Consider the following 72,089-nt stretch of genomic DNA (forward strand, 5'->3'; position numbering starts at 1 on the left):
AACAGTTAACTTCCGTGCCTCAATTGTATCGCTTGGCAACCAACCGGTCTGAATGTGAGCCTTGATGGGATCAATCCATGACGTCCCCAAGCCTACGGGAGCCACAAGCTTAACATCTATGCTTCGTGTCTTCAAAACACGGAAGTACACACTTCCTGAACTTTCTTCAATCTCAGATGAAGCAAACTTTGATAGCGCATCTGCTTTAGCATTTTCTTCCCTTGGAATGTGTTCAACATGGCATTCATTAAATTGGGTCATCACAGCCCTTACTAGGCGAACATACTTTGCCATCGTATCATCCCTTGCTTCAAATTCTCCCTTTACCTGGGATATGATCAACTTCGAGTCTCCACGGACCTTTAAGTTTTTGACTCTAAGTGTCCCAGCTAGACCAAGGCCAGCAATCAGGGCTTCATACTCTGCCTCATTGTTTGTGGTTGGGAAGTCTAGCTTCATGGCATACTCAATTAAGAATCCATCAGGGCTTTGCAAAACCAACCCTGCTCCACTGGAATTTGTTTTTGATGCTCCATCAAAATAGAGAACCCAATATTCTTTCTCCTTGTACCCATTGTCGACTCCCTTGTCTTGAGGTGTGGTATCTTCCTGCCCCCCGACTTCTTGGTTGGGTATGGTACATTCCACCACGAAGTCAGCTAGTGCCTGGGCTTTTATGGCCATACGCGGCTTATACTTGAGATCGAACTCTCCCAACTCTATTGCCCACTTAATTAGTCTCCCACTTGCCTTGGGACTGTGAATGATATTTCTCAGTGGCTGATTTGTTAGTACTTCAATTTGGTGAGCTTGAAAATAAGGACGCAGCTTTCTTGAAGCCATTACCAAGGCTAAAGTGAATTTCTCAATGGCTGAATAATTCAACTCAGCACCATGCAAAATTTTGCTGACATAGTATACGGGTTTCTGGACTTTCAGTTCCTCCTTAACCAATACCGCGCTCAAGGCGCTTTCTGAAACAGCCAAGTACAAGAATAAAACTTCACCCAGAACTGGCTTGGCCAACAACGGGGCCTGGCCCATATACTTCTTTAACTCTTCAAATGCCTTCTGATTTTCCTCACTCCATACAAAGTCTTTAATGTTCTTTAATGACTTGAAGAATGACAAGCACTTGTCTCCTGACTTGGAGATGAATCGTCCTAGCGCAGCAACCCTTCCTGTGAGTTTCTGAACATCCTTGACAGTTTTTGGGGGTTCCATGTCCAGGATTGCCTTTATTTTATCGGGGTTAGCCTCAATTCCCCTCTTTGAGACCATCAATCCCAAGAATTTTCCAGATCCTACTCCGAAAGCACACTTCGTGGGATTCAACATCATCTTGTGGTACCTCAGGACCTCAAAAGCTTCCCTCAAATGGGTTATATGATCAGTCTTTACTAGACTCTTGACTAGCATGTCATCAACATAGACTTCCATAGTCTTCCCAATAAGATCCTTAAAAATTTTATTCACCAACCTTTGATAGGTGGCTCCTGCATTCTTGAGACCAAACGCCATAACAAGATAACAATAAACACCAAAGTCAGTGATAAATGATACCTTTGGAATGTCATCCTTATGCATTTTGATCTGGTTGTATCCGCTAAACCCATCCATGAAACTCAGCATCTCATGTCCAGCGGTGGCATCAATCAAAGTATCAATTCTAGGCAGCGGAAAACAGTCTTTGGGGCATGCATCATTCAGATCGGTGAAGTCTATACACATCCTCCACTTTCCATTAGCCTTCTTCACCATTACAGGGTTTGCTAACCACTCCGGAAATTGAATCTCCTCAATGAAACCAGCCTCTAAGAGCTTTTCCACTTCCTGCTTTATAGCCTCTTGTCTTTCCGGGGCAAAATTTCTTTTCTTTTGTTTCACTGTCTTCCGGCTTGGATCCACGTTTAACTTGTGGGTAATTAACTCCGGGTCTATGCCTGGCATATCAGCTGCTGACCATGCAAACACATCACTATTTTCTTGCAAAAATTTCACTAACTTCCCTCTAAGGGGCTCCTCTAATGTAGCTCCAATGAAAGTCATCCTCTCAGGATTCTTGGGATCTAAAGGAACCGAAACCAATTCTTCTGCTGGCCTTCCTCTATTCTCATCATTTTCTCGAACATCCATATCTTCAATAGGAAGAACCTGCCCCCCGACTCCATCTGCCCTCAAAGAGGCCACATAACAGCTTCTAGCCATTTTTTGATCTCCCCTCTCTTCTCCAATCCCGTTTCGGGTGGGAAACTTCATGACTGAATGGTAGGAAGAGGGGACTGCCTTGAAGGCATGTATCCCTGTTCTCCCCATGATAGCATTATAAGTTGAACTAGCCTTTACCACCACAAAATCCAGCATCTGCGTTGCTTGCCTTGGCTCCGTACCTATGGTGGTTGGCAATTTAATTATCCCTTCCACAGGACATTCTACTCCAGCAAATCCATATATCGGCATGTCGGTTGGTGTCAACTGGGAGTCGTTATACCCCATCCTTAGAAAGGTGTCGTGGAGCAAGATATCCACAGAAGCACCATTATCCACAAGGACCCTCTTAACCGGGCTATTTCCTATTATCGGCGTTATGACCAGCGGGTCGTCATGGGGAAACTTCACACCCTCTAGGTCGGAATCATCAAAAGCCAATGTTACTTCTGTCCTGGCCCTCTTCGGGGCTTCTCCAACAATATGCATAACCTCTCTAGTATATGCCTTTCTGGAATTTTTGGACAATCCAGCAGCAGTTGGACCTCCAAAGATCGTGTTTATCACAGGCCCTCGAGGTCTCGGCCCTCCATAAATGGTGTTTATAACTGGTCCTCTAGGTTGGGGATTCCGCCCCTGATCATCTTGGTCCCTCCTACGATCTTCAAAGTTCTTCCTTCCATTATTGTTTCTTTCTCCTCCATCTCCAGTATACTTGTTCAGCCTTCCTTTTCGAATCAAAAACTCAATTTCATCTTTCAACTGCCTACACTCATCGGTGTCATGGCCAACATCTTTGTGAAACCTGCAATACTTGCCCTTATCTAGCTTGGCGGGATCAGCCTTCAAGGGCTTAGGCCAGCGAATATCTCTGTCTTTCTCAATCTCCATCAAAATCTGACTTCTGGGAGCATTCAGCTTAGCGTATTCAGTGAACTTTTGCCCAGGTCCTCCCTTTTTGGGGGTTGAATCAGGGTTTTGTTCAGTTCTAGGATATTTATCCTTAGCGATATACTCCAAATCAGTTTTTCGTTTCTTGCCTCCAGTGGGCTCATTACTTACTACGGTCTTCCTCATACTTTCTTCAACCTTGATATACTTCCCTGCCCTCTCTTGGAGCTGCAACATGCTCTCAGGGGGTCGTTTGGCCAAAGACATCTTGAAAAACTCATCCCTAGTTCCTTGTTGCAGTGCTATCATGGCTACCTTATCATCAAGGTCTGGGACTTTTAAAGCCTCCTTTGTAAAACGATTTAGGTAATCTCTTAAGGATTCTTTAGCTCCCTGCACAAGACTCATAAGAGATGCTGAACTTTTCTCATGGACTCTTCCACTGATGAATTGCTTAATAAAAGCCTGACTTAATTCTCTGAATGATCCAATAGAATTTGGGGGTAGGCGACTGTACCATCTTTGAGCCATACCCGACAGGGTTTGAGGGAAGGCCCGACATTTTATAGCATCATTCACGGGTTGCAGCAGCAGTGCATTAGAGAATGTCCTAACATGATTAGCGGGGTCTCCCGTGCCATCATAGGCTTTGATAGTGGGCATCTTAAATTTTCTTGAGATATGGGCATTCATTATCTCTTCTGTGAAGGGTGGAGTTGGATCATCAGGATCTCCAAGGGGAAGGAGATTGCTTGGATCAGTTCTTGGGATAGCAGCCCTTCTTCTTACCGGACCATCCAGGTCTATGATAGGAGGAGGATTTCTCCCCCTAGGAGGTATGTGGGGTCTGGTGGCTTGGTGAGCCTCCAAATCACGCCTCAGCCTTTGGATTTCAGCCTCATGAGCCCTGATCTTTTCCTGCACTTCTTGGGGATTCGCCCCTGGGGTGCTTTGGGGGCGTTGCCTTCCATCGGCCATTGGCTCTTTTCCAGGACGCCTCCTTCTCGGGGCCACTTCATTATCCGAAGATTCGGAGTCTCTCTCAGTGTATGGACCAGAAAATTCTCGATCCTCAGGGATAGGATCCAAACCTCGTATATAGGGGGCGACCGCCCTCGTGCTTCGCTTCGCCCAGCATATCCACTTCCTCCAACCTCAAGGTGAAGGGGCATCCCATAAGGGGGGTTAGTAGTAACAATAGTTGAATATTCATACCCGACGGGTCGAGAATTCACAGGTATATGTATTTGTTGAACTTGAGGATTCGTACCTTGAACAGTCGGGGGAGTTGTCCCTTGTGGCTGAGGATGAGTTGCCCCTATCTGGGCTTCCCCCTGAGTAGATGCATAAGTTGAATGGGGAGGAACCTCCACGGTTGATGAAATCACCTGGGTTGTCCCTCATGGTGTTCCCTCCTCCAGAGTGCTGGTTGTTCTCCGTGTTCTCGCCATGGTTGTTGTTGCGTTTTTCCCACAGACGGCGCCAAATGTTATGGATTAAAACTACTATATATAATTGCTGTATTTAATACTAAAGAACGTGAGCTCCAAGGCTCGATTTGACTGCTCTTGTATTTCATGACTCAATCTGCCTTAACAAGATGCCTACGTACCTTGCTGATTGCCAAGGATCAAGTCAAAAAACGTAGTTCTGATTGGTGGGGGTGAGACCCCTTATATAGATGTGGGAGTCCTTGAATTGGACTTGGTATAGGAGACTTGGTGGATAAGCCTCTGAATTAGGATAGACTTAGGAGTCCTAGGAAGTAGGAAGCTGATTCCTTATCCTTTTAGGTCCCCTTGAGGCTAATCTCTAAGGACTTATATCCTCATCGGGACTCTTTTCAACATCTGATTTCTCCCTTATTAATTAATTACGAAATTAATTAATAATCAGGGCTTTTTGGGCCTTTTTTATTCCACCAGGCCTGATCTGGTCCGTCAGGCTTAACCTTTCTGGTCTGAATATTATACATCTTATTATTGGGCCTAGCAGCCCACAGCTTGTACAATTAATGCAGTATTTAATTATACAATCATAATTTATTTATCCCTATCACCTAGTCATATGACTCATTATCAGCATTTACTGATTTCAACTATACACTGATATATCAATGATCAATTTCATCAGTATTTAACAGTTTTGAAATAACTAATGAATCTTGATAAGTGATTATTGCTACAAATAAAAATGTTATAGCTTATTTTTAAAACACATAGTTTGGTAAGGACTTTGCAATTTTAAAGTCATTTTGTGTAGTCTACTCATAGCCATTGATGAACAATTATATCGATGGCTAAAAACTAGCAGTTGATATATATATAACATGTTTATCAATTTTTAGATAACATATGTATATTCTAAGTGTTCATTTTGATTGTCAATGGCTAATGTTAACCATTGATGATGTTAGAGCAGACTTAATCAAACTTATAACTTTCCTATATGGCATTGAATATTTGATATGAATCTTATTTGAACACTTGGCTAATGATCAACATGCAAAGTGATTTCATCCATTGATATACATATAAATCATCAGAAATTGTGACATTTTAAAGCTTTTACAGCAAACATCTATATTATGTGCTATGACTACAAACCAAATAAGCATAAGCTAGTCTTGAAAATCCACAAACATCAAACTAATTGAAGAATAGATTTTTATTAAAATTTATAACATACTATCTAGCTACTTAAAGCATATATCTAACAAAAATTAAATAAATTTTTGGCATACCTAGCTTGCTTACCAACTTTGTGAAGGGGGATTCTGCTTGCTAGAGATATATACTTGTGTTGATGTCTTGATTCTTTACTTTTGAACTAAAAATTCAGTTATGCAAAAGCTTTGGTGTTGTCACATTAGTATGAAGCTTATTCTAACTGCTAGCCATAGTCCATAAATTGAATTTTTGTCTATGAGTTATGTGAACATTATCATCCAGCTTCAGTGTCTACATACTCAGCAATAGAGACTGACATATATTTCAGCTTCTTTGCAAATTCAAGAATTTAGTCTGACTTTTAGATGGTGACAACTCATTGTAGATTCTTTCATGTCATCTGAACAGTTTGCATCTAGACAACCAGTTAGATCAAACTTAGAGTCTCTAGGTTATCAATTTCTGAGAATTGATGTTCCTTTAAGATATCTGAATAATTACTTTAAAGTTCCTGAGTAAGACTATACTAGAGACAAACTAAGAAGTAAGTACAAGGCTTCTAGTAAATATAACCTTTGATCTACTGTAAGTTTAAATATAAAAAGAACCAATTTATTTATTATATCTTAAAATATTTACAAAAGTATTCATTTCATATAGATCAAGAATTGGCATTAGTGATTTTGTATATATTATCAGTTGGAAATTTTTCCTATAAATATAATGCTATAAGCCCTATTAGCCTCATCCTTATTTTGGTGAAGAGGGAGGCAACCCTAATTCTCTCTACAAGCTTCTTCCTCCATGTGCTTCACATATTGAGAATCAACTGCTAGGAGCCTCTATACACCATCTTTGGATTGCTTTAAAGGTTACTTTTTGATTTTATAACTATATTAACGAATCATATGCGATTAATAGGGTTTATGCGTAAAAAATTATTATCTATGCTTCCGTGTATGTTATAAATTTCTTTCGGATTCCCAATGGCCAACTTTTCATCATATCTAAAGTATAAACCCTTAGCTCTGTTATTCCTAGTGAACTAACAATGAGATTTACAGAAGGGGGTTGAATGTAAATCTCAAAACTTTTTGAAGTTTTGAGCAGTTTCTAGGCTTATGTGTTTTGATGAACAAGTGTGTGAATTGCTTCCAGCTAATGCAGACAGATATATATTCAAACACAAATGTAAAGAACACAACAGACTTAAAAAATTTTCTGGTGGATTTGTTGGTCCACCAGAGATGTGTTATTTCAGAAAATCTGTGATTCAAAGAATTAAATTACAGCTGCGTCCTAGTACAAACTAGATGATTTTCTCTCTGGATTTTTCTAAACAGCTCTGGAAAATTCACACTCTAATTACTAGCTGCTACTTGGTTTATATATCACCAAGTTTACAAGTGAAGACAAAACTGTAAAATACAATTAAAAGATTCTTCACATGTTTCTTCTTCATTTCTCTATCCAATGCAATTTAGGTTTAGCTATGAATCTTTGAATACTTCCTTGTTTGCACCAGAATAGAAATGCTGCATTTTCTTGATTCCTCCTAGAGGCTGCCACATTCCAGTTTGTCTCTGTCAACCCATGTGCCTCTATCAGCTTATGAATTGTCATTATCAACTGCTATTTGAACTAAGCATCCGTTGAAGCTTTCATCCGTTGATGCTTTATCCGTTGAAGCTTTATTCGTTGATGCATTAGTAGTTGAAGCTTTATCCGTTGAAGCACTCATCCATTGATGGATGTTATCCGTTGAAGCTTTAGAGACAACCGTTGAAGCTTTGTTTCTCATCCGTTAAAGGCCTTTAATATCAGTTGATACTACTTCACTTATACAAAATTACAAGGCATGAAATATTTACAATTAGCCCTCCTATTTGCATATCCACTAGTAGTCAACATGACTGATAATTTCCCACAACATCTAAGAATTACAACTTAAGTACAGAGAATGAAATGTGCTACAATACTAAACTTATTTCTAAGAAAAGCTACTCCTTCAACGGATAGCCAAAATGGTCTTATCCGTTGAGGCTACAAATACTAGATTTCTACTTAAGTGTTTTGTTTAACTTATCATCAAACTAATACACATATTCCTAACAATCTCCCCCTATTTATGTCTACTAGAACTGTAGGCATAAATTTGAGTTTAACTTGATGATAACAAAACACTTAATAAATATATGAACTGAAATAAAGTAGAAATTCAAAAATGCTGCAAAGGTGTGTATACTGAGATAGAATTGAAGAATTACATTATTTCCAAGGGTGCTCCTTTAGCCTGAGTAGATTAATTTCTTCTCCTTTGATCTCTTGTTTTCTTCCCTAGCCTCCTGTCATTCTCCTCTATTTGGAGTTGGAGTTGTCTGTAAAACTCAGCTTCATCTTCTTCATTGATGTCCAACTTAGATTGCATATCCTTGAGAGTTTCATTACTGGCAATCTTGAGCTGATCTTCAAGTCTGAAAAATCTTCTGACTCCTTTATTGTCTCTGAACTCCATTAACTAATAAGGTGATTTATGAACTGTAATTCCTCTCTCTGGTATGAGTAATGTTCTAGGCAAGGTATTGGGCTCCCACCAAGTTTTCCTTATGCTGGCAATCTTGTTGAGAATCTCAGTTTTGGAAGTCCTGGTAAAACCAGAATCCCTTTTTATGGCTGAGTAGACTCTAACCAAGGTAGAATAGCCTTCATTCAGAATTCTGTGAAGAGGCCAAGTCCTTTCCCCACTTCCTTTATATTTGAACACTAGTCTTTCTGGAAGCTGTCTGTAGGCATCTATTCCTCTTACTTCCTCCAGCTCATCCAGATAGAGTTCAATGTCTGAAAATTCCTTTATGTCACAAATGTGAACATAATCATCCTTTGAGGCTTGTGGCTTAGGCTTAGGCTTCTGAGTGAATTTGATTGAGGTTAGAGGAGGTGTTGATTTGATTTTCCTTTTCTGTTTCTTTGATGGTGGAGAGGTGGTTAAGAAGGTGGGCAATTTAATGGTGTCCCAATCAATTGGTTCCACCTTAGGAGTGATTGTTTCACCATGGATGTTTATGAAGGGGTCAGGCACAATGGGTTTAGAAATAGAAGGTAGTGGTTTGGATTTTGATTGGGTTTCTTCAGTTTCATCTACCATCTTCCTTTTTACATTGGCCTTCTTTCTATTCCCTTTCTGTCATTCCTTCCTTTCCTTACTTCTTTCTTCCACATCATCACTAATCATGTCCCCCATACCTACATCTTCACTCTTGTCTTCAATTTCTTTCTTTTCTTCAGCTTGACTTGACTTTAGCTGTTTTTCAAGCTTTGCTTATGCTCTTTTGTCAGCCTTTAGCTTTTTAGCTTCTTCCTTTAACCTTCTGGCTTCTTCCCTCTTGGCTATTGAGAATTTGGGATGTCCTTGTATCACACAGATACTCTTTCCCACTCTAAATATAATAGCCATGTTCATCCTTTCACCCACATCCTTGGTCTCCTTGTGCTTCATGATATTACCACCCAAAACCTTGTCTTCATCAGGCTTTGGAAGAGGAAAGTCCACTTCTTTCAACTGAGCAAGGCTTAAATGGTTCTTTGTAGATTCCTTATTGGATCAGTTGTTGGGCTTGAGAACCATAGGTTTCAGATACTTGGAAGAAGTCTCTCCAACCTTATTCCTCCTTACTGGCTTGAGCTCCATAATGATTGGCTCCACCTTTGTGCTATGCTTCACAGATTGTGATTTAGAAGTTGTAGAACCAAAGATTTGTTGCATCCTTTCATCAATTTTCTTCCTTTGCTCTTTGACTTTCATCTCAGCTGCTGCTATCTGGATTAGATCAATTCCATCAAGCTTTCCTTTGATTTGAAGAGTTGGAGAAGTGGTGATGGCAGGAACTAGCACTTTAGATATTTGAACTGTTGTTGATGGCTCTCCTTCCCCTTCCCTTTTATTCTCCCCCTTTTTGTTATCATTAAGAATAGGGGTCAAGCCTTGTGCTTTTTCCAGCTGCAATAGTAGATTTGTCTGAGATTGTTGATTTTGAAAAATGGTGACCACAGAGTCTTCAATGACTTGAACTCTTGTTTCCAACTTGGCCAGCCTCTTGTCAGCATCAGATTCTCTCCTCAATCTCAGCAACAAATCTTGCATTGTACCATAAGGCATAACTGAATCCAACTTCTCAGAATTGTAGGATTTCAGATCAGCAATATCCTTTTTGAGTTCATCCACACTTAAATTTTGTCTGATATGCTGCAACTGCAAGAGATGCAGAGAGTCTAGATGAGCTTAAAGAATAGCCTTTGTACTAGCATCTATAGTCCCCTGAAGAGCCTTTTGAATAGCCATTACTTGCTTGACCAAAGCTACACCAAATTGTCCTGGTGTAGATTTCTTTGTCCATGCCCATTCAGGTAATTATGGAACATAACTTGGGCCTGCATCTCCCCCTAAGTTCATGCTCTCATCCAAAGAATTAAAGTCATCATCATTAGAATTTACTTCAAATTCTTCAGATGGCTCACCAGCTTGAGAAGGCATCCTATTAACAGCAGCTTTATCTCTTTGAAGAGATTCTGAAGTGTGCACTATGTTCAAAGTCTGCTCTTCCTCCACATTGCCCTGAGCAGCCAACATTTGATAGGCTGAAACAGGATGAGTAAAAGTGTCAGCATCCAAGGAAATGTTATCAATTTCAGCTTTGTAATGTTGCTGAAATTGTCTTTTCTTTTCAGCATCATCCACAATCATTGACTCACTAGCAATGGCTGGATCCACCCTTATAGCTTCTGTACCTGCTTTTCTCTCATTTTCTCTATATTCTTGCATCAGGGGCTCCCCCTGGCTCACACACACCCTCACACCCTCACCCTCACCTACTAAAGTGGCACTCCCCTCACTTACTTTTGCCATGCTGGAAGAAATAGCATGCATATTTTGACTCTCAACCTCTCCTTTTGCCTGGGAGCAACCCAGCCTCTCACTCAAATTATCACTCCCTTCCCTCAATCCTAGAAGTGATTGTACAGTAACCATGTCTTCTACACTTGGAATTGATTCAGTTATATGTGTAGAGACTATCAACGGATAGGGAGTATCTGTTGAAGTGGAAACTGATGATATCAACGGATAACTGCTGTTAAGCTTATCCGTCGAAGAACAACCACTTGTCAACGGATGAGAGATATCCGTTGAAGAAGGAAAAGATGTAGATATTGAAAGTGACATAATTGTTGAATCTGTGTGAATTGATTTTAAGTGAGGTGACACAGATTCTTCAACTAAGTCTGAAAGAATTGGCTGATGATCCAACAAATCATCTAACAGATGATGATCACCAGGATTTGAGTGGGGCTCCTCCCTGAGTTTTAAAGAGGGAGAATCAGGAATTGATGTGAATATCATATCCATATCCAGAGATGGTGATGGAGAATTTGGTGATTGTTGTGTGTCTATTATGAGATAATGGGGCTGTGACTCCACATTTGCTGGAGCCACATCGAAGTGAATTTGAGAAGGCAAAGATACAGGTGGATGTATATGTGCAGTGTGTGCCCCCTGTGTGGAAACTAGGGTTTTAGCCTTCTTTCTTCTTAAAAAAGCTTTGACAGGTGAATGTGTGGCTTCAGTGTCCCTCCCTCTTTTGTTCTGTGTCCCTGGTTGGGGACTATTTTCAATAGCTGCATCCTTTTGGGAGGATGCAACTAGGGATATGTTTGACTCCTTTTGAACCACCACAATCTTTTGAGAAACTGTGGTTTGGCTGGCTAGGGTACCACTCACCTCTCCCACCTTATCCTGGGGGGTTTCTTGATGTTCACCCCCCCCCCCTCACCACTCACACCCAGTTCACTCCCTTCAGGGTTTATGGTAGTTGTTACAACTGTTGTCTTTTGAGAGACAACAGAGGTGGTTTTCTTTGACTTATGTTTTGGAATTTTAGTTTTGGTGGCTTTGGTAGGAATCTGTTGGGACAAAGACACAGATTCCATTGCCACACTAGAAGGCAAAGAAACAATGGGGGTGGAAGATGTATGAGTTGCAGAAGTATTTACCTCACTTACCTGAGGTGCATTCATTATTGGTAAATATACCAATGGCAACTGGCTGTTGAGGTTAATTCTCAAAAGGTCTACAAGGACCCTTTTCTCTTGTGCTCAACATTTGAGTTTATTGCTCTCATTAGTTATGACCAAACCTTCAGCAACATGGTTAGCCAATAACATAAAGAATCTAGCATAGTAGATGTTATGAGATCTATTGGCTTTGTTACCTAACCTGGAACCTAATTCTAGCATGACATAGTTGCTGAAATTAAAGTACCTATCAGAAACTAGCATGTAGAGCATATTAACAAGAGATGAAGTTATGGCATCAAAATTGCTAATCTTCCCAGAGAAAACCTTGATAAAGGCATCTCCAAGAAAACTCCATTCTTTCCTAAGGCCCTTTCTTCTGATGCTCCCTAAACTGGCAGAATCAAAAGAATAGCCTATGGAATCTAACATAGCAGATACATCATTATCAGTGTGTGGTGTCATGGCATTATTCTTAGGTAACTTAAAGCATGACTGTATATTATCACAGTTAATACAGTAATCCTTACCTTTGAGAGAGAAAGCAATGGTCATATCTGTGGAGTTGAACTCTGCAGTTGTCCAAATCTCCTCAATTACCTCACAATAGATAGTTGGGGCTTCCAGCATTGCATAGCTTAGTTTACAGTTCTTGATGAAGTCCATCATCTTGTGATAATCTGAATGGGCTTCATTCTTTTCCACCAAGGCTACGAAATTTTTCTTTTCATAAACAAAGCCAGACTGAGACATAATCTTGACTACTGGTGCCATTGTTGTGAGTAGAGGTTGCAGAGAAAAGATTGAGAGTTTTGGGACAGAAAGAGAGTAAAAATTGCAAGAAAGCGTAAAGTGAAAATAAGAATTCAATGGGCTTTTATACTTTCTTGAATTAAAACATAAATAAAATGATTAAATGATTCTTTTAAATAAATTACAACCGTTTGAGAATAAAGAAAACTGTAGAAATTCTGAAACTGCCTTTAATACAAATGCAGACAACAGTGTATATATGTATCAACGGTTAAGTAAACAAATCAACGGCTGTGACTCACTTAAAGTAACTGATGTGACACTTCGACGGATGAGGTAAATAGTTATCCGTTGAAGATTAACACAGTTTTTTTTATCCGTTGAAGGATAAAATTACCAGAAATGTATTTGTCTTTCAACGAATAATAAACATCCGTTGATAGAACAATTTTGGCTTTCAACGGATAGGGAATATCCATTAATAGAATAATCTTCACTTAAAGCCAACTTTGTTCTCGACACAAATTCATTTCAGGCTTCAAAGAAGATTATAATGAGGACATGAATTTATGAATAATTAAGCATACCTAGCTCACTTACTAATCTTGTGAATGTTGATTCATCAAGTGGCTTGGTAATTATGTCTGGAATCTGCTTTTCGCTTGGAACAAAATGAAGTTCCACTGTACCTTTCATCACATGTTCCCTTATGAAGTGGTACTTGATGCCAATGTGCTTGGTTCTTGAGTGATGCACTGGATTTTCAGTAATTGCAATGGCACTTGTGTTGTCACAGAATATAGGAGTTTTGTCAACAGTTAGTCCATAGTCAAATAGTTGATTTCTCATCCACAGTATCTGTGCACAGCAACTACCAGCAGCAATGTACTCAGCTTCAGCTGTTGATGTTGAAACAGAATTTTGCTTCTTGCTGAACCATGACACAAGCTTATTCCCTAGAAATTGACAGGTGCCAGTTGTGCTTTTCATGTCTATTTTGCAACCTCTATAATCTGTATCTGAGTAGCCAATTAGATCAAAACTAGACTTTCTAGGGTACCAAATTCCTAGATTTGGAGTCCCTTTGAGATATCTGAAAATCCTTTTAATAACCACTAAGTGAGATTCTTTAGGGTCAGCTTGAAATCTAGCACAGATACATGTAGAAAACATTATATCAGGTCTACTAGCAGTTAAATATAAAAGTGAACCAACCATGCCTCTATAACTTGAGATGTCTATAGACTTTTCAGCCTTGTTTAATTCAAGCTTGGTGGCAGTGGCCATAGGAGTTTTTACAGATGAACAATTCATTAAGTCAAACTTCTTTAAAAGATCATAAATATATTTAGTTTAACTAATGAAAATTCCACCACTAACTTGTTTAACTTGTAAACCAAGAAAATAAGTTAGCTCTCCCATCATGCTCATTTCATATTTATTTTGCATTAACTTAGCAAACTTTTTACAAAGCTTATCATCTGTAGAACCAAATATAATATCATCTATATAAATTTGAACAAGTATTGTAGAGCCATTAATATTTTTAAAGAAAAGAGTTTTGTCAAAAGTACCTCTTGTGAAGTGATTATCTAGAAGAAATTTTGACAAAGTCTCATACCAGGCTCTAGGTGCTTGCTTTAGTCCATAGAGTGCTTTCAACAGATAATACACATAGTCTGGAAAATTTGGATCTTCAAATCCTGGAGGTTGGCTTACATAAACTTCTTCCTCCAATTCCCTATTCAGAAATGCACTCTTGACATCCATTTCATAGACCTTGAAATTGGCATGGGCTGCATAGGCTAGAAAGATTCTGATGGCTTCAAGTCTGGCAACTGGAGCAAATGTCTCATCAAAATCTATTCCCTCTTGTTGAGAATAGCCTTTAGCAACCAATCTGGCTTTATTCCTTATGACAATGCCATTTTCATCCATCTTGTTTCTGAATACCCATTTTTTGTCAATAGAACTCTTGTTCTTTGGCTTGGGTACCAGCTTCCATACTTTGTTCCTTTCAAATTGGTTTAGCTCCTCTTGCATTGCTAAAATCCAATCTGGATCCAATAGAGCTTCTTCCACTCTCTTAGATTCCTCCTGTGATAGAAAGCTACTATACAGACATTCATCTTGAGTAGCCCTTCTAGTTTGCACTTTAGATGTAGCATCACCAATGATTAGTTCAAAAGGGTGATTCTTGGTCCATTTCCTTTGAGGTGGTAGATTAGCTCTTGATGAGGTTGCCTCAGTATTGTCATGATGTGAGATAGAATGTTGATTGGTTGAAACTCCCCCTGAGTTGCTGATCCTTTGAAAGGAATCGGGAGTTCTATCAACTGATGAAGTGAAATGGTTATCCGTTGACAGACTGTGATCAACGGATGCTTCATTATGAACTTCAACAGATAATGTACTTTGTCTTTCAACGGATGCTGCATTGCTTCTATCAACGGAAGTTGAATTATGACTTTCAACGGATGCAGCATTTTGTGCATTATTCAAAGGCAGATTTTGAATTCTTTTCGTGGTGCCTTCTCAATCATTCTCATCTTCACTATCATCACAATATATCTCAATGTTGTCAAATATGAGTCCTTCATGATGTCCCTCATCTGTTAGTCCATCAATCTTTTTATCATCAAACACAACATGCACAGATTACATGACAATGTTGTTTCTTAGATTGTAGACTCTATATGATTTACCAGCAGAATAACCAATAAATATTCCTTCATCAGCCTTTGCATCAAACTTCCCTTTGTAATCAGGTTGATTCCTTAGTATGTAACATTTGCAACCAAAGACATGCAGAAAGTTTAAAGTTGGTTTTCTTCTCTTGAACAATTGATAGGGAGTCATGCCTTTTGCCTGATTAATTAGAGAAATATTCTGAGTGTAACATGTACAGTTAACAGCCTCAGCCCAAAAGTATGTTGGGAGTTTTGACTCTTCAAGCATTGTTCTTGTAGCTTCAATTAGTGATCTGTTATTCCTTTCCACCACACCATTTTATTATGGAGTCCTTGGAGTTGAGACCTCATACATGATCCCATTTTCTTCACAGAACAACTTCATGGTTGTATTCTTGAACTCAGTTCCATTGTCACTCCTGATATTCCTTACTTTGAAATCTGGATGATTGTTGACTTGCTTGATATGATTGATAATGATTTCACTAGCTTCATCCTTTGATCCAAGGAAATAAACCCATGAAAACTTTGAGAAATCATCTACAATCACTAAGCAATATCTTTTCCTTGAAATTGACAATACATTGACTGGTCCAAAAAGATCCATGAGTAGCAGTTGTAATGGTTCATCAATTGCAGATTCAAGCTTCTTACTGAATGATGCTTTCCTTTTCTTTCCTTTCTGACAAGCATCACACAGTCCATCCCTTGTGAATTCCACTAGAGGAATTCCTCTAACCAAGTCCTTTTTGACTAGATCATTCATTGTCTTGAAATTCAAATGGGATAGCTTCTTGTGCCATAGCCAACTTTCATCTGGACTTGCTTTGCTGAGAAGATAAGTAATTGATTCTGAATCTGTAGAGTTGAAGTCAGCTAAGTACACATTCCCTTTTCTAACTCCAGTTAGAACCACTTTGTTGTCCTTCTTACTTGTGACAACACAGGCTTCAGATTTGATGGAAACAGTATTCCCTCTGTCACATAGTTGACTGATGCTCAATAGATTGTGTTTGAGACCATCAACTAATGCAACTTCATCAATGATGACATTTTCTTTTGAAATCAAGCCATATCCCATAGTGAACCCTTTGCTGTCATCTCCAAAGGTTATGCCAGGGCCAGATCTCTCCTTGAACTCTGTGAGCAGGGTGAAATCTCCTGCCATGTGTCTTGAACAGCCACTGTCCAAGTACCATAGATTCCTTCTTTTTCCCTGCACACAACAAAATCAATCAAGTTGATTTTGGTACCCAATTTTCCTTGGGTCCAGCCTTATTAGTCTTTTTCCTAGACTTCATTCCTCCTGCATCTTTTGACTTAGGTAATTTTGGGTCAACCTTGGTCTCAGATGTAGTTGGTTGAAGTGTAGGGTTAGTCACAGAATCATTTAGCACATTTGGTTGAATTTGATAAGGCATGGATTGTGCAAACATATTATTCCACATAGACATGTTGTATGGCATCTGAGGTATACTGAATGCAGTAAAATAAGGATTATTAACATATGGCATGTTTGCAAAATGTGCATGAGGATTCTGATGAGACATAACAGGCATAGCATGCAGAGGTGACATAGACATGTTAGGCATGGAGGGAGTTAAAGGCATGGGAGCATTCTTAACAGATTTGCAGTTATCAGATAGATGATTAACACTTTTACAATGCACACAGCTTTTTCTAGGAGCATACTTATCAGGTGTGTAGTTGTTGTGTTTGTTAATCCCTACATTCACATTTCTATTAGATTTTCTTTTAGTTTCCTTTTTATCCCCAACCAATTTAAGCCTATTTTTCAGCTGATCCAAAGTCATGTGTCCTATATTCACCTTACTGGCATCTTTAGATGTGCTAGCTCCTTCTTTGACAAAGTTCTTGAAAGTTGATCCAACCTTCTTATTGAGATTATTCTTTTTAGAATCACTTGCCTGTTTTAATTGATGTGCTTTCAACGGATGCTCTTTTTCTTCCTTCAACGGATAACTTTCATCATCCGTTGATTCCACATTCATTGACAATCCATCAATTAATTCTAACTCCTTTTTGTTTTTCTTCCAGGCATTCTCACAGAATGATTCAATTCCCTGAACCTTGACAATCTGAGCACTAACATCCCTAGATGTTTTTCAGGCCTTGATTACCTCTTGCTCACTTTCTAACTGTTTAAAAAGAATTTATACTTTCTTAACAGCTTCTTCTAGTTCACTTTCAACAGTCAAGCATTTAATTTTAATTTTTTCAAGCTCAATTACCTGATTCTCTAACACAGCATTCCTATCACTTAAAAACAAATTATTCTCTTTGATTCTTGTGTTTTCTTTAGCCAGTGATTTAAGGGAAACACGCAAATGATATAATTTATTGGACATATCATTTATGGCTTCATTGCATTCAATCTTAGAAAGCTGAGAGAGATCGGTAGTAATTACCTGGTTGCTTGATGAACTAGTTTCATTTTCATCAGAATTAGCCATCAGGGCTAGGTTGACATATTCCATATCATCATCTTCATTGACTCCATCTGCTGCCCAATCATCTTGAGTCAAAAAATCTCTTTCCTTTTGTTTGAGCAAATCAAAATACTTCTTTTTGTAATCAACTTGCTCAAATTTCTTCTTATCAGAGGTTGGCTTCCTGCACTCATTGGCAAAGTGTCCACTAATGCCACGGTTATAACATTTGAACTTAGATTTGTCCACCATATTTTTGTTTGACTTAGTAAATTTTGTATTTGTCCTTAATTTCATCTTTGCAAACCTCCTGGACAGAAAAGCCAGATGTTCATCAACATCATCAGAGTCATCTTGACTGGAATTGTCTTCATCCTCAGCTACTTGCTCCTTTCCCTTGCTTGATTCTGATTTGCTTGTGCCAATTTTGAGACTTGGCATTGTCTTTTCCTCATTCCTGGCTTCAATCTTCTCATTGTCAGCTACAAGTGCAACTGATCCTCCTTTTCTCTTTCCCTTTTCCAACAGCTCATCTTGCTCCATCTTAAGTTCATATGTCTTTAAAATTCCATATAATCTTTCAAGTGTGAAGTCCTTATAATTTTGAGAATTTCTTAGAGAAACAGTCATAGGCTTCCATTCCTTTGGTAGAGACCTCAGAAATTTTAAATTGGAGTCCTTGACTTGGTACTCTCTGCCATACAGCTTCAATCCATTCAACAGTTTCTGAAATCTGTTGAAGGTATCATTCAATGATTCTCCTTCTTCAAAATGAAAATATTCATACTGTTGAATGAGAAGGTGTATTTTGTTTTCTCTAACTTGCTCAGTACCTTCACAGATAAGTTGCACAGTATCCCAAATTTCCTTAGCAGTTTGGCTGTTAATGACATTGTCAAACATATCTTGATCTAGGCCATTAAACAGAATGTGCATGGCTTTCTTGTCCTTGTGAACCTCTTCAATATCTTCAACAGTCCATTCTACTTTTGGCTTGGGAATAGACTGTCCAACAGCAATTGTTGCAGTAGCAGCTGTGGCCACCTTGTGAGGGATGTGAGGACCATTTTCAATGCAGTTGATGTAGCTTTCATCTTGAGAGAGAAGATGTAAATGCATCTTCACTTTCCAGTGATGATAGTTATCTCTTTCCAGGATTGGAATCTTTACACCAATATCCTTCTTACTCATGATGTTAGCAGAATAGATCTTTAAACTCTTTGTATGTTAAGAGCTTGCTCTGATACCAATTATTATTCCCAGTGAACTAACAATGAGATTTACAAAAGGGGGGTTGAATGTAAATCTCAAAACTTTTTCAAGTTTTGAGCAGTTTCTAGGCTTATGTGTTTTGATGAACAAGTGTGTGAATTGCTTCCAGCTAATGCAGACAGATATATATTCAAACACAAATGTAAAGAACACAACAGACTTAAAAAAATTTCTGGTGGATTTATTGGTCCACCAGAGATGTGTTATTTCAGAAAATCTGTGATTTAAAGAATTAAATCACAGCTGCGTCCTAGTACAAACTAGATGATTTTCTCTCTGGATTTTTCTAAACAGCTCTGGAAAATTCACACTCTAATTACTAGCTGCTACTTGGTTTATATATCACCAAGTTTACAAGTGAAGACAAAACTGTAAAATACAATTAAAGATTCTTCACATATTTCTTCTTCATTTCTCTATACAATGCAATTTAGGTTTAGCTATGAATCTTTGAATACTTCCTTGTTTTCACCAGAATAGAAATGCTGCATTTTCTTGATTCCTCCTAGAGGCTGCCACATTCCAGTTTGTCTCTGTCAACCCATATGCCTCTGTCAGCTTATGAATTGTCACTATCAACTGCTATTTGAACTAAGCATTCGTTGAAGCTTTCATCCGTTGATGCTTTATCCGTTGAAGCTTTATCCGTTGATGCATTAGCAGTTGAAGCTTTATCCGTTGAAGCACTCATGTTGAAGCTTTAGAGACATCCATTGAAGCTTTGTTTCTCATCCGTTGAAGGCCTTTAATATCAGTTGATACTACTTCACTTATACAAAATTACAAGGCATGAAATATTTACAATTAGCCCTCCTATTTGCATATCTACTAGTAGTCAAAATGACTGATAATTTCCCAACTAGTAGTCAAAATGACTGATAATTTCCCACAACATCTAAGAATTACAACTTAAGTACAGAGAATGAAATGTGCTACAATACTAAACTTATTTCTAAGAAAAGCTACTCCTTCAACGGATAGCCAAAATGGTCTTATCCGTTGAGGCTACAAACACTAGATTTATACTTAAGTGTTTTGTTTAACTTATCATCAAACTAATACACATATTCCTAACAAGCTCTTTTCTCTTGTATTTCTTATCAGTCAGTCTTCGCATCTCACCCTTTTTCTTGCTTGAACCCAATAGTGATGTTATCTTTGTAGAGCTTACAGTACTTTGTACATCTCCTGCTTGTGTCACCCATTTACATACAGTTGTAGGGCTATCCTGAGGACTGTAAACTATTGAACCTCCAACACTTGGTCTCTTAAAAGACACTGAAGAATTCCAACTCCCCTTGAAGCTCCCAAATCATGTTTTCTTCATTGCACTTGCTTTATTCCTCTCCTCTACTCGCAAGGCTAATTTCATTAAATGGTCTAGAATAATTGGGTTTAAGAGCCGAACCTCGGCTCCATATCCTCCCATAAACCATTTAGGAATTTACCCAATATAATATTTTTCGGTTATCGGTCCAACGGGGCAGCAATTTCGATAAATTTATGACGGTATTCAGTAACTGTGGTCATTTGTACTGTTGCTAAACATTGCTCACACAATTATCCCCCATAAGATGTCCGGAATTGTCTCAGCATTTACTCCTTTAATTCCTCCCACCGTCAAATCGGCCTTCTTTTATTTTCTTATTGGAACCACCAAAGTGCATCATGTTATTCACTAACAACCAACTTAGGTTAATTTGTAGAAGGGGGTAGAATACAAATTAAAAATTATAAATTAATTCTTACTTGGGAGATGAACATGAACACAGATGTTTTAAAATTTTTAGGTTTTTTGTTTTTCAACTTTCCACCTGACGTTAATTTGGAGAAATAATCTGTTACAATTATAAATGTAATCTCACAGCTGCGGTTTACAGTATTCTACTCAAAGGAAGATATATCTCTCTAAAGCTCTCCGAGAATGTAAAACCTATTCCTTAAGTGAAAAATCTTCTTCTACTTGGTTTATATATTACCAAGTTAGAGTGCTTGCTAGACAATGCATAACACTATCTACGAGGTCCAATAAGGTTGTTTCTTCATTCTCTTTTTTGTGACGCTTAACAAATGAGGTTGAATTGTATACTGATATGTTGCTTTGAATATCCATCCAATCTGTCTTGCATGAAAATGGAATGTTTCTTCTTCTTCTTCATCAAATATCACATGCAAATCTTGTCTTGGCTTCTTATTTTCTTTTCTGAGATTCTCATCAACCCATGTGTTATGATAGTCCTAGGTTTTGACCAGTATTACGTCACTATCAGTAGCTGTGTATATTCTTAGCCATTGATAGTCACTAGCTAAAGAATTCCTTAGCCATTAGAAGTCTCTTGCTATGACTTCCCTAGCCATTGATAATTACATGCCTAGCATTTGATGGGCAGATCTCGATAGAATTTGATGTTATTCCCTTATTTAGCAGTCGAAGGCTCACTTCACTTAATCCGAATTACATGGCATCAAATATGTACACTTAGTCACCCTATTCTAGATTATCCATTGAGTCAACATGACTTCTGAATGAATAACTGCATTGCTATCTATTTACATGAGTCTCGTAGAAAATGTTACATAAACCTTATCACTCGATGGGCTACTCCTTCAATGACTATCCCTTGGAATGGTTGGTCATAGAAAGAAGGTTACAGATTTCCTTAACATAATTATGTAATGTGATTCGTTTATCATCAAGATTTAGGCTTGATTCCTAACAATCTCTGCCAATTTATGACTGATAGAATAACAACCATAAATTAAAGCCTTGATTATAATAAATTAATTCTTACACATAGACGTGAGAAGTGCATAATTGTGTTATATTAAGCTACAGATAAATATGGTATACAAGGAAATAATTTTGAGGAAAAGATGTTACTCTGAAAGTAGTTCCTTCATCATGAGCATGTGAGAAAAAAATTTCTTCCAGGTTCTTTTTCTATTTGATATTTCAATTTATCCTTTTAGAAAATAACCCTTCATCCTTCACCTAGAAAGTCTCTTTAGAGAAATATTGAATCTTCAATAATTCTTTAAAGTGTTAGAATTCTAACAGTTTCCAGCTTTTGTTGAGCCTCAGCATGTCTTCATGTCTAGGATATTATCCTTCTTTCAAGAATTAAAGAAGAGGTTACAAGTTACTTCCTTTTATCAAGGTCAAACACTGACTTTGTAGACAGTTTTGAGATGGAATGCAACTTTCTAACTTCCTGGATCTTGTTTGGATGAAGTTTATTTAGGAGAATACTCATCTATTTTGGCTGGATGTATAATTGAGTCATTTTCCTCAACCCCCTTCTCTGAATAAGAAGATTTAATTTCTTGAGGGATGATTTGTCTGGATCTTTCTTATTTTTGATGGCCTTCAACTCCCTTTATGAAAATAAGATTATTGTAAACTTTTCATAGGACTGGCAGACACTTCATTGGACAGAATTGAATCCTCATTAAATTCAGTAGTAGTTATAATCGTAAAAATTGAATTTATTTTCTTTCTTACAGCTGTGTTTGTTCTCTTTCCCTTGGACTTCTTGAATACTTCTCAGCTTTTAGTTGTAACTCTAGCCTCTTAGTTAGCTTCAATAATTTATTTGGGACAGAATTGTCACCAATCTCAACAAGTTTACAAGACTTCAGCCTAAGCCAGTTTATAGCCTCCAAGTTTTGGAAAGATGTTTAAATTCTTATTCCCCCTTTGTTGATGCACTATTTTCCTCCTAGTGATTTCTTTCGATGCCTCTTAATCTTCCTTGACTGAATACATTTTAACTTGATGGGTCTGCAGACTACTTTTGCTCCCCTTCAGTTGGATATATCTGCAGATTTCTCTTTTGCTCCCCTTAAGCAAGAGCTATCAAGTCCTTAATACTTCTATCTGCAGACTTCTCTTTTGCTCCCCCTCGGCTAGAGCTATTAATATTTCAATACTTCTCCCCCTATTTGTGAGCATCAAGGGTTTGAAGTTGCATCAAGAGCATAGTGTTTACTTTGAGGATCTGAGAAGAAGTACTTCTCCAATAGAGTTTAGATAGTATGCAGCTGGAGTGTGACATATTGGGATAGGATTTGTAGCATCCTCTCTGAAGTCATCACTAAGAATATTCATGGTACATCAAAATGTATATGTATTTTTTTGCATCAGGGACTCCCATTGGCTCACACACCTCACATTCTCACCATCACCTTCTAAGGTGGAACTCTTTGCCTTACTTGCAAGATGGGAAGAATTAGCTTGCCTCCCATTCACAATTCTTTTTACTGTTACCAGAGCAGTTCCTTACTTTCAGAGTGTTCACTTCCTTTCCTCAGACCTGTGAGTGTTAGAGTAATTATTTGATCACGTGCAGATGCAATGCAACAAGTACCTTTATCAATTGCTATGAAGTAGCAGTTGATGAAACAATTTGAACTATCAATGGTTGTGCTGTTGAAATAGCCATGGATGGACTAACACTTATCAATGGCTGATAACTAGCCACTGTTGATGTGAATAGAATATGTCACTATAGTTAAAGTCTGTGAAGATTGATTAAAATATTTAAGAGCACGGTTTTAGCTACATGTGATTTGAATGAGAGATTGATGATAATTAGCTTCTGTGTAAGACTTTGCCATGAATTCAAGAGTTGTAAAATTTCCTTGAGGTATTGGTATTTAACCAACATTCATAGGATGAATATGTGAGCTGTTTGGGTGATTATGTGAGTTTGATTCCGAGATTGATTAGCAATATTTTGGAATATGACTATGCAGAGACAAGAATCATATAAATCTGAATTTAAGAAAGGCTTTGTCTCAATGAGTGAGATGCCTTCTGTTCTAAAATGAACAGTTGAACTCACCAGAATGAATAATTTGGAATTACAGCATTCTTGTGGTTATGTGGAAAGCTCCAGTATACTAGAGGGTATTTGAATGTATCTTCCACTTAGATAGCATTCTCAAACCCTGGTTCCCTTTAAAGAGGAACCACCACAGTTATGGGTTTCCTATCTTGATAAATCAAAATAATTTTACTTATTGTCACAACATTTCAGTGAAGTGTATCCTAGACAATATTTGTGAGGGATGTTGTTCTGAAAAACTGAACCTCCATTTGAACTGGAGTGGGCTTGAATGATTTCCCCTTAAAAAAATTATTCTCAAACCATGTAGCCATTCAGGTCTACTTGCACCTAAAATGTGCTAAATTTTCAAGGTCTTCACTAATGAGTGATGAAACCCTTGGTTGTAAATTGGTATTATCAAGATCTACGACATCACATAGTCTCTAGCCAAATTTAAGTGAAGGTTCTGATTTGAAAATCACAATACAAGCATTGTGCTTAATGAATGTTTAGCTTAGGAATGAAGCTAATTATTTCTAATTTTTAAAAAATCATCTCAAACAAGTTGAGCTTCTTGATTACAAAGACGTTTTGACATTTAGAGAGGAATATAGTCAGAACTAAATTTTGGTAACTTCTTTTGAAGAATAGAAGATGTTTCAAGTGATATGCTCTCATTTTTTAATTTAGTGCTTCACATATAACTCCATTGGTTTGTGAAGAATTCCATGAGACAACTAAATTTTTTTAACTGAATCACTCAGGAATTTATACCAGTTGGTTTTGGCTCAGAGCAGCTTACTGTATCACTCAACTCACATGTTTTGTTTCTGACTAGTTTTTTTGTAATCTTATCACTTATGTTTAGAGAGTTCAAGATAGAAGATGGTTAATAACTTGTGGGTTTCCTTAAAGTTACTCTTTTAAGGTCAAGTTATTTACTTCTGGAATATATGTGATTGTGTATTTGTCATCTTGATCTTCATTCTTTCATCAAACTGATCAGCTACAAATGTCACTATAACATCCCAAATCCGGGGTCAAGATTGGGTATCACTAAATAATCTTTACATAATATAAAACAACATATAAATGACCCCTCAATTCCGTATCGTTTACAGGTTATGGTATGAAATAAGAATCTAACCTTTTATAATCTACAACAACTAAAATACAAGTTTATTACCTCTGTACTAACTCCCTTGTCTTATATATTCTAACATCTTCATCCTTTTGCAGCTGAGATCTTTCTAACTTCTGTTATCTATTAAGAGCTATTTACTTTTATCCTCATTTGTTTATGAAAGAAATAAGAATTCACAAAGCAAGAGTGAGCCAAAAATGCCCAACAAGTATCATAACTAATTTCCAGGTATTAATTTCAAGAGAGATTTCCTGACACAATTTTTAAATAATTTATAAATATTTCTATTTATTTAAAATAGTTGAGAGAATAAAATATTGGCCTTGATTAGGCCTCAACCATAAAGCAAAGGTAGCGAGTAATTTGCGGATTCATCTTTTGAATCAGGTCTTTGTCCGGTTTTGTAGTCATAAAGCTTTTCAAGAGGGAATGCCGTTAATGGCGATCAACAATAAATTAAACTGGACACTAGATCAATGTTCACACTCATACCCTGTTGATCAGTCAGGATATAGTGTAGATCTATACCTACCTGTATAGATCCATTCGGGTACCCAGGCATTATGGCCCAGATAACGTTTTAATCAGATAACGTTTAAAAGACACGTGGACTCACAATTTACATAACACGTAAACACATAAGGCATGTATCATATTATTCATATAACACATAACCATATAAATCATGTAACACATAAGTCAAATCATCAAAAGATAGGATTCGGTACTTTTAGAATTGAAATCGAGTTAAAAATACTACATATTGATCAATAATTGACTCAGAACGACTTGTAAAATAAACGAACTTTCAGTAAAAAGGAATTTGGGGCTCAAAAGTATTTTTAATAGAAGTAAAAAATAATTCTGAGTCTAGACGCGTTCGTTTCGTATTAAACGGACGAACGGTCTATTTATTATGAATAAAATAAGACTAACTCAATTAATAATAATATTAATTGAATTTTAAATACCTTTATATAATTTTTAAAACCTCAAAATGATTTTTAAATAATTATTTGGCTTAATTATAAATAATTACTTTTTATTTACTTATTTACAGATAAAATTAATCAATTAAATTAATTAATTAATTAAATCCATAAATAAATAAATAAAATAAATTTTAAGTAATTAAATCAATTTAGATTTTTGAAAATAATAAAGAATACAATTTCTGGAATTAAAATTAATCTAGTTAATTATTTAAAATAATTAACTAAATTAGCCTTGAATTTAAAATCATTATTTAGAATTTAGAAATGGATTTTCAAATAATTAAAAAAATAAATTATAGAAACAGATTTGGGGGCAAGGTTGTCATCAACCTTGGATCAAATGGTGGGGTGAGGGGATGAACTTGGCTGTAGCTACCAAGAACACTGCCAAAAATCTGAAAATTCCCAAATTTCGGCCGGTAGTCCGGCAAGCTTCCGGTCGAGTTCTATCAACCCCACAATCGCACCGATCAACCCCGATTTTGATACCAAAATGTCCTAAATCACTCCCTCAATCTTCCACCAAGCTCGATTCAGTCAACACAATTCAGAATCATGGCTTCTGATTGAAAACCGAGCAAGTCCGGTGAATTCCCGCCCAAAACCCGAATCTGTTCAAAACTTAACCAAAATCATCGATTTATATATGAAATTAAAGTCCCGATACCTACAATATATCCCTAAGATCATGTTATTCCCAAACAATACAACAAGAATTACAAAAGGGGGCGTTGAATGTAGTTCTGGCTACTTTTTGAGATTTTAAAATTATTCTAACTTAATATATATAACAGTGTTTGATTTGCAGTAATGCGGAATGGAAGAATAATAGAGATCAAAAACTAAGTAATGAAACACAAAGCTTTAAAACTTTCTGGTGGATTTAAATGTATCCACCATATATATATATATATATATATATATATATATATATATATATATCAGATTGAAAACTCTGTGATGCTTTGAATAGCACACAGCTGCTTTACAAGTGAACAAACAAACTACAGAGAAATTCTTAACAAGTACAGTTTTATCTATCTCTCTGAAAAATGTGGTTGCTTGGTTTTTTTTCTACTTGCTACTCTTGGATTATATATCACCAAGTTACATGATAATAAGACAAGACAATAAAACAAAATAAATCTAGTCTAATGTCATGCTGCAATATTACTCTATCCAGCATCTTTGAATATCTTCACATTTGCATGGAAATGGTAATGCTTCTTTGTTCTCAAAATCTTACTAAACAGGCTGCCATATTAATTTTGCAAACACCCGACGCATGTGACTGTGTTGTCACTATCAACAGCTATTTTGAATATGATCATTCGTCGGGATTATGTTGAACATCTGTCGGGATTATGTTGATCATCCGTCGGGAGCCTTGTAGATCATCCGTCGAGAGTCTATCTGTCACTTGACTCCATTTTACTTATACAGAATTACAAGACATCTCATATTTATAATTTTCCAACCTATTCTGTGTATCAATCTAGTAGTCAACATGACTTAGAGAATCCTACAGAATCTACTAGACTAAAACTTTGTTGTTTGCAGAAATGTGCTACAAAACTTATTTATTACATAAGCTACACTCTCGATAGAAGTAGACTGTTTGGGAATGTAGTCTTCCAATTCCTCATCACTGAAGTCCAATTTTCTTTTGATTCTTTGCTTTTATCTTGGTTTCTTTGTCTGTTGGGGTTCATTTAGCATTTTCTAATCTTGAGCTTCAGTAATCACTGGTGGTTTCTCAGGAATCTCAGTTGTAGTTTTCACAGCTTGAAGTTTGGCCAATATAGCAGCTTGCTTCTTCTTTTGTTTGAGCTTTTTAGCATCTAAAGTAGCCTGCTTCTTTTCTTGCTTAATTCTTTCCTTTTCTTCCTTCTTGGATTCTACAAATTGAGGGTGTCCAGCCACCACACAGATTTCCATACCATTCCTATAGATCTTGGCAATTCTTCTTTTCAGCACTGAATCAGTTGGATCTTTGAAGAATGCAATTGATCTTACCAACAGCTTCTTTTTATCTGGCCTTGGTGTCTCAAACATAAGATCCAAAGGATTTTTGTCTGAGAACTTTGGATAGTTCTTTTTAGGCTTCAGAACCAGATTGGCCTTTGGAGACTTTATGAATGAAGGTTGGCCCTTTTTCCAAGCTACCTAGACTCATTTCATTCATAGAGATGTGCTTGACTTGTGAGTGGTGATGAAAGATCTTGTCTGGTTTCTGTATCTGACCAAATTTCTTCTGAATTTCTTCATCAATTTTCTTCCACTTGTCATCCAATTCCTTCTCAACAGCTGCAATATCAAGCATCTTAAGATTTGACTTTGAATCAAGCTTAGCAGCTGCTATTTGGATCAGATCAATGATGTCTAATACCGGTGGCTTTGGTAATGTAATTTATGGAACTATTACTTGGTTGATTTGAACATTTAGCACATGCCCCCTCACTGGTTTTCCCTTCTTGACTAACTGGGATGATTGAATATTTCTCCCCCTTTTTGTTATCATCAAGTAGAGTGGAGGTAGAAGTTTATGCAACCACCAGCTTTTGAAGCAACTGAGTTTGTTGTACTTGACGTAGATGAATAGCTGTGAGAGAGGCTTCTACTGCTTTCAGTCTTGTGTCTAGGGAATCTACTTTAGTTGCAAGAGTAGAATTCTTCCTCAACTATCTGTTGATGTCAAGTACTGTTGTATCTGGGAATTTAGCATCCAATCTTTCAGAGACATCTTTCTTGACTTGGTCAATCTCAGTTTTGATTGAAGTGACATCTTGAGTATGTTGAAGAGCTTGTATTTGAGGTAGTTATAGAGAGTTGAGGTGTGCTTATAGAAGCTTCTTGGTGCTAGCATTAGTGGTGGCTTGAAGAGCAGTGTGTGTCTGTTGAATGATGTGAAAAAGAGTTGTCTTGAAATGTTGCTCATCACACTCTTTAGAAAACAACCAAGGTGGAATGTTTGATCTAGAGCTAGGGTCTGCTTCTCCCCCTATGTCCATGAACTCTTCTTCATCACCATATTCATCTCCAAAGAACTCTTCAGACTCACCAGTTTCATAGTCAACATCATCACCAACTTTAGGTGGCATGGCTGTGATGGCATCCTTTGCTCTTTGCATTGAAGCAGTTGTATACACCAAGTTAAGCATCTTTTCAGCAGCCGCATTGCCCTGTTCAGCTAGAACTTGATATGCTAACACAGGGTGAGTAAATGCCTCAGCTTCAAAAGAAACAGAGTCTAAAACAACTTGATATTCTTGCTAAATTAGCTGTCTCTTGTCAGCCTCGTTGACATCCATTAACTCACTTACAATGGGCTCTTCCCATTCAGTTGTACCTGTTTTTCTCTCATTTTCTCTCTGTTCTTGCATCAAGGTCTCCCCTTGGATCACCACCCTTATACCCTCACCTTCACCTACTAAGGTGGAACTCCCCTCACTTACTTTTGCCAGGCTAGAAGAAATAGCCTGCATTTGTTCACTCTTTTTCTCTCATTTTGCCTGAGTGCAACTCAGCCTCTCACTCAGTTCACTCCCTTCCCTCAGTCCTAAGAGTGATTATACAACTACTAACTCGTCTACACTTGTAACAATTATTGAAATTTCAATATGTGTAGAGAATACCGACGGATGAGAAACATCCATCGGGGTAGTAGTTAGGATAGCCAATAGATGACTGCTGTTAGACACATCTGTCGGGATACAATCACTAACCGACGGATGAACAATATCCACCGGAATAGAAGAAATGAATGAGTTTGGAGTGGAGACTATTGTAGACTCTGTGCAGATTGATGATAATTTGGGCACATATGTCTCAATAGTTCCTGAAAGAATTGGCAAGTGAGCCAACAAATCATCTAAAAGATAATGCTCACTTGCACTAGATTTTGGCTTCCCCAACAGAGTTAAAGAAGGGGAATCAGGAATTTATGTGTTGATCATATCCACGTCCAGAGAATTTTTGGGAGAGTTTGGTGTTTGTGGTGCTTCTATGATTAAAGATTTTGGTTGTGACTCCACATTTATTGGAGCCACATCAATATGAATTTGAGATGGTGCAGTGACTGAGGATTTAACTTCGGTTTGCACTGTGTATGTTCCCTGTGCATCTTTAATGGTTTTGGATCTCTTCTTTCTGGCATAAGTTTGAGGTGAGCTTATGTCCCTTACCCTATTGGCCTATGCTCCTGGTTGAGAACTTGTTTCAATAGTAACATCCTTTTGGGAGGATGAAACTAGAGTTGTGCTTATTTCTTTATTAATCACCACAGTTTGTTGGGAAACTGTGGTGTGGCTAGGCTTGGGTACACTTACCTCTCCATCCTTATTCTTGGGGCTTCTTTGATGTTCACCCTGTCCCTCACCTACCTTACCCCCTTCACACTGCCCTCTTTAGTTTTGGTTGATTTTGCAACTGGTTTCTTCTGAGAGAAAGCAGATGGGATTTTCTTTCTTTTGGATTTTGAAATTTTAGTTTTGGTGGCTTGGGTAGGCATCTATTGAGTCATTGACACAGATTCCATAGCCACACTCAAAGGCAAAGAGATTTGGGAGGTTGGAATAGTTGAGACAGTGGTGCTTACCTCACTTACCTGAGGGCCCTGCATGATTGGAAAATAGAAAAGGGGAACCTCATTATGTTGACTTGCTCTATTAAGATCTGCAAGCACTCTTCTTTCTTGAACCCAACAACCCAGTTTGTTGGTTGGGTTCTCAATAACAATATCCTCAACAAAATGGTTAACAAGAATTATAAAAAATCTAGCATAATAGATATTTTTAGTTTTCTTTTTAATTTCCCTTAACTTGTAACCTAACTCAAACATGATCATGTAACTGAAATTATGGTACTTATCAGTAACTAGCATATAAAGCATGTTATGACAGTGTTGACATAATCAAAATTACTTATCTTACCAGAAAATACCTTGGTAACTACATCACAAAAATAACTCCACTCTTTTCTAAGACCTAACCTTCTAATCTCACTTAACTTAGTGGTAGGAAGGGCATAGCCAATAGAATTAAGCATGGTAACTAAATTAGCATCTGTGTGTGGTTCAGTAGTAGTGTTCTCAGGAAATTTAAAGCATGCTTGAATTACATCACTATTAATGCATAATTGCTTACCTTGAAGAGTAAAGGTTATGGTTTTGTCAGTAGACTGGTACACAACAGTTGTCCATATCTCCTCCACAACTTCACAGTAGATTGTGGGTGATTCCAACATAGCATAACTGAGTTTGCATCCCTTCACAAAGTCCATCATTTTGTGAAAATCTTCAGATGTAGGAATTTCTTTGTTTATAAGAGCAGCGAAGTTGTTCTTCTCATAGATGAACCCTAACTGAGACATGATTTTGACTACTAGTGCCATTGTTAAGTGAGGAAATTTGCAGTGAGAGAGAAAGGATTTTGCTTTGAGGAAGAAGATAGAAATTAGTTGCAATAGAGAATGATAAAAGTTAAAATAAACTGGAAATGAAGCTTTCTTGTATTCTTAGATTAAAAAGGAATAAAAATTAAAGACCTAAAAAAAATTGCCCAAAATAGCCGTTTATAAATAAAATAAACTGTCAAAATTCTGTTAATTATCCGTCATGACATACTGACTGTAACACCCCCAGATCCGGGGTCAGGGATCCGGGTCGTCACGGTCTTTCTTTCCATATTATCACTTCACTTAATTAATAATAAATAACCTTATGCTGTGACCCCACACTAACACACACCACAACCCGTTATAGTCTCAGAGATGAAATTGAAATAAGTACAAGTCCTTGAATCCACAATTAAAAGTTATTACAACCCAAAATGATTACTTGATAAATTTACAGTTAATTGCCATTATCTGCCACAAGTTATAATTATACATAATTGATTCTCAAAAGTAGAATGCCTGATCTACCAATAGATCTACCTCTGCAGCTATAGCAGCTACAACATCAACGGGAAGACGCGGGACGCTTCCCACGCGCTTGCGCTGGGTCTGCTGGACTCTGGCCATCTTTCCTAATTGTTGTTGTGTGATGAAGAAATAAAGCAAGAGTGAGCCTTACAGCTCGCAAGATAATATATAGTGATAACAATAATACAAGTATCTAAATGGATACTTACTAGAATCCTTTATCATGTGTAAGGTAATTACTTACTGGGTATAAGTTTTAAAAGAAGATGAAGTTACCAATTACTTCACTACACTTATACCATTTTAGAATCTACTAGAACTACTACTGTTCCAAGTATAATAAGATTCGAGAGGTCATCCCATAAATGAGACCACAAATAAAACTTGAAAATATTTGATCTTTGAAATATTTTGAAAAGAAATGAAGTTATGCGATACTTCATTCAATGGATACACCAATAAAACTGTTTGACCCTGTCAATGCTTCGGCAACCACCCATTCGTAGCCTTTCGATCGAAATGCTACGGGTAGTGTTGAAGAATTATCCAAATGGATGATGAACTCATTACGGGAGTTTGCCGCGCCAGGAAGACCACTTACGATGATCAGTCGTAGTAGTACAACCCCACCATTTTCTACATGTAGAGGAGAACCTGTCGGATGTACTTGTCAACGAAACACTGAACTCCTAAGGAATGGACCGCCTTAGCGGAACTTCCAGGCCATTTGGGCCAATAATAATAAGGTTGGGCCGGCGTTACTCGACCACTTACGCCACTCCTAGTTCAGATGAAATCCATGACTCTGAAACGTAAAGCTCGTCCCCACTTTCCCCAAGTAGAAACTTGTTGATACGGCTCCACCAAGAAGTCGTATCTAGTTGGAAAGGAAAACTCACCGATATTTCCCAGGCGATGCCTGTTAATGGATTAACTTGTTCCAAGAATTTTACTTCCCGAGTGTTGGGTAAGTAATCAAAATTCTTTTATCAAGACAGCAACCTTGTTGCGAATATAAAATACACCACAGAGCCGGATCCCTCAGGTTTTGAGCGAGTATTTAAATCCCCTTCGAAAGGAGGATCTTAAATATAAAAATGAGTTTTCGGATCCGCTCTAACTTTTAAAAATCATTTTGAAGGCTCGCGAAACATTTTTAAGAATGTTCGGAGTGATGTTGATTTAGTAAAATAAATCAGTCCCAATATATTAGAAAATATCTGAATATTATTATTTAAATAATATTCCCATAAAGAATAATCTTTATAAAAATAATTGAAGTAGAAGTTGTAAAACTTATACTTGAAATGAATAGTAAATAATCAAAGATATACTTATACGAAAGTAATATCTTTATTTGAATATCAAAAGTAAGTTTGATTATCGAACATTATTCTTTAATAAAATAAAGAATATTAATAAATAATAAGCGGAGTCATAATACTTCGAATGAATATTATAAACAATATTCATTAAATAAAATAAAGGAGTCATACATCCTCAAATGAATATCTAAGTAATATTCAATAAATAATATAAAGGAGTCATAAGTCCTCGAATGAATATTCAAGATAATATTCATTAATAAAATAAAGTTATCGAATAAACCTTATTCGATTTTTAGTTTTGAAAACTATAACCATATATATATATATATATAAAATCTACTCGGGATCCTCGACTCCCGGTTTTAGAAAATGTTTTCATCTTTGGGTCCTTATACTAAGGGTATATGCAAATTACCGCTATTCTCTAGCATAGGTATTATCAAATGAACCAACAGATATATATATATGGCAAGAATATGAAACAGGCATGCATATGTACCATATCACATGCTACAATATATCGCAAGAATTTGCTAATATAACCATCATGCATCTATTACAAGATAATGCATATACAAGTGTATACATCACAACAACAGTATAACGGGTAGAAAACTTGCATGAGCGACTGGGGGTGATAAAAGGCTCGGGACGAGTCTGGTAACCTATAAACAACAAGTAAGTTGGAATTAAACCAAAGTCACTTGTAAATCTATACTTTAACTAACTTAGACTCTAACGCTTGTTTTGCGCTTACTGATTCTCTTAAGTCACTCGAGTACCCTCGGCTCCACCATTTTTAATAATTTAACCATTAAGAGTTTTAAGGCGATTCCTTCGCGAGTGTCTTACCAACTGCCTAACACTCTTACCATAATTGTTTCATACACTAATTAACCTTTTTTGGTCTTTAACCTATGTTTCAAAGTAAGGCGAGGGGAAAAGTTTCGTTCGCGAAACGCTGTTACTTAAAACGGTCGTTTCTCCTAAACCGTACATCGGAATCAAACGAACTACATATCAAAACGAAGCTCGTAACATGAACTATCTAAACATGGCAATGGTAATAATCTAGCAGGGAGTTCTAGGGTCCAAATGTTATGAACAAAAGCAGTCTAAAATAAATCGGACATTACGACGGCTATGTTTATGCGATTTCCCAAATTTAAACCAATTCAAAACAACTACAATTCAACCCCAATTCACAACCCAATCAAAACTCCATCCATATTACTTTACAACAGCCCCAAATCAACTCATTATAATCAATTTACTTAATCCTAAAACTTGAATTTAAACTATACTACATTCTTTAATCAAATCATAAGATTTCAACATTCCAATCTCCACCATTTCAACCCAACTCTAAATCATCCATCATTAAGCTACTCTAATACCAAAACAACCAAAATCACCCTAATATACAAAGTAAAGCTAGGGTTTGGAGATGATATACCTTCCTTGAAGTGGTGTGAGTAGCTAGGAAGCCTTAGGAAGCCTTGAGGAGTCTTAGGAATGCTTGGATCTTAACGGAAAAGCAAGAAAATCAAGTTAAAAACCTTGAAATCACTATTCATTGTCTTCTTCATTGATTTATTGGAGAAGATAGAGAATGAATGGGATGATTAAACTCATAATATAGCCATATCTATGCATAAGGAATACTAGGGAATTATCTTACCAATTTAGGAAGCTTGAATCTTGGTTTTTGAAATTTCTTCCCTTTAAAATTGTAAAAAGCCGAGAGCAACTCTTGGTTGAATGAAAGAAATGATTTTGTGTTTTGCTTTGATTTGTTTTGGTTGGTTGTTTTTGTTTTGTTTTGGTTAATTACCTTATTAACCTTGAACTTTGTGGGGTTCTACTTCAACCACATCTCCTTCCTTCCCATGTCATGCTTATGTCATGCTATGATGTCATCTTTCCCTCTTTGTCCTCTTCTCATTGGTTGGATGACATCCTCCCCTCTAATCTCTTTGATTAACTTCCTAATTGCTTGCCTAATGACCGCTGATCTGTTATACGGTTCGCTTAACTTTCGTTTTCGTTTATCGTTTGAGGGATCATACCCGGGATCTTATTACTTAGGTTCCCTTAACCTTTCTCAATATATTATATTCCTTTTATGATCCTCTCTTATAATCCTTTAATTTAAATCCTTTTTATCCTGTTACCTTATACTCAATTCTTTCCGTATCTAGTGGATTTCCGGGAAAAATCAAAGTGTTCGGAATTGGATTCTAAAGATCTTTACATACACTTATATACCATAAAGAGTACTAATAAAATCTCAGAATATCCATAACAGAACCCCTATATAGTGTGGCATGAAAAGTTTTCTCATTCAGCTAAAACACTATTCATAAGGGTTACAAAAAGTTCAAAATTTTGGGGGTTATTACACTGACAGACTGTAAGTATATCCGATGGAAAATGTTCAGTACTTTTAACGGCTAAGATGTAGACAATTCGACGGATGAGAATAAAGCAATTATCCATCGGGTGTAAAATAATCCAGAAAAGTAATTGATTTTTACTAAGCTATTTATTTCGACGGATGATCAAACTCGATGGATAATGAGCATCCGTCGCAATGTAAATTTTGACTTAGCCAAAATTTCATCTAAAATAGAAAAATCAATTAAGTTTCTGGCTGCATCATAACTTGCAAAATTATCAGAAATAATTTAAGAATAATTAAGCATACCTAACTCACTTACCAAGCTGGAAAAGGTAGATTCATCAAGTGTCTTGGTAAAGATATCTGTAAGCTGCTTCTCACTTGGAATAAAATGAAGTTCCACAGTACCATTCATCACATGCTCCCTAATGAAGTGGTACTTGATGTCTATGTGCTTTGTTCTTGAATTATGTACTGGATTTTCAGTGATGGCAATTGCACTTGTGTTATCACAGAAAATAGGAATTATGTCCACTTGTAGACCATAGTCCAACAGTTGGTTTTTTATCCATAAAATATGTGCACAGCAACTACCAGCATTAATATATTCAGCTTCAGCTGTAGAAATAGACACTGAATTTTGCATTTTACTGAACCAGGACACAAGCTTGTTTCCTACAAATTGACAGGTTCATGTTGTACTTTTTATATCTATTTTACAACCTGCATAATCTGCATCTGAATAACCAGTTATATCAAAACCAGAATCTCTAGGTTACCATATGCCAAGTTTTGGTGTTCCCTTGAGATATCTGAAAAGTCACTTAATAGCTACTGAGGGGAGATTCTCTAGGATTAGCCTGAAATCTAGCACAAAGACAAGTAGCAAACATTATCTCTGGCCTACTAGCTGTTAAGTTCAGAAGTGAGCCAACCATGCCTCTATAGCTAGAAATATCCACAGACTTTTCAGTAGTGTTTAATTCAAGCTTAGTTGCAGTGGCCATGGGAGTTTTTGCAGATGTATAATCCATTAGATCAAACTTCTTTAAAATATTATAAATATATTTGGTTTGACTAATGAATATTCCATCACTAACTTGCTTAACTTGTAAACCAAGAAAGTAAGTTAGTTCTCCCAACATGTTCATTTCATACTTACTTTGCATCAATTTGGCAAACTTTTTGTAAAGTTTCTCATCTGTAGAGCCAAATATAATATCATCTACATAAATTTGAACAAGTATACTAGAGCCACTAACATTTCTAAAGAATAAAGTTTTGTCAACAGTACCTCTTGTGAAGTGATTTTCCAAGAGAAACTTTGAAAAAGTATCATACCAGGCTCTAGGTGTTTGCTTCAATCCATAAAGTGCTTTCAAAAGATAGTAGACAAATTCTGGAAAATTTGAATCTTCAAAACCAGGAGGCTGACTGACATAGACTTCCTCCTCTAAATCTCCATTCAGAAAGGCACATTTGACATCCATTTGATAGACTTTGAAGTTGGCATGTGTTGCATAGGCTAAGAAAATTCTGATGGCTTCAAGTCTTGCAACATGAGCAAAATTTTCATCAAAATCTATTCCTTCTTGTTGACAGTAGCCCTTACCAACCAATCTAGCTTTATTCCTGATAATTATGCCATTTTCATCCATCTTGTTTCCGAATACCCACTTGGTGTCAATTGGAATCTTTCATTTAGGCTTGGGTACTAGCTTTCATACCTTGTTCCTTTCAAATTGGTTTAGCTCTTCCTGCATAGCTAAAACCCAATCAGGATCCAATTGAGCTTCTTCTACCTTCTTTGGTTCTTCCTTAAAAATAAAGTTGTTATACAGACATTCTTCTTGAGTTGTTTTCCTTGTTTGAACTCTAGAAGATGCATTACCAATAATGAGCTCAAAAGGGTGATCTCTAGTCCATTTTCTCTGTTGTGGTAGATTAACTCTAGATGAAGAGGCCTCATTGTTGTCTTGATGTGTGACTGAATTTTGATTATAAGAAACTCCCCTTGAGTTTATGGATCTTTGACTTAAATAAGGGGTTCTTTTTGTAAGTGATCTGTTTTGACTCTCAGCTTCTCTTATTGTTCCGACGGATGATGCATTTTGTATCTCGACGGATGAAGCTGATTGTCTACCGATGGATGAAGCATTATGCAACTCGATGGATGTTGAGTTATGTGCTTCATTAGTTGTAGAATTTTTTGCATTGTCCTTAGCCACTATTTCTTGATCACTTTCATCACTAACCATCTCTACATTATCGAATTTGAGGCTTTAATGAAAATCTCCATCTTGTAGTCCTTCAATTTCTTTATCATCAAACACAACATGTAAAGATTCCATAACAATGTTGGTTCTTAGATTGTAGATTCTATATGCTTTTCCCACAGCATATCCAACAAAAATTTCTTCATCTGCTTTGGCATCAAACTTTCCATGTTGATCAGTTTAATTCCTTAAGATATAGCATTTGCAGCCAAAGACATGTAAGAAATTTAGAGTTGGCTTCCTATTCTTGAAAATTGGTAGGGTGTCATGCATTTTTCTTGATTAATCAAAGAAATATTCTGAGTGTAACATGCAGTATTCACAGCTTCAGCCAAAAAATATGTTGGTAACTTTGACTCTTCTAGCATTATTCTTGCAGCTTCAATGAGAGATCTGTTTTTCCTTTCCACCAATCCATTTTTTATGGAGTTCTAGCTTCAGAAAACTTATGCATAATCCCATTCTCTTCACAAAATAATCTCATCACATAATTCTTGAACTCAGTTCCATTGTCACTCCTGATTCTTCTTACTTTGAAGTCAGGATGATTGTTGACTTGCCTTATGTGATTGATGATGATTTCACTAGCTTCATCTTTGGATTTTAGAAAATATGTCCAAGAGAACTTTGATAAATCATCTACAATTACTAGGCAATACCTTTTCCTTGAGATGGACAACACATTGACTGGTTCAAATAGATCCATGTACAATAGTTGCAAAGGTTCTTCAATTGTTGAATCAAGCTTCTTTCTGAATGATGCTTTAATCTGCTTTCCTTTCTGGAAGGCATCACGCAATCCATCCTTAGTAAACTCCACTTGAGGAATACCTCTAACCAATTATTTCTTGATTAACTCATTCATGGTCTTAGAGTTTAGATGGGACAACTTCTTAAGCCATAGCCAACTTTCATCTTGACTTGCTGAGAAGACAAGTTACTGATTCTGCATTTGATGAGTTGAAATCAGCTAGGTACATATTTATTTTTCTCACTCTAGTGAGAACCACTTTGTTGCTTTTCTTGTTGGTCACAGCACAGGCTTCAGAATTGAAAGTGACTGAGTTGCCCTTATCACAGAGCTGGATGATACTCAACAAATTATGCTTGAGTCCATCCACTAGGGCAACCTCTCCAATGATGACATTATCCTTTGAAATCAAGCCATATCCCACAGTATAACCCTTGCTGTCATCTCCAAAAATGATACTTGGGCCAATTTTTTCCTTGAACTCAGTGAGCAGGTTAGAATCTCCAGTCATGTGCCTTGAGCAACCATTGTCTAGATACCAAAGATTCTTTCTGTTTCCCTGCAAACATCAAAATCAAATCAAGTTGATTTTGGTACCTAACTTTCCTTGGGTCCTGCCTTGTTATCCTTTTTCTCTGGTTTATATGGTTTGACCTTATTTGATTTGGGAATCTCAGATTCATCCTTATTCATTTGAGTTGGACCTTTGAAACCAGTCATTAAAACAAAATTATCATGCACATTTTGGTTTACATGAAAAGGCATGCTATTTGCAAACATGTTATTCGAGTAAGGCATGCTAAATGGCATTTGTGGCATACTAAATGCAACATAATAAGGATTAGGTGCAAATGGCATATTAGTAAATTGTGCATTCATATTCTGAGCAGGCATAACATTCATAGGAATTGCAGACATGACAGTCATGTTGGAAAAAGAAGAAGGTGCAGGCATGGGAGTAGGCATAGCAAGTTTGCAATTAATAGACAAATGATTGACACTACCACACTTAACACAGATTTTTCATGGAACATACTTATCAGGTATGTAGTTGTTGTGTTTGTTAATCCCTACTTTCCCATTTCTATTATTTTTCCTTTTTGATTCAGTCTTAACCTCAATATTTTCCAGTCTGTCATTCAATTGCTTGATAGACATATGACCAACATTACCTTTCTTTTCTTTTCTAACTTGACTTGATTCTCCTCGAACAAAGTTTTTAGAAACTGGTCCATATTTCTCATTCAATTTAACTAACTTAGCTTTGCTAACTGGTTTACTCACAGCCGACAGATGTGGCTCCTTATCTCTCGACGGATAATCCGTTTGATTATCCAGCCGACAAATGTGGCTCATTGTCTCTCGACGGATAATCCTTTTGATTATCCGACGGATGATTTTCATCATCCGTCGAGTCCACATCTGTAAAGAGTCCTTCAGCCAGATTGGAATCAAGCTTCTCTTTGCTCTTTTTCCAGGCTGCATCATAAAAGAATTCTATACCTTGAACTTTAGTAATTTGAGCATGAACATCTCTTGATGATTTCCATGCTTTAATTACTTCATGTTCTTGTTCAAGTTGCTTTCTTAAAATCTCCTATTTCTTTAAGGATTCTGTAAGTTCATCCTTAGCAACCTTGCATTTTAATTTCAATTTTTCAAACTCAATAAATTGAGACTCTAGCATATTATTCCTCTCACTTAAAAACAAATTGTTTTCTTTAATTTTAGCATTTTCCTTGGTGAGGGACTTAAGTGTAACACGTAGGTGATATATTTCAGTAGACGTGTCATTTATTGTATCATTACACTCAGCTTTAAATAGATGTGCTAGGTTAGTTGTGATTATTTGATTGCTTGAAGAACTGGCTGATTTGGCCATTAGGGCTAGGTTTACATAGCTTATTTCTTCATCTTCATCCAATCTATCTGCAGCCCAGTCATTCTCCTATGTGATGAAAGCCCTTTCCTTTTGCTTGAGCAACTCAAAGTATTTTTGCTTATAATCAACATGCTCAAACTTCTTTTTGCTGGAATCAGACTTTCTACACTCACTGGCAAAATGACATGCCAAGCCACATTTGAAACACTTGAATTTTGACTTATCAACCATGTTTCTGTTTGGCTTGGCTGCTCCATAATTCTTCTTGAATTTGAGCTTGGCAAATCTCCTGGATAAGAATGCTAGATGCTCATCAATATCATCCATGTCATCTTGGCTCAATGTTCTTCATTTTCAGCTACCAGCCCTTTACCCTTGCTTTCACAGACCTTTGATGTAGATTTAACAGCTTCCACATTCACCTTTTTCTCCTTCTCTAGCTCAGTAACTAGTGCAATGGATCCTCCCTTCTTCCTTCCTTTCTCCATCCTTTCATCTTGCTCTATTTCAAGCTCATAGGTTTTTAGGATGCCATACAGTCTCTCCAAGGTGAACTTCTTGTAATCTTGTGAATTTCTCAATGAGACTGTCATTTGCTTCCACTCCTTTGGGAGAGATCTAAGGAACTTGAGGTTAGAGTCTTTTGTTTGATAGACCCTTCCATGAAGTTTTAGAGCATTCAACAGTTTTTGAAACCTACTGAAAATGTCAATGAGTGATTCACTTTCTTCACAGTGAAAGTGCTCATATTGCTAAATCAAGAGTTGCATCTTGTTCTCCTTTACTTGCGCAGTACCATCACAGATAATCTGTATTGTGACCCAAACCTCTTTGGTTGTTTTGCAGTTAATGATGTTGTCAAACATATCACCATCAACACCATTAAACAGTATATTCATGGCCTTTTTATCTTTCCTGACTTGCTCAATGTCTAGATTAGACCATTCATGCCTAGGCTTTGGAACTAATGGTTCATTCCCTGTAGCAGCTCTCATAGGGACATGAGGACCTCCTTCAATACAGTCCACATAAGCTTCATCTTGAGAGAGAAGATGTAGGTGCATCTTCACCTTCTAGTGGTGGTAGTTGTCTTTGTCCAGAAATGGAATCTTTACTCCAACATCCTTCTTGTTCATCTTGTTGATTTGTTGTGATCTTTACACTCTTTGTGCTTCAAGAGCTTGCTCTGAAACCAATTATTATTCCCAAACAATACAACAAGGATACAAGAAGGGGGGTTGAATGTAATTTTGGCTACTTTTTGAGATTTTAAAATTGTTTCAACTTAATATATATAACAGTGTTTGATTTGCAGTAATGCGGAATGGAAGAATAATAGAGATCAAAACACTAAGTAATAAAACACAAAGCTTTAAAAATTTCTGGTGGATTTGATGGTATCCACCAGATATATATATATATATATATATATATATATATATATATATATATATCAGATTGAGAACTCTGTGATGCTTTGAATAGCACACAGCTGCTTTACAAGTGAACAAGCAAATTACAGAGAAATTCTTAACAAGTACAGTTTTATCTATCTCTCTGAAAAATGTGGTTGCTTGGTTTTTGTTCTACTTGCTACTCTTGGTTTATATATCACCAAGTTACATGATAATAAGACAAGATAATAAAACAAAATGAATCTAGTCTAATATCATGCTGCAACATTACTTTATCCAGCATCTTTGAATATCTTCACATTTGCATGGAAATGGTAATGCTTCTTTGTTCTCAAAATCCTGCTAAACAGGCTGCCATATTCTTTTTGCAAACACCCGACGCATGTGACTGTGTTGTCACTATCAACAGCTATTTTGAATATGATCATCCGTTGGGATTATGTTGAACATTTGTCGGGATTATGTTGATCATCCGTCAGGAGCCTTGTAGATCATCCATCGGGAGTCTATCTATCACTTGACTCCATTTCACTTATACAGAATTACAAGACACCTCATATTTACAATTAGCCAACTTATTCTGTATATCAATCTAGTAGTCAACATGACTTAGAGAATCCTACAGAATATACTAGACTAAAACTTTGTTGTTTGCAGAAATGTGCTACAATACTTATTTGTTATGTAAGCTACACTCTCGATGGATGTTACGTTATCATCCGTCTGGACTATAAAGATCATTCGTCGAGACTATAATAAATCATCTGTCGAGAGCTACAATTTCACTAAGTTAAATCTATCAAGGTGTTTTGTTTAACTTATCATCAAGTTCACAACATATTCCTAACAGATCAAAATCAACATTCATATCATAAATAATCTGAAAAATCAAAATTAAAAATAAATAAAATGAACATAAACAAAACTTTGATTGTACTATTCCAGGGGTTATAATCATCAATTATATATACCAATCGATTGCAAATCATGTTTAAAGCTTATTTACACATCCAAATCATCAAACGATTCAAGAACAAGAAACCCCCAAATCAGCTATAAACCCTAAAATTACAAACTGAAAAATCACATCAAGCATTTTAAACAAATATAGTGATAATTGAATTTAGACATACAATTTGAATTTAGCATCAAAATTGAGCAAGACGTGAAAAGAAAATATTATCTGAGCAGCGTCTTAAATCCTTAATCAACCTTTTAAAGAGAAGTTGTCTTTTGATAAGACTTTTCCACTTTTTTTTTCTCGAGCTTGTTTTTCTTTTCAGTCCTGAAATATTTACTGGAATAGTCTTCTAAACAAATATAGTGATATTCACTGTAAAGTCCATGATGACCCGAAGAAAGACTGAGTAATATAATACACTTTTATTGATTTAAGACAAAGGTGTTTTCTTTGAATTTGTGTTAAATAAATAATTTCTGAAATTCTAGTTTATTTAGAATAATATTAAATTTGAACAACAATATTTATTGGAGTGGTTTATCACAGACATTTTCAATATAGAGAACTTTTGGAGTAAAGTCTATTATATTGTAAAGTCTTAGTATTCCATACTATCAACTCGAAAAGTAATTTCGAGATATTTAAATTAGACTTTCATCAATTCCTTGATTATTAGACATAAACTATGTGATCATACAATTATTGCCGAACAAGGATAATAAGGCACGTTATAAGAGAAATAATTAATTTTGACTAGTTATCTTAAATAGCTTTCCTTGTTAACTTCATATAATAGAGAAATATTATGATCTCCCAACAGTTAACAAGTGATTGATGTGCCTTGCTACTTGATTCCTAATTAAAATTTCAAACCTACCATTGACTGTGTAGTAAGACAGTTTAACATAGGAATTCTTAAAACTTGTTCTAAATATGTGACCTTGATTCTTGGAAAAGAAACAGTCACAAATAAGTTCAGCTAGATTTCACTTCTAGAATATGAGAAGATTCATGAGTGAAACCTTTACTGCTACCAATAAAATTTTCTGATAAAATGGTCTAAGTTAAGTATAAAGAACTGAGTAACAGCTCATGAGCATCAGTCTATGAAAACATTCTTCATATATAACTTAATCCTAATTAGAATTTTTATCACACCATGAACCCTAGTCACATGACTCATTATCAGTATTTACTGATTTCAACTATACATTGATATATCAATGATCAATCATCAGTATTTATCAGTTTTGAAATAACTAATGAATCTTGATAAGTGGTTATTGCTACCAATAAAAATGTTTTAGATTATTTTTAAAACACATAGTTTGGTAAGGACTTTGCATCTTTAAAGTCATTTTGTGTAGTCTACTCATAGCCATTGATGAACAATTATATCGATGGCTAAAAACTAGCAGTTGATATATATATATATATGACATGTTTATCAATTGCTAGATAACATATGTATACTCTAAGTGTTCGTTTTGATTGTCAATGGCTAACGTTAACCATTGATGATATTAGAGCAGACTTAATCAAACTCATAACTTTCCTATATGACATTGAATATTTGATATGAATCTTATTTGAACACTGACTACTGATCAACATGCAAAATGATTTCATCCACTGATATACATATAAATCATCAGAAATTGTGACATGTTAAAGCTTTTACAGCAAACATCCAGATTATGTGTTATGACTACAAACCAAATAAGCATAAGCTGGTCTTGAAAATCCACAAACATCAAACTAATTGAAGAATATATTTTTATCAAAATTTATTGGAATATAGGGGATATATAGTGTAATTATTTTTATCAATAAACAAATAATCGATGATTATTATATGAATTTTGGTGAATTATCTGTTAAGTTGTATTTGTGTTTGGATGTTTAAATATGATATAATTTGAGTATTTAAATTTTTATATGTCCAAAATAAAGTATAGATAATTGTGATATTTTTTAATTAATTTTTGTGTTGTTATATGATTTTATAAATGCTGTATAGATTTAATAAATTATTTTTTTGAGTATATATAAACTATTTTGTATAATCGGGAACCAACCGACTTCAACCGTTTTTACGTTTTTACAACCTGAAACTCTTCCGAAAACTCCTTCCTAACCTAATTGTAATATTCCGAGCATTTTCCATGTTTTGACTTTTTCGATCCGGCGTACAATTTTCCCCGTGTGGGTCCCGGCGCAATATTTCGATACAAAATTCATTTCGGTAAATCGATAAAACCCGTATTTTCGATAAACAGGATCTTTTTATTAAACTATTATAATTATCATCTCGTAATACGTGTAACCAAAGCGCTGAGACCAAGACTGCAGTACAAAATGTACGGATTTGGATAATTATCCTAAAACCGGTACCTGTTTTCTCAAATAAATGTAATACTTTATATCCGGTATGATCCAACAGGGTACCAATATTTCGTAAATATAAATAGCCTTTACCGTATTTTATTTTGTATAGAAAATCATTTGCAGTCAGTCCAATATATAATTTTCAAAGAAAATACAGTATATTCATAGTGTTCTTCATAATCAAACCTAGATTTGAAGGCGTTAGCGATAACCGATTCTGGAGTTCAAGTAACCGAATCGAAGGTTTTGAAGAGTACTTTCAGAATCTGTGATCCATACACCTGCAGAATCAAAGGTTATTTTTCTATAATTTTTAATAATTTCGAATTATTTATGAATTAAAATATGAATTTTTTATCCTTGATGTTGTTTGTGTGATTTGATGGCATAATCATGTAGATCTTTTCTTCCTGATCATTTTGGTATATCATATGTTGAATTTGGAGTTCAATAACATGCTCACATATTTGTTTGATTCTCTGAATTAGAAATTAGGGTTTATAACCGTTTGAATGTTTACAATTGATTTTTGGGGGTTTCTTTCCCAGGGTTTATTAGACTGAATTGTTTGCACCAATAGATAGATCGTGACAAGACAAGTCGATTGGTATATACGTGATGCACAAACGGTAGCCGGAAGGCCTTCATCGGAGAAGAAGGTCGGACGGCGGCGAATTATTCTGTCCGTTCTTCCGGTTGATTCTTTATGTTTTTAATTATTTTGATGCCGTAGAAAGGTTCCGGCATGTCTGTAGAACATCTCATGTAAGTTGATCACGATTCTGGGCACGATTGGAGCCGCCGGAAAAGCTCCATGGCGGCGACCATGGAGTTCCGGCCGACCGGGTGAAGAAGATGGGGGAGGGGTGGTCAAATTACATTTTGATCCCCCTGGTTTGTACAGTCTTGCATTTTGGTCCCTGAAGTTTCCAAAAATCATAAAAAATGGATTTCTGTTTTAATTATTTTCAGAAATCATATTTTTAATTAATTTATTTTCAGAAAATTGTTTTAATTATTTTTATAAATTTCTAAAATTTATTATTAAATTTCTGAAAAATATTTTTTATTTAAAAATAAATCTTAATTATTTAATTAATTAATATTAGTTGATGATTAATTATTTAATTAGTTAATTAATTTATATATTAATTGATTAATTAATTTAATTAGTTATTAATTGATTTTAATTAATTATTTAATTAGATTTAATTATTTATTTGGATTTAAAATTCCCGAAAAATAGTTTCGAGCTTTAAATATTATTTTAAATTATTTTCAAAGCTTGATAATTATTACAAAATTATTTTAAAGTCAGATTCGGGTGTTCGAACCCTGTTACTTAATTATGAAATAAGTCGAAGACCCGTTTTAATTTTAAAAATATTTAAAAATTCGTATTAAATACCAGAAAAATCATTTTAACCTCAAACCTTCATTGAAAAATTATTTATATCGATTACCTTGCATGATATGTGCTATGTGCTATCTGATTAATATGTTGTATGGCTATGTGTTTATTGTTTGACTATTTTAGTCATAACTTATAATCCATAAATCGGATTTTGGTGAAATGAAGGGTAGATGAAACCTTATGACGCCTATGTGACGATTAGAATAATGTGAGATGAATATTGATAGATACTTATGATGCCTAGCAGAGTAAGTGAGGTGTAAAAAAAGTACAAGTGAAGTTAGAATCAGGCAAGTACTTCTGAACCTTTCTCGAGATATATTGCAAATATTTCTAAACCCTCTCGTGATATATTGTTGGTATTCAAAATAGTCCTGCTTTATATTGTAAGTACTTTGAATCATTTAGCCTTGAACCTTATTCACATCATTTGATCTTTGAGTTGTAAGCCTTATTCTTTGTAAACCATCCATTGTTGATTTATCTGAAACTAAACCATATAAATATGATACTAGTCCACAAATACATATTCACCATACACCAAACACTAGCATAAAATTGCTTGAACATACATAAACTGTTACACTCTATCATACCTTGTAACATCAAAGGACTAGACCAGTAAAATCACTATTCATTTAATGCATGATTCTCCTACAAGCTGGAAGCCAATCCTCATAAATACCTTGATATACCCTTGTGATGCCCATGAATTGCATTACACTTGTATACAAATGTTTTGTCATTGTTGATTATGATCCTGTTTTATTGAATTATATAGTTTATCATACTTAAATGTTTTAGAATTGGATAGTTTTCTTTATGTGGACCAGATTCGTGGTCGAATTAGGCTAATGTGTGCCTTTGGATCCTGTTTATAGAGCAGAACCGTGTGCCTTGCTCGGGGTTAGTGCGTGACTGATCAGCAGCCTAACCTTGGTTATAAAACTTAAAATGAATATCCAATTCTAATGATTGTTTAAACAAGAAACTTGATTCTTATGAATCATCTCATTTAATAATTATTTAACCCCAGCCATTGATATTATGACTTGCTGAGCTAGTTAGCTCACTCTTGTGAATCTGTTTATTTATTCTACAATTAAAAATGAAATGATTGATAGCAAGATTTCCCAGTCCAATGTGCGAGCTAGGATTCCAGGACGAGTTGGATCGAAGCCTCCCAAGTATAATACATCAAGAAGAGAACCTCCCAAGCTACCAAAAAATGTATAAACCTTCATCCATTTTTTTTAAGTTTTAAGTTTCAAGAAAAGTAAGGATCTTGGATGTAAACCTAGTTTTGATGATTGTCTTGTTGATTTCTTGAAAATTAGTTAGTTAGATGCTAAGGTTGATGTTGTAGCCTCAAGAACTTGATGTTATTGAGATGATGAAGTAGTTAAATGTTGTTATGATGATTATTGGTTAGTAACTAGTAATTTAGAGCAAAAATAAAACTCGGATCGTAAACCTAACGATGATAAAATGAATGAAGCATGACATAAAGTTTTCTACAAAAATACAAAAAGTTTAAATGGTGTTTTCTTGAAACATAAGACTTGATAATGATATATCTTTTTTTAACTATCCTTTAGGCGCTTGAATCGCTTGATTTCAATTTACGGTTCAAAAGTTAGGTTTGTTTTAGTGAAAACGATTTACGCGATAAGAACTTCTACGAATTACGAACTACGAACTTTGGAAATATAAATGGTTGACTTAAAATTATTCAAAAATCATAAAACTGTTACAGATAGTAAAAAATGGAGTATAATAGCTGCCATAACAATTTTAAGCGAAAATATGGATTTTTTAATTTTATAAAAATGTCAGAGCCGAGATTGCGCGAGTAGAAACCCTTAGGAATCGCGAGAGGAGCCGAGTGGTAAAAGTAAAAGAGATTAATGGACATAAAGGATTGTGAAAAGAAAATGAAATTAATGACTACTCGTACTTTATTAAAATGATGAGAGTGAAGCGAATCATACAAATTGATTATAAGCATTGCGTATTTACCAAGTGACGATAAATACGATCATAATCTAACAGAACGATAATGTTCTTGATTATAGATTTCCGGACTAACTCGAGAGCCCCCTCCACCTCAAAACACCCAGGAAAGTTTACGAACCCAACTCGATATACTGTTGTGTTGTGAAGATTATTTTACTGTCTTTCGTACAAATGTCATGTTTGCCATGATAGTAAAATAAGAGTTTTTACATACTAATATTGATTAAGATTACGATACATATATCGTAGAATTTATTAACGCTATTGAATAACGCGGTGTATAAGTTATAAAACCGAGAGTCGGTCAGCTTTTTTAATATATAAAGTATAAACCCGGGAATTATCCCGAAGATGTCTTGGACGAATAAAAGTCCGTAATCATTTTATTTTATTCCAAAGGACTCGATGTCCTCTTGCGAAGTATTAATTACCACGAATTTATTTTAAACCAATTTCCAAAGATCATATTCCCTCAACTATATTTAATTACTCGATTAAAGAATATTATTTCAGATATTCCTTTAAGAAGGGAGAAGTATTCTCCAACATTTATTTTATTTAAAAACCAATTATTTTATATTTATTAAAGATTAAATTAATTACTTAAATAATTAGTTGAGGAATATTATTTCAGATATTCTTTTAAAATAAGATTATTCGAGGTTAATTATTTATTAATTATTATTTATTAAACGACTTTATATGATTTAAAAATCATTAAACCCATTTTAAAATATTTTCTTAATTCTATAAAATCATTCTAATACCTTCGGGTCATCGAAAAAGATTATTTTGATATATTTTGACTATAGTGTTGAAGGAAACTCCCCATTGATTATTTATTTGTTGACAACAGTCAACTCACATTATATTAGTACTTTCTTCGAAAATTCTCGAAAGTACATATATTTTTATATATATATATACATATAAAATAAGTTATGCCTATCAACAAGCAAAACGCTTGGAAAATTCGAGGAGTTTGAGTTCTTGGGATATGATAGGATTCTTAAAGGACAAAGGAGGGGTAGAGATCCAGTAGTTCGTGTACTGGGGAGACTACTAATTAAATTTCCCCATGAGAAGGTACCATGTGTACTGAAGGACATGCAAGTATGCAAAATATACCCGAAAGAAAGGGGAAGCATATAAAGCCCGAATGCGGTTAGGGTGACAACCGGGAGTAAGGAAGTTGTCCTTCTAGATGTAGAGAACAATAATAACATTCTGTTATACAACTAATTATCGTATAGTAGGGCTCAGGTGAATGTCATATTCTTCTAATTGGAATTGAGATGTGATACCATAACCCAAGCCTATGTGATAGGTTTACCATTAAGGTATTTGCAGACTAATAAGTCAATCAAAGAATTGTTTTGAAAAGTGGTGTGTATCACCAAGAAAAATTACTTTAATTAAACCTATATCCATATACGGATTCAGATATAAATTCTTGTACAGTCTTTTCATAATATAGAATATTATGCTGAGCATTATAGCTCACACTTGCTTTCTTAAAATGACACAACATAATAGTGAACCAAGATGCCGGTCAGAAAGCTCACAGCCCGAAAGCGAGTAGGAAATGGCAAGCTTTTCCGTAGGTTGTTTGGTGCAGTGCCACAGGTAGACCTAGACCGCATGAGTTGGATTACTTTTCAGTTGTTTCTAGTTCGGCTTATATATAAGTATGACTTATATAAGGTAGTAATGAAGAAACATATATTTGGTCGCCGGTCTAACCTTAAGTAAAGGTTACGTCCGTGGTAAGACATAATTACTTTTGGTCTGTAATAACTATCACTTTGCGGATTTAATAACTCTAGTAATATTTTGTTCATTTCAAAGACAATAACATGTAAGTGTGTGTGTTAATAAGTGTGGGGTTGTAGGTGCGTGAGTATATATAATGTTGTGCAAAGATAAGTGTTTAAACAAGATTCAAGATGGTGTGGCCTCCTAAATCCCCGACCCCGGATTTGGGGGCGTCACATTTTTCAAGATTTATCAAAAGTAAAATCAAGGATTATATTATTCACACAAAAATATACAATTATTCTACAGAAATATGTATTTACAAAAGAGGAGAGATTTGACTTTTGTACCTCTGAAGAAATACCCCTTAAAAAATACTGAAATAAACATGCAAAATATGTTATAGATAACTGCATTAATCCACATAGTGATCTTTGAAGCAAGTCCACACACTCTGTAATTCTTGAATTATCAAGATCCTTAAAATAACGTATATAAGCTTCTTCCTTGAGATATTCAGTTAAAAAACACTACATGTTCCAGTTCGATGGATTTTAAATTTGACATGAGCTAAACAGATATAAAAGATCTTGATTGCTTTTATCTCAATTACCAGTGAAAATATCACTGTCAATCTTTACTTTCTACATATAACCTTCAGCTAGATTGGATTGACTCCCTGAAATCAATCCATTTTCATCCTCCTTGATTCTGAGTGCCCGACTATTTTCTTTGACTATATTGTCTTCTTATTTAGGCACCAGCTCCTTGACTTTGTTTATCTCTAGTTGGTTTGACACTTGTTAATTGAATGCAAACCAATTTGATTCCAGAAACTTCTTTCACTCTCTTGGGTTCTCTCTGAATAGAAAGTTACTGTATAAGCATTCCTCTAAGGTGATTCTTCTAGCTCCTTCCTTGATAGATGTGTCTTCGAAATATGAGTTGAGAATATAACTCATTGTTAAATTTTTTTGATGAGGCAAGTTTGATGTTGTTAATGAGATTTCCGAGATGCAAAGAGTGACAATTGGCGTATCTTAAAACTCCCTCTGAGTGAGAGACTTTAGCCTTATCAGTAATTGATGTCACTCTAGTTCCTCTATCAACTGATAGATCATCAATGGCTAGCTCTTTTTGATCAATGGATATTCCATTTTGATATTCAACTGTTATTTCCAAATACTTTGGTTTAGCAGTTGACATGATGAGTTTTTAAATCATTACAACCATCAACTTGTCAGTCATATCTTTCATCATTCATTTTGACACCATTTTCAATACTCTGAACTTTCAATTCTTGAGTCTTCTTCTCATCAGGTGCACTATAGATTGATTCCATAACATCCTCTTTGACTTCCTGATTATAGATCATGTAGTTCTTTGAGCATGTAACTGAAATTCTTCCTACTATTTTAGCTTCAATCTTGACAATAATTTCTCATTGAACTATAATGAGGCATCTGCAGCCAAAGTTAAGAAGAAATTTCTAGTTTGTTTTCTTATCACATACTCGATTGATCAAAGAGACATTCTGAGTAGAACCTTTGTTGTAGATGGCTTCATTCTAAATATATATAGATATCTTTGATTCTCCAAGTATTGCACTTCCTGTATCTCTGAGTAGTCTCTTATTCCTTTCAGGTGTTCCATTCTGCAGTGGAGTTCTTGAAGTTGAGAACTCAAGAGTTGTTCCTTCTTTTGCATGAGATTTCTTGTTATGACTGATGATAATTTCAATAGCTTTAACAATTGAAAGCCAAAAGAATCTCCAAGAAGGTCTTAAAATATCATCAGTGATCATAGAATAGAATATATTCATATACAAAGCATGGACTGATCCAAAGAGATCTTTATGCAAGAATGGTGACTTTGTCTTTTTCTTCTTGCGTATAATGTTCTTCTGCTTATCAGATTGATAAGTATCATGAAGACCATTTTTGTACATCTTAAATTTTGATAATTCTCCTATGGAACTTCTCTTGATTGAAGAATTTAAGTGAGACATCCATTTTTTTGGATATCTTTAATTCTTGTGTTCTAGCCATTTTTCATCCTTATTTGTCTTGCTGAGCAGACAAATCATTGATTCAGCATCTGTTGAGGTGAAATTGGCTACATACACATTTCCTTTTCTCTTTCCAGATAAAAGGATCTTGATATCATCTTTGTTAATGACAACACAATCTTCTTTATCAAAAATGATTCTAGATCCATTATCACATAGTTGGATGACACTTAACAAGTTGTGCTTGAATCCCTCAACTAGTGCTACATCTTCTATGATGACATTTTCAACTGAAATGAAGCCATATCCCATAGTGTGACATCTCCTATCATCTTCAAAGGTATTACTTGAGCCAACTTTCTCTTCAAATTTAATGAGCAGGGATAAGTTTCCAGTCATGTGATATGAACAACCACTGTCTATATACCAGTCATTTCTCCTTTTTCCCTGCACACATCAAAACCAATTCAAACTGATTTAGGTAATCAAATCTTTTTGGTACCAATCATGTTGATTGCCTTATTTTCCTTAAAACCAACTATTGTCATAGGACTAGTAAGGTTAAGGTTCTCTCTTACTCTAGGTGTTGATTTTTAAGCAAAAGTGTTGGTGTTAAAGTCAGATGAACAAGCCTGAGTGTGTATCTTATTAAATGAAGATGCAAACATGTTATTCCTACCTTGCATACTATATGTCATATAGGGCAAAGAGTGGTGAGGGTTGGAATTGACTGACATGTTACTATTATTCTGACTAAACACTTTAGGTACGTTTGGCATGACATACATAGGCATAAAGGGAATATGTATGGAAGAAGTTTTATATCTAGTAGATATATGATTAACATTTCCATAATTGACATAGATTTTTCTTGAAGCAAATCTGTCAATGGTGTGGTTGTTGTTCTTGTTAATCCTTACTTTTTCAATCCTGTTATTCTTTCTCCTAAATCTCATTCTAGATTCAAACTCATCCTTCAAATTCTTATTGAATAAGTATCATATGTTGTTATGCTCAATTCTTTTTGTTTTGCTACCTTCTTTCTCTAAGGAGATCTTGCTCACTGGTTCATCTTCTTCAACTATCATGCTTAGCTTGCAAGTACTAATACTCTCTTTCAACAAGTAATTTTTATACCTTGATTTCTCTTCCTTCAATAGATAATTATCATTTATTGATGATTAGTTATCAATGAAAACCTCTTATTCAAATTTTTTCTTCTCCCTTATTCAACCATCTTCACAGAAAGACTCAACGCTTTAGAGATTTGTGAATTTGCTTGCTACATCCCTAGATTCCTTCTATTTAGCAATTACTTCTTTTTCAAGTTTTAACTACCTTTTTAGAACTCTCTTTAATATCCTCAGCAATTCATCTTTAGCAGTTAGACAACTTTTCTTTAGTTTGCTGGATCAATTCTGGACCTAGAATCTTCCGTTCACCAACTTCATCCCAACATACTGGAGATCTGCATTTCCTCCCGTATAAGGCCTCATAAGGTGGCATTCCAATGCTTGCATGATAGCTGTTGTTGTAAGAAAATTCCACTAATGGTAAATGTTCGTCACAATTACCTTCAAAGTCCAGTGCACATACTTGTAACATATCTTCAATTGTCTGGATTGTTATTTCGCTTGCCCATAAATCTGTGGGTGGTATGCGGTGCTCATATTTAACTTGGTACCCAAGAATTCTTGTAATTGTCACCAGAATCTCAAATTCAAATGAGGATCTCGATCGGAAACGATTGATACAGGAACTCTATGTCGCATCACAATTTCCTTGAGGTATAAATGCACTAGCTTGTCAAGTGAAAATCTTTCATTGATCAGAAGAAAATATGCTGACTTCGTTAGTCTGTCGATAATAACTCAGATTGCATCATGATTTGCCCTGGTTCTTGGAAGTCCTACTATGAAATCCATCGCAAGATGTTCCCATTTCCATTCCGAAATATCCAGTAGTTGCAGTAATCCACTTGGACGCTGATGTTCTGCCTTGACTCATTGACACGTATAACATTTACTTACCCATTCTGCTATTTTCTTCTTCATGTCTGGCCACCAAAAGTTTGCTTTTAGATCCCTGTACATCTTTGTGCTTCCTGTATAAATAGAGTATCTAAAGTTGTGAGCGTCTCGTAAAATTTCTTCTTTCAATTCTGCTACATTAGGTACCCAGATTCTTGAGGAGAATCATAGAATTCACTTGTCGTCCTTTTGACTCGTAATTTCTTCCCATGTTAAGCTTTCATTTTCATGACTCATTATCTCTTCTTGACATCTTCGAATCTTTTCCAACAATTCTGGTTGAAATGTTGTTAGTCCCAAAGTATCGTAGAAGGGGGGGTTGAATACGATACCTACAATCTTTTTCGATTCGTTTCAAGTTCTTCGTTAAAATTAAGGAATAAAAAAAACACAAAACAATTCGAGGAATATATTGTTTTATTAATATAAACCTTGAGGTTGCTACAATCTAATTAAGGTATTGATTAGCTACAATAAATTCAGCAGCATAATAGTATGTTTACAAGAATGATAAATGTGAAGCTTTAATTGAGCTCTCGTAAACTTTTGGTGTTTGCTGAAGAAGATAATTGATTAAATGAATTACATTCATTCAGCTTCTTGTAGACTTCCAAATTTAAATGGACAGGTGGCATGTTTGTGTCCACACATTCCATTTAACTTTGCTGCAAATAAAACCAATGAATACAACTCTTCTAAGGTGACCAGGGAAAGCTTCTATGGCGACCTGTATCTCTGTAGAGTTCTATGGCGACTGCATAGGTTCTATGGCGACCAGGAACTTCTATGGCGACCAGGGAATTCTATGGCGACCAAGAGCTTATATGGCCAAGAACTTCTATGGCGACCAAGAGCTTCTATGGCGACCAAGAGCTTCTATGGCGACCAAGAACTTCTATGGTGACCACAAGCTTCTATGGAGACCAAGAACTTCTATGGAGACCAAGAGCTTCTATGGCGACCAAGAGATCTTCTATGGCGACTAGAGTGGAAGACTGTTCTGACTTAAAGTATTCTTGCTTTTGCCAAATCATTCTTCATTGTATCAACATTTTCTTCTGTAATTGAATCAAAATTCCTTCTTGAATGTTAATGTTTGGTGCACTGGACTGGTTCATAAACAACTAACATTGAGAGAATCCCAATTCAATTTGACTTGAGTTTCTGAGCTGATACAAATTGATGTTTATCCATTACTTTTTCACTAAACCCTTGATCTGCAACACTTGGAATCAATTCATGTAACTGATGTTTAAAGTCCCCTGTTGTCTTATTCTTCATGGCTACTTGAACATTACTATGAACTTCTTCCCATGATCTGTTAGAGGACTTAAAGAGTTAATTGCATCTTTTGGTTCTTTATGTTTATCATGTCTTCATCTGTAGGGTTCCTGTGCTTCACAGTTTAATATTGTTTATCTGTTTCTGTTTTCATGTTGAGTTATAAATCCTCGATTATATATTACATTACATTATGCTTTACAATCTCCCCCTATTTGATTGTTAGAGTTCGACAATCAAATCCCTAAGGATAACTCAACTGATGTTAAGAAAAAGTACAATCTCAAAACATATAAATATATTAAATACATTCTGGATTATATATTCAATTCCAGATTTCTTAAGTTACAAATTACGAAGAAGTGTTCCTCTAGTCTAAACATATATTCTATGTTTTCTTTGACTTTGTTTTCGTTTGCTTCCTGCTTCATTCGCCTTCTTGAGGTTAATCAGATTTTCTCTTAGAGACTTTATTATTGGGGTCTGAAGGTTTTGAAGGAGACTCTTTCAGTTCATTCAATCTAGCTTGCACACAATCACGAGCTTCTATCTCAAGTGCATTGACTGGAGGTGGATTATTCAGTTGATGAAGCATTATCTCAAGATATTTGACTTTGGTGCATTTAGGAATAAGATCAAATAATAGTGAGGATTTTCTAGACATTACGAAGACTATTATCCTTCTTGGATGTCCTCTTACTCTTTTAGTGTCATTGATTGATTCTTCTTCCATCACTTTATCAAGTATCTTAAAGATAGGAATCAAAGCAACCTTGTCTTCTTTACATGTGGATAGTTTGACATCCATCAAGGCTTGCTGTATTGAGTCTGTTTCACTTGTCATGGAGTCTTTGATTCTGATCTTATTTTGTTGATTCTAAAGACTAACTCCCCTTCACTGTCAGTACTGATTATGGGTTCATTGTCTTTCAGAAGATTAATCTCTGCTTCCCCATTGATGAACACCATCCCATGATACGCTCTCGTAACCTTCTTCATATCCTTCCCTGTGTCTCTGATCATCTTATCATTGAGCCTATAAGCATATAAAACTTCAGCAGCTTTGAAATATGCTTCTGATCTTTTAACACCTGGAGCTTCTAGTTTAGCTCTTTTGCTCCTGAGTTGACTTTCCAGGAAAGTAAGTTGTAGATAATGAATGGTTCTTATGTGTTGGTCTGACATGGTGATGTTTTGCATCCTACCACCTGTAAATACTTTGATCACGAATGGATATATAAATGCTTGAGGAGATACATCCATCATCATTCTCCAAAGTTTATCTCTGAAGTATTCATTCTCATTTGATTTCAGCCAAGGGATTTTTTATGCTAGGACAAATAGTTCAACAATGTTCAACTTTTTCACTACTCTGGTAGACACCTTCATCTGTAGACCATCTCTATGATTGATAGTGATTCTCCATCCATTCTTCAGAATGTTCACAGTAGTTACAGTAATTATTTTGTTGAACTGATCATAGAACTCATGGAAGTTATCATCTTCCTTTCTGTAATGTTCCACAGTTCTCAGCATATTAGAGTTACCAGGGTCTGAATAGTGATATATTTCTGGTTTGTCCATTTTCTTCTTTATTTCTTCCCATTTGCTTCCATTCATGTTAGCTCGAAGATATGCTTCTCTCTCTTCTCTGTTCCTCCTTCTTTGAATAGTTCTTTGAATTCTTATTTTTAATCTTTCCATTTCTTCTTGAATCTCTATATAAGAGCGATTTATTTTCTCTGGAAGTCCATAGAACAAACAGTCGTCTGAGAAAGCATCTTCATCTTTAAACTCTTCATCCTCAGAGATGATTTTTCTTTCTTCGATAGCCACTTCTTCGAATCTTGGCTCACACCCCATCGGAACATCACTTTCAACTATTTCACCTTCTTCTAATTCCTCTTTAGAGAATAAGGGTCTTAGAGCATATATCTGAGATAGCAGATTTCTCTGAGTTGTAATAATTTAGCTCAGATGTCCTGATTCCTCCCCCTGAGATGTTGCACTTTCTTTAGAGAATCTTTCCTTGAGGAGCACCCTTTCATGAATTCTCTCTTCTAGTTCTTCCTCCATCTCATCTCTAAATTCATTATAAGTACCAGTAATCTAAAAGGCGTCTTGAAGTAGATTAACAGCAGTGTCTACTTTTTCTTGTTCTACTACCCTTTTCTCCCCTTATTTGGGTTATCCTTCAGAGCTGGTGTTGTTTGAGCATGAAAGGTTGAGACAGGGATCTCAAGAGAAACAGACAGTTGCTTGCTGACTAAGGTCATTGGCCCAGTGCTGGCAAGAGCTGCTTGTTTTTCCCGGGATCAGCGCTTGCTTGCTAACTGAGAGCTTTGGCTCAGTGTTGGCAATTGTTTTTCCTTTTCTTGTATGAGAGAGAGATCACCTAACGAATTCCCGTAAACTAGCGAATGCTGCTTGTTGATGTTCAAGTTGATCGGAAAGACTGGCGATCTGATGATCCCTGAAAGATAGTTATGTCTGAAAATGTTGATCTTTAAGAGCCAGCTGTTCTTTGAGATAGCTGTCTTTGAAAGCTAGATGTTCTTTAAGATAGGATTTGGTGACATAGTTTGAGAGATCTATAGGTGTAATTTGGATGGTAGGTGTCTCACAGGCTTCTCACAGTGTATCATTCAGCACTCTATCACTCGGTTTAGGGTCATGTGTGTCACTTGTTCTCACATGTTCACTCCGCTCAAAGCTCTGAGTTCCAAGTGTACCTGCAGAAGATACTGGAGCCATCCTTAAGGAGGTCAGCAGTGGTGCAATGGGCGTTCGCAATTCCCAATCCTTGTCTGAGACAAGTTTCTTGTCATCAGGAGATGACTCATCCAGAGTAGAATATCTGGGAGGAGCACTGGGGCCGTCATATTTGGCATCTGATCCCCAGCTTCCCCTTGTATCTGTGAAGATGCATTCCCCTTAGGCTCACTAGTTAAATCTAGTTCATCGCCAATGGGTTGCCGATCCGTGCCTACGTCGGATCCACTATCCGCAGATGTATCCAGGTTTATTAGTCCTGGGGAGGTAAGTGATGTGCTAAGTTCGGCAGCAATTACAGCACTCTCTCCTAACACCTGTGAAGGCAGTTGATCCATTGAAGGACCTTTAACAGGATATTCTAACCATAAAATGGTTGAATGCCCTGTTTCCATCAATACTTCCTCAGCAAATAGAACTCTTATAATCGACTTATTTAATGCTTCAAGATCTTGGATATTGGATAGTGTGTTTGACTCGTTACAGGATGTCGTGGCTGACGGGAGAATTTCAATAGATCTACCTCATTGAGAAGATAGATCTAGTAACTATTTAGTTGCCTTTTTAGCCAGGGAATCCTTTTGAGAAGATACCTGGAGGTTTACAGTTGTCTCAAGAAATTCACTTCTTTACTTCAAAGGAGACAGAGCTATGGGCTCTCTCAAAGTACCTTCCTTATTTGTTGTATCTAGTGCAGTTTCTCCCTCTATATGCATGGGGTCCTTATACTCCAGGGTTTGGGCTAGGAGAGTTGAAGGTGTTTGATTGGGATCTAGAGGGTGGTTATGAATTTGTGGTATGACAAATTCACTCTCTCTCATATCTACTTGTTCAATAAGTAGTTGTGTGTGATGTGGGTCAAGATGTAATTGATCTATACTAATGAAATCAGAGCATGCTTCATATGTATTACTCATAGCAGATGTACCCATACCTGAGAAAGCTGGTCCATAGACAGATGTATTAGAGTGAGTTGACTCAGCAGCTTGAGGAGGTTGTCTAGCAGCTTCAGGTTGAGGTTGTGGAGAATTATCAAGTTCAGCTTTTTGTTATGGTTCAACCTCATCCTCTGCTTGATCACCATGTTCAGGCTCAGGTTGATCTGCTTCTTCATCCATATTTTCTTCAGGTACATGAGCAATGTCTTCCTGTGGTGCATTTTTAGCTTGAGGTTCACCTTCATCATCTTCATCTTCATATTAAGCATTGATAGTAGCAAAGACATTTATCATGTGGTCTGTTAGGAAATTAGCGTTTGCATTTAAATAGTTTCCTTTCTTGTGCAATTTACTCACTATCATCGGGGACAAGATGGGAGGATCTTCCAAGATGTCACTGTGAGTTGATGCCTTTTGTGCTTCTGACAGTTTTCCATTAAGCACAATCTGAAAAAAAACCTTGCGTATAAGATAAAGTTTTGATGCTGAGATTGGTTCTCCAAAATGTGCTTCATGAATAAACGCCCAAAGTTGATGCGAAGATTATTTGCGACAGCAACCCCAACAACTTGATTGAAATTAGTCAGTCCATGCAATCCACCAGTCTTGGGAGCCAAGCAGTGAGATAATATATTGAAAAACAGATTACATTCCTTTGGAGGATGACTTTTGTTGAAGTGCTTAGGAAAATTGTCATTACCTGTCAATGTGTTTCTTATTGCTCTGAAAAAGCTGAGTAATTCCCAGTCTTCTGGAATGTCATCAAAATTATCACGAGGTAGCTGAAGATGTTCATTTAAATCGTCTTCTGTGATTATGATTGTATCATCACCAATAACAAAGGAAAAAGCCAGTTGTTTATCATTAGAAGAGTTTGTAGTTGTTCTATGCACATGCATGAGAAGCTCAACATTCAATTTCACATTAGTAGATAATGCGAAGCACACAATGGAGTGTTCATTTAGAAAACGGATCCATGTCTCAAAATGTACCATTTTAACTGGATCACGTTCAATAATAGAAATAAAATTTGTTTTTGGAATCTGAATATTATTCGCCACTTAATTAAAAATGAGAATAAAATTTGGATTTAAAATAAATAAATTTGCACCCTTCGAATTATGAGATAAATTAAATTGACCAAACTTGAAACACGCTTTTGAAGAAATTAACCAAACAAGGCCTTAAGAAGAAATTAGGTTAAAATCAATCTAATTAACAATTAGCCAAACAAAGCCTTGAACACAAAAACAAGGGCAATTTGATCTCTATAAACACCCGGTGGAATTTGTTGAAACTGGACTCAAAATGATCCTTGTTCTTTGGGCTTTCAAAATCTTCAAAAATTACAAATTTTGACAGAGTTTTGTTAAGGATTTGATCAAAGTGAAATTTCTTTCTCTCCTGCGATTTGTGATGTGTGTATATCAATGAAAGAAGATGATGTGTGTGTATATATACTCGCAACAAGAAAATTTCACAAAGTAAAGTGTTGTGTGGCGACGTACTCCTGTGGCGACCACGGAGCATTGTAATCTCTCTGGGCGACCAAAGGAGAGATAGTTATTTCTATGGAAACAATCTGTGGCAATACAGAGGAATTTTACTTAGAAAGAATTCTAAGTCCAGATCCTCTGTGGCGACACAGCTGAGTTCGACTTAGAAAAATTCCAAGTCTGAACTCTCTATGGCGACACAGTGGAGTTCTACTTAGAAGAATTCCATGCATAAACTCTCTGTGGCGACACAGTGATACCAGTTGATTAACTTGGAAAAATTCTAAGGCTGAAACTCCTGTATTGCGACCAACACCCTCTGTGCTGCTGTAATTTATTTTAAATATCTTGTAAATATTTTTCCATTGAAAAGAATATTAAAAAAATAATAAATCACAATTATATTTCACTACTTATACAAATATTATCATTTCATTGATAACACTATATTTTTGTGAAAAATGATTATGCTGCAACCTTTTAATATTAATTTCAATGAACCCCTTTACATATTAATTATTTAAAGTCCACTGAAATTAAATTAAATAACTTAATCAATATAAATGAGCTAAAAAATATATATTGTATGTACGCACATAAATGATTGAATTACGAGAAATAGTTAATGGCATGTAAATTTAGATGTCCTTAAAATATTAAAATTAAATAACAAGTGAATTTAACCAAGATAAATTGCAGTTTATGACTTCTAAAATTAATTAGAAAGATTTAACATCTCAAGCTCACTAACCAACTTAAAGAAAGTGTTTTCATCAAGTGGTTTTGTGAAAATGTCTGCAATTTGATCCTCTGTGGGTACAAAGTGTAACTCCACAGTGCCATTTGTGACATGCTCTCTGATAAAGTGATACCTGATATCAATGTGCTTTGTTCTTGAGTGCTGAACTGGGTTGTTTGAGATTGCTATTACACTTGTATTGTCATAGAATATTGGGATCTTTGATACCAACAGACCATAATCCCGGAGTTGGTTCCTCATCCACAAGATTTGGGCACAACAGCTTCCAGCAACTATGTATTTAGCTTCAGCAGTTGATGTAGATACTGAGTGCAACTTCTTGCTATGCCAGGATACCAATCTTCTCCCAAGAAACTGACAGCTTCCTGATGTACTTTTCCGATCAATCTTACATCCAACAAAATCTAAATCTGTATAGCCAACTAGGTCAAAACCTCTACCTTTAGGGTACTAAATTCCAAGATTTGGAGTTCCCTTAAGGTACCTAAATATTCTTTTAACAACTATAAGATGAGACTCTTTTGGTTCAGCTTGAAATCTAGCACATAAGCATGTTGCAAACATAATGTTAGTCCCTAACAATACAAAAAGAATTAATGAAGGGGGGGTTGAATGTAATTCTGGCTACTTTTTCAAATTAATGAAAAATGGTTCTTTCTTAATAATATATAAGTGTTTGATTTGCAAAGTGCGGAATATAAGATTAGATTAATCAAAGCACAAGTAATAAAAACACAGGTCTTTAAAACTTTCTGGTAGATTTTAATGTATCCACCAGATATATATATATATATATATATCAAGAGAACCCTGTGAAGCTTGAATAGCTCACAGCTGCTTACAGATATGAACAACTAAACTTACAAAGAAATGCTACAGGATATAGCTTACAATTGTTTCTCTGAGAATGTATTTGCTTAGTCTTATTGTTATTCTATTTGCTACTCTTGGTTTATATATCACCAAGATTACATAGTAATAAGACAAGATAATAAAACAAAACCTATCAAGTCTAATACCATGCTGTTTCACTACTCTATTCCAGCATCTTTGAATATCTTCATAATAGCATGGAAATGGAAATGCTTCTTTGTTCTAAAAAACCCAGCTGAATAGGCTGCCACATTCCTTTTGCAAACACTCGACACATGTGACTGTGTTGTCACTGTCAACAGATGTTTGAATTGATCATCCGTCGTGTACATGATTATCATCCGTCGGGTTACCTTGTTAATCATCCGTCGGGAGCTTTGTTAATCATCCGTCAGGTAGCTATTTGACACTTGACTTCATTTCACTAATGCAGAATTACAAGACATCTTATATTTATAATTAATCAACCTATTATGCATATCTAATTAAAGTCAACATGACTTATATGCTACTACAAAATTTATACAAAGGTGTTTACAGAAATATGCTACATGACTTATTGTTACATAAGCTACTCATTCGATGGATGTCGAATCATCATCCGTCGGGACTATATTGAGTCATCCGTCGGGACTATATTGAGTCATCCGTCGGGACTATATCTGATCATCCGTCGAGTGCTACATTTTTCACTAAGTTGAATCTACTAAGGTGTTTTGTTAATGTAATCATCAAGTTCACAACATATTCCCAACAATCTCCCCCAGTTTATGTCTACTAGAATTGTAGCCAATAATTAAGAGAAACTTGATGATAACAAAACACTCTAAAAATACAGATTTAAAAAGTAGTAGATAAAACTGAAAAGTGCTGCATAATTTACTGAAAAAATTACAAGACAAAGTGTACAAAGATTTGCTCACAATCATTTTCAAGGTGCTCCTCTAGTCTGAGCAGATTGATCTATTTCCTTAATTGTCTGTATTTCTTCCCAAGCTTCCTATTATTTTCTTCTATCTGATTTTGGAGCTGTCTTTGGAATTCAAGTTCATCAGATTCTGAAAGATCTAACATTCCTTGCATTTCCATAAGAGTCTCATTGCTAGAGATGCTTAACTTGTCCTCTAATCTGAAGAATCAATAAGCTCCCTTATCATCCATGAATTTCATCATCCAGTAGGGCCTTAAATGCACTCTACTCCCTGTGTAAGGAATAGTTAAGGTCTTTGGGAGTGCATTTTTGGCTCTAATACTCCTCAGTTCTTCAATCTTCTTTAGAACAAGTCTTCTAGCTGTCACATTAAATCCAAAGTTCTTTTTGAAGAATGAATAAACTTTTATCAGTACAGACTGGCTCTCTTGAAGAATCCTGTGAAGTGGCCATGATATCTCTTTTCCTCCCTAGTACTTGAATACTAACCTTTCAGGTAGATTCCTGTAAGCACCAATCCCTCTAACTTCTTCCAATTCATCTAGATAAAGGTTTAGTTCAGAGAATTCCTTGATGTCACAGATGTACATGATATCTCCCTTGTTTACCTTGGTTTAAGCTTTGGTTAGGGACTTGGATCTGAGAGTTGAGGGCTTCACTTTCTTGACTGATCTAGTCTTTATCTTCTTTGGCTTCATGAAATAAGGTAGATTGAGTTCAGGAATTTGTAGACTATCCCAGTCTATTGGCTTATCCTTTGGAATGATAGGTTCACCATGGAAATTCTTGGATGGATCTATCTTGAAATTCTCCATGTGCCACAGAGGGCATGGATATTTGAGTTGTTGTAGAAGTAGACTCTTTGGAAAAGTATTCTTCCATCTCCTCATCACTGAAATCCAATTTTCTCTTGATTCTTTGCTTGTATCTTGGCTTCTTTGTCTGTGGAGGTTCATTTTGCACTACTTGATCTTGAGATTCAGCAATTACATATGGTTGTGCAGAAATTTGTTGTGTGGGTTTCACAGCTTGTAGCTTGGCCAAGATAGTAGCTTGCTCCTTCTTTTGCTTGAGATTTTTAGCATCTAGAGTAGCTTGCTTCTTTTCTTGCTTCAATCTTGCCTTTTCTTCCCTTTTTGCTTCAACAAAATGAGGATGTCCATCCACCACACAAATTTCCTTACCATTTCTGAAAATCTTATCAATTCTTCTTTTTAGGACTGAATCTGCAGGATCCTTGTAGAATGCTATAGACCTGGACAACAGCTTCTTTTCATCAGGCTTTGGTGTCTCACACACTGTGTCCAAAGGATTCTTTAGTGAAGATTTTGGATAATTCACCTTTGGCTTCATGATTAGATCTGCCTTTGGAGATTTTATGCAGGATGTCTGGCCTCTTTCCAGATTGTTCATGCTCATATCATTCACAGAAATTTTCCTGATTTGAAAATGATGAATGGCTGATTTTTCTGGCTCCTTTGCTAGACCAAACTTCTTTTCAATATCCTCATCAATTTTCTCCCAGTTTATTGGAATAAACTGCTTCTTCTCAGCTGCTCTTAAAGAGGCTGTTGCTTCATTGATCAGATTAATGCTATTCTTAGCTGGTGGCTTTGTGAAAGCAATTGTAGGCACAATTACTTTGCTAACTTGAATGTTGAGTTATTTCTCCCCCTCACTTGAGCCTTTCTCCCCCTTTTTGTTATCATCAAGTTCTATGGGAGGGAGTTGAGCGGCCACAAACTGTTGGAGTAGAGCAGTCTGAGTTTCTTGATTGGTAAGTATCTTGGCCATTGACTTCTCTACAGCAGATAATCTTGAGTCCATGGCCTCAACTTTCCTATTGAGATCAGCCTCCTTCCTTAGCTTTTGAACTATTTCAGTCATGGTGGTTGCAGAAAGTCTAGCATCCAACCTTGCTATGATATCTTATTTTACTTCAAAAATTTCTTGCTTGATTTCATCCACACTTTGACTGTGTTGGAGAGCTTGAATTTTATGCAGCTGGAGTGCTTCAAGGTGTTTTGTAAGTAGCTTCTTTATGCTGGCATTAGAAGATGCCTGAATGGTTGTTTAGGTGTCATGAATTAGCTTGAATAGTGTTGATTGGAGATGTGAGTAAGAACATTCTTTTGTTAGCATCCAGGCAGGAACATTTGCATCTCCCTCTATGCTCATGCTATCTTCCTCATCATCCCCACCAGCATCCCCAAAAGAATTTTCATCCAGTTCAAAATCACTGCCAATGGTAGAAGGCATAGCAGTGATTGCATCATTTGCTCTCTATAAAGATTGTGTAGTATGCACCAAGTTTAGTATTCTTTCAGCCTCATCATTGCCTTGTACAGCTAGAGTTTGGTAAGTTGTAACAGGGTGAGTAATGTCTCAGCATCTAGGGAAATAGAATCTATAACAGCTTGATATTCTTGCTGAAATAGCCTTTTCCTTTATGCATCATTGACATTCATTGACTCACTTGCAATGGTTTCCATCCTTATCACTCCTGTACCTGCATTTCTCTCATGATCTCTATTTTCTTGCATCAAGGTCTCACCTTGGCTCTCCACTCTCACACCCTCACCTTCACCATCTAAGGTGGGACTCCTCACACTCACTTTTGCCAGTCCTGAAGAAATGGACTGCATTGGATCACTCTTGTTCTCTCCCTTTTCCTGGGAGCAACCCAGACTCTCACTCAAGTCACTACCTTCCCTCAATCCTAATAGTGATTGCACAATTACTAAGTCATCTGCACTTGTGACTATAGATGAACTTTGGAGTTGTGCAGAGACACCCGACGGATGAGAAATATCCATCGGGGTAGTAATTTGGCTAACCGACGGATGACTGCTGTTAGGCACATCCATCGGGATACAATCACTACTCGATGGATAAACAATATCCATCGAGTGAATAGAAATAAATGAGTTTGGAGTGGAGACTATTGTGGACTCTCTGTAGATTGAGGAGAATTTTGGCACAGATGTCTCAACAGTCTCAGAAAGAAATGGCAAGTGAGCCAACAAATCATCTAGAAGATGATGCTCACTTGCATGGATTTTTGGCTTCTCCAATAGAGTTAAAGATGGAGAATATGGTTGTGATGTTTGAATCATGTCAACATCCAAAGATTGTGTGGGAGAATTTGGTGTTTCAAGTGTTTCAATTTCTACAGATTTTGGCTGTGACTCCACATTTGTTGAAGCCACATCAATTTGACTTTGAGATGGTGCAGTGACTGGGTCTTTAGCTCCAGTTTGCACTGTGTGTGTACCCTGTGCATCCCCAAGGGTTTTGGATTTCTTCTTTCTTATGTAGGTTTGTGGTGAACTTGTGTCCCTACCCCTCTTGGCCTGTGCTCTTGGCTGAGAGCTTGTTTCAATGGTAACATCCTTTTGGGAGGATGAAACCAGTAATGAGCTAATGTCCTTATTAAGCACTGCAGTTTATTGAGAAACTGCAATATGGCTAGGCTGGAAAACACTCACCTCCCCAACCTTATCCTTAGGGCTTCTTTGATTTTCACCCTGTCCCTCACCAGTCTTTCCCACTTTCACACTCCCCTCTTTGTGTTTAGTGGATTTTACAATTGACATCTTCTGAGAGACACTAGAGGGGGCTTTCTTTGACTTTGGTTTTAAAACTTTGGATTTGGTAGCTTGGGTAGGCATCTGTCTGGTCATTGACATAGATGCCACTGCTACACTAGAAGGCAAAGAAATGGTTGAGGTTGGAAGAGTAGATACAGTTGAGATTACCTCACTTACCTGAGGTGCCTTCACTACTGGAAAGTAGAAGAGTGGCACCTCTTTGTGGTGGTTTGCTCTATTTAAATCTGCAATAATTCTTCTTTCTTGAACCCAACAATCTAACTTGTTGGTTGGGTTCTCAAGCACAATGTCCTCAGAGAGGTGGTTAGCAAGCATCATGAAAAATCTAGCATAATAAACATTCTTACCCCTCTTATTAAGCTCCCCTAACTTAATCCCCAACTCAAAGAAGAGTAGATCACTAAAGTTGAAGAATTTATCAGTTACTAGCATGTATAGCATGTTGAGCATGGAGATATTAACTGAATCAAAATTGCTAATTTTACCAAAAATACTTTAGTAACTACATCACACAGATAATTCCATTCCTTCTAAGACCCAACCTCCTAATTTCACTTAATTTAGAAGTAGAGAGTGCATAGCCCATAGAATTAAGCATATTAACAATGTCAGTGTCTGTGTGTGGAGAAGTTACAGTATTATCAGGAAACTTGAAGCATGCTTTAACAATATTACTATTAACACAGAATTCCTTACCTTTAATAGTGTAAGTGATGGTCTTGTCGGTTAAGTTGTACACTGCAGTTGTCCACATTTCGTCAACAACCTCACAGTAAATGGTGGGTGATTCCAGCATGGCATAGTTGAGTTTGCAGTTCTTCACAAAATCCATCATTTTGTGGTAGTCGCCAGATTGTTGAATCCCCTTGTTCACTAGAGCCGTGAAATTGTTCTTCTCATAGATAAAACAGTTTGAGACATGATTTTGACGACTGGTGCCATTGTTAGAGAGTAAGAACTTGCAAAGAGAGAGAGTAATTGCTTTTGCGAAAGAGAGAAGTTAGAGCAGTTGAATTGAGAATGATAAAAGAAAAGAAGTGAAAATGAATTTTGCTTTTATATCATCTCAAAAATAACTGTCAAAAATAATAAACTAAAATAAAGTGACCAATAAAAATTGCCCAAAATAGCCGTTTAAAAATAAATTGTAAAAATTCCATCACTTATCTGTCATGTTATGCTTACAAACTGTAAGTATACTCGGTGGATAATGTTCAGAAAATCAACGGCTAAGAATGAGATAATTCGACGGATGAGAATAAATCAGTTATCCGTCGAGATATAAAATATTCCAGAAAAATAATAGATTTTATTGAAAAATTGTATATCGACGGATGATCGAACTCGATGGATAATGATCATCCGTCGGGATGTAAATTTTGACTTAGCCAAAATTTCATCCAAGACTAAAAAATCAATTAAATTTCTGGCTGCATTATAAATTGCAAAATATCTGAAAAGATTCAAGAGTAATTAAGCATACCTAACTCACTTACCAACCTTGAAAAGGTGGATTCATCCAGTGGCTTGGTAAATATATATGCAAGCTGTTTTTCACTTAGAACAAAATGTAGTTCCACAGTACCATTCATCACATGTTCCCTTATGAAGTGGTACTTGATGTCTATGTGCTTTGTTCTTGAATGTTGTACTGGAGTTTCAGTGATGGCAATTGCACTTGTGTTATCACATAAAATAGGAATTCTTTCCACTTGCAGACCATAGTCTAGTAATTGGTTTTTCATCCACAAAATTTGTGCACAGCAACTGCCAGCAGCAATATATTTAGCTTCAGCTGTAGAAGTAGAAACTGAATTTTGCTTTTTACTGAACCAGGACACAAGCTTGTTTCCTAGAAATTGACAGGTTCATGTTGTACTTTTTCTATCAATTCTGCTACCTGCATAATCTGCATCTGAATAACCAGTTAGATCAAAACCAGAATCTCTAAGGTACCAAATGCCAAGTTTTGGTATTCCCTTGAGATATCTGAAAATTCTCTTAATAGCTACTAAGTGAGATTCTCTAGGATCAGCCTGAAATCTAGCACTAAGACAGGTAGCAAACATTATATCTGGCCTACTAGCTGTTAAGTACAGAAATGAGCCAACCATGCCCCTATAAATTGAAATATCCACAGACTTTTCAGTAGTGTTTAATTCAAGCTTAGTTGCAGTGGCCATGGGAGTTTTTGCAGATGTGCAATCCATTATATCAAACTTCTTTAAAAGATCATGAATGTATTTAGTTTGACTAATGAATATTCCATCACTAACTTGCTTAACTTGCAAACCAATAAAGTTAGTCAGTTCTCCCATCATGCTCATTTCATACTTATGTTGCATCAATTTGTCAAACTTTTTTGTAAAGTTTTTCATCTGTAGAGCCAAAAATAATGTCATCTACATAAATTTGAAAAAGTATGCTAGAGCCATTAACATTTCTAAAGAACAAAGTTTTGTCTACAGTACCTCTAGTGAAGTGATTCTCTAATAGAAACTTTGACAAAGTGTCATACCAGGCTCTAGGTGCTTGCTTAAATCCATAGAGTGCTTTCAAAAGATAGTATACATGATCAGGTAGATTTGGATCTTCAAAACCAGGAGGCTGACTGACATAGACTTCCTCCTCTAAATCTCCATTTAGAAAGGCACTCTTGACATTCATTTGATAGACCTTGAAATTGGCATGGGCTGCATAGGCTAAGAAGATTCTGATGGCTTCAAGTCTTGCAACAGGAGCAAAGGTTTCATCAAAATCAATTCCTTCTTGTTGACAATAGCCCTTAGCAACCAATCTAACTGTGTTCCTGACTACTATGCCATTTTCATCCATCTTGTTTCTGAATACCCATTTGGTGTCTATAGGATTCTTCCCTTTAGGCTTAGGTACCAGCTTCCAAACATTGTTCCTTTCAAATTAGTTTAGCTCCTCCTGCATAGCTAAAATCCAATCAGGATCGAACAAAGCTTCTTCTACCTTCTTTGGTTCTTCCTTAGAGAGGAAGCTGCTATATAGACATTCTTCTTGAGTTGCTCTCCTTGTTTGAACTCTAGAAGATACATCACCAATGATGAGCTCAAAGGGATGATCCTTTGTCCATTTCCTTTGTTAGGAAGATTAGCTCTAGATGAAGAGGCCTCATTGTTGCCTTGATGTGTGATTTGAGTTTTGAATATTGGAAACTCCCCCTGAGTTTGTGAATCTATGATTTGAAAGAGGGGAACTTTCTTTAAGTGATATATTCTGACTTTTAGCTTCTTTTGTTGAATCGACGGATGGTGAATTTTGAGTTCCGACGGATGAAGCTGATTGTCTCCCGATGGATGATGCAGATTGTCTCTCGACGGATGAAGCATTTTGTAACTCGATGGATGATGCAGATTGTCTTTCGACGGATGAAGCATTTTGTAACTCGATGGATGTTGAGTTATTAGCTTCATTAGTTGTAGATTTTTCTGCACTATCCTTAGTTGTAGTTTCTTGATCACTTTCATCATCACTGTCATCACTAACCATCTCCACATTGTCAAATTTGAGGCTCTTATGGTAATCTCCATCTTGCAGTCCTTCAATCTTTTTATCATCAAACACAACATGTATTGATTCCATAACAATGTTGGTTCTCAGATTATAGATTATGTATGCTTTACCAACAGCATATTCAACAAAAATTCCTTCATCTGCTTTAGCATCAAACTTTCCATTCCGATCAGTTTGATTTCTCAAGATATAACATTTATAGCCAAAGACATGAAGAAAATTTAGAGTTGGCTTCTTGTTCTTGAACAATTGGTAGGGAGTCATGCATTTTGCTTGATAAACCAGAGAAACATTCTGAGTGTAGCATGCAATATTTATAACTTCAGCCCAGAAGTATGTTGGTAACTTTGATTCTTCAAGCATTGTCCTTGCAGCTTCAATAAGTGATCTGTTCTTTCTTTCTACTACTCCATTTTGTTGTGGAGTTTTTGCTGCTGAAAACTCATGCATAATCCCATTCTCTTCACAGAATACTCTCATAATAGAATTCTTGAACTCAGTTCCATTGTCACTCCTGATTCTTCTAACTTTGAAATCAGGATGATTGTTGACTTGCCTTATGTGATTGATGATGATTTCACTAGTCTCATCTTTAGACTTAAGAAAATATATCCAAGAGAACTTTGAGAAATCATCTACAATTACTAGGCAAAATCTTTTCCTTGAGATGGGCAACACATTGACTGGTTCAAACAAATCCATATGTAGCGGTTGCAAAGGTTCTTCAATTGTTGAATCAAGCTTCTTTCTGAATGATACTTTAATTTGCTTCCCCTTTTGACAAGCATCACACAGTCCATCCTTAGAAAACTCCACTTGAGGAATACCTCTAACCAAATTTTTCTTTACAAGCTCGTTCATGGTTTTGAAGTTTAGATGGAATAGCTTCTTGTGCCATATCCAACTTTCACCTTGACTTGCTTTACTGAGAAGACAAGTAACAGATTCTGCATTTGATGAGTTGAAGTCAGCTAGGTACACATTTCCTTTTCTCACTCCAGTGAGAACCACTTTGTTGCTCCTCTTTTTTGTCACAACACAGGCTTCTGTAGTGAAGGTTACAGAATTGCCTTTATCACAAAGCTGGCTGATACTCAACAATTTATGCTTGAGACCATCCACTAAGGCAACCTCCTCAATGATGACATTTTCTTTTGAAATCAAGCCATATCCCACAGTATAACCCTTGCTATCATCTCCAAAAGTAATACTTGGGCTAGCATTTTCCTTGAACTCTTTGAGCAGGGTAGAATCTCCAGTCATGTGTCTTGAACAACCATTATCCAAGTACCACAGATTCTTTATGTTTCCCTGCACACATTAAAATCAAATCAAGTTGATTTTGGTACCCAAGTTTCCTGATTACTTGA

Source organism: Apium graveolens, chromosome 9, assembly GCF_009905375.1.
Source record: "Apium graveolens cultivar Ventura chromosome 9, ASM990537v1, whole genome shotgun sequence".
NCBI classification, from domain to species: Eukaryota; Viridiplantae; Streptophyta; class Magnoliopsida; order Apiales; family Apiaceae; genus Apium; species Apium graveolens.